Genomic DNA, 60948 nt, shown 5'->3' on the forward strand with positions numbered 1-60948 from the left:
CTCTGCCATCCTCCCCCAGCCTCTTCCGACTTTAGTGACTCCTTAATTGGAGCTGGACTGACAGAGTTTCCCCTCGGGGAGCAGGATCACTGCGGACCATCTGCTTGTAGTCGCAGGATGAACAGGTGTCCTGCTGTCTGCCTGCAGCGCACAAGAGAACCGCGCTGTGGACATTTGGAAATTAACAACTCTGTTTTCTTTTCCACTCTTAGCAAGTCTTTTTCATCCATGTGGATCACCCTGTTTACCAAATCACGACCGAATCTGTTCTCACAGAGGTGTCTCCAGACATCAGAGTAGCCTCCTAGCCATGATGTGCCAAAAAATGTTTTGCATAACTCGATAATATCCAAACGTCACGTTTTGATCTACAAATATGCAGTTATATCACACTCTGTCCATCACCTACGGTGTTCTAGAAGCGTGCGTCTCCTTCAATAAACACCATTTTGTTATCATGCACACGCATGAATATAACATAAATGATTGAACAACAACAACGTTAAACAACATTTTTCTTTGAGTCCCTCGGTTCAATGTTTGAGGGTTAGAATTAATGCTAACGTCATCAATAGAGTTAAAGTTGTGGCACCTGTTTTATGGAAGTCTATGAGAGTCGCAAAATTTCAGGCAAGCATGTGACTTAAGACTGAGTTCTGATTGGATTCCCACCATGTTTTTTTTTTTTGCCGTGATGAATGAGAGTTGGACGGATATTATATCACTCATCAGATTGAGACATTGAAATCAAAACTGAATTAATAAACTACTCTTTATAGTGTAAAGCGCTACGGAGAAATGTAGACCTGGGATGACCCATATATTTTAGGATTTCATTGCCTCTCCAGAGATAACTTTTACAATACCACACTTTTTGAAAGGAGCGTAAGGCAAAATGTAGAAATAGTGCCTGCTCTGACTGTTGTCCCAGCTCCAAACAAAGTTTGGGTTGAATGTTAACTCAGTTACTTATGAAGGAGTAGGAATCTAAACAGGACTCAGCGGCCTGGTGAACACTGAGCCAGAGAGCAGGAATTACAAGAGGAAGCTTCCAGCTGGTATCATCCACAGACGTAAGGTTTTAATAACCCCCCCCCGCACATGCTGGTCCTGATGGAGGGGGAAGCCAAACACAACAGACTAAAGCACATGCTGTGGAAGTGTGTGTGGAGGGGCTGGAGGTGGGAGAGGGTCACTGAGGACTTTGATGAGACAATAGCTTGGCCTTAGGCCTACTGCCCTTTGGGTCACTTAAGAAGAAGGCAGCATGGAATACACACACTCACACCCCGGTTTGTCACACCATATTTGTGAGGACCTCTCCTTGACATAATGGTTTCACTGGCTCTCATCCTTAACTTAACCATGCAAAGCCAATGGCTAAGCAGGATTCTGAACTAAACTTGAGCCCATTTATAATGATCTACTTTTACAGATTTTTTAACCCTCTAAACCTTGTGAGGACAGGCCAAAATGTCCTCCCAAAGCAAAATGTCTTTACAAGAAGGTGGCTTGTCAAGACTTGGTACTCACAAGAATGGCAAAACATGAACACACACAAACACACACCACCTGCTGTTCGCACAGGCTCCCATTTGCTCTAATGGAGATGAAGTGATGCAGCAGTTACTCCAAGGCAAGAGGATGACTGGAGATTTACAGGCACCTGGACAACTGAATCTGATGAAATGAGAGCTTTCCTATGATTCTACTTAGTTCCTTCTTGCCACTGACAGACCAATACAAGAAGTGGCCAAACTTGAGTTCCTGTCGTCTTCCCAATATACTGAAAAAGGAGCTTAAGTTTTCACCAGACCCATGAATGCAGCTGTTGTCTTCCCTGATCATGTTTGAAATTGAAGTCCTCTTAAAGGGTCCAAATCTCGCTGGTGAGGTTCCAACTAATGTCTTGTGACCAGATTAGATCGCCTTTATAGAAGAGTCTGAATAACGTTTTGGTTTTCAGTCAGTGATTCACCATGTTTATGTCTATTTCTTGTCTAAAAAGACACTCTGGAGAATACACAATACCATATGTGTGTATACTGTACATTATAGTCCTAACTAAGGTGCGCTAAACCAACCAGAACCAAAAGGGCAAACTGAAGGTCGGCTGAACCAAATTGATGTGCAATAATGTATCGGTGGAAACATGGTTACTGTTCGCTGTATCTCTCGTTTCCATGACTTGACCACTGTCCTGGCAGGAAGCACCTGCTGCTTGTTACCAAATGTTGCCTGAAGATGCGTCACTTTGTTTCTTCTTCTTTGCCTCCTGCCTTTGTGTGTGTCTCATAGACACATGTTTTTGTCGGAGTTTCCTCCCATCTGGGAGTCATGCGGTATCATCTGCGGTTTATGGTCGGTCTTTGTTTGGACGTCTGAGACTCCTTTGCTTACTGCGGATGTTTATTTCTGTGGTTCTGGCCTTGAACTGTGTTGCAAAACCACAATAGGGCTTCTGTGTGGGATTTCCCAGCAATCCCTGCTGAGTTTAGCCTTGGCACAGTTACATGAAAGGAGGATAAATTACAGCTTTTGCCCATTGCTTCATCACTACAGGCATACACGTCTGCATGCGCAGAGGAAGAGAGTGATGACATTAGATGACACTATTTTGGTGGTCCATGTCATAAACCACAGCCCAAGCAATGAGGGAATGTCAGCCATTTCTCTTTGACTGGAAAATGGTTGTTTTCAAGTGTGTCCTCGGCACCAGAGTATTTACATGCAAAAGACTGCAGGATGGCTGATGCTGCTTTTTCGGGCAAACATGGTAGTTTTGTTGTAATGTCTAGTGATGTTTGAGAACTGTAAAGACAGTACTGTAAAAAAGTAGCAAACAATAACAATTTGTTGTGCATTTTACTACTGAACATGCTACAGCGAACCTGCTCAGAGCTAACAATGCAGCCCTTCTCCACCTCCACAGATGGGCAACTGCTCAACATCATAAATCAAGTTAGCATTACCACTATCAGACCCCTTGATGAAGCACAGCATGACCATGAAGCAGATGTACAGGGTCCCATTTAAGAGGAACAGTGCCAGTGTTTGGCATGAGTGTGCACATGTGTTTACAGTCCATTAGAGTTACATAACCATTACAATACAGAATGGGTCGAGTCCAACATCAGATGAATATGTACCACTGGACCAGTGCCACTTGGGTGCACTCAGAAAGATACGATTGGTAGTTTTTGCTGCCAAGGATCATGGACATAGATGGATTTGCCTGGTCCTACGAATGTGTTTACATCGACGAGGTTGGATAGACGTTGGGTACTCAATAGAACTGACCAAAGGGAAATTGTTTCCATCCCTTTTCAGCATCACATTACCTGAAGCTGCATGGGGTTCTGCACCACCATGCCTAAATGGGTCTCAATAATGATAATTACATTTCCAGCTCCACTTCATGATGTAGTCATACAGGAGAGACCAGGTTCCTTCATGTCTGGGTTTTTGTTTGTTTCCATCAGGCTGCACTGGTGCAGAACTAGTCCACCGGCCCTGATCAATTTCAAGTTTTGTCCTGCGTATTGAGTATTGACACAATGCTCCAAGCTTTGCCAACTGTGTTCCGGCATGTTACTACTGAAGACTGAGAATTAAGATGTTGATGAATATGCATATTATTTCTCATGTTGACATGAATGGCTTCTCGAGTTGCAAAGGTGCTTTCGAAGAAGCATTTGTGAAAGGCATAAAAGAGTATATGGCCTTCTGAAATCTTGATTTCACCTTTGTTTTTATTTTGGATAGATCTTGTATTCAGATGGTGTATTTTATCTGCCAGCAGTTGCACACCGTGTGTGGGGTCTTTTATACTCTCCTTCTACTTCACTAGACATTCGTGAAGAACAATGTTCTACATTTTATTTGATTTTGATGACACAGAATATCAGTTTGAAACTTGGAAGAGAGAAACACTGATGGGTGCACAGTAGTCCAGTCATGGAGGCAGTGCACTGCAATGACTGTAAAGTCTAAGATAAAAGATTCATGACACCAAGTAGACAGAGATATATTTTGCAGTTGATCATAATGATAATCCACCTTTCCTGAATAACATGCACTTAGATTTCAACCAAATGCTGTTAGTGGACTGAAAAAAACTCCTTTCATTGTAAATGGTTTCAGTGGAGCACAGTTCAATTTTGGAACTTGTCCGCTGTTATTATTGGACAGACTTTTTTTCTTTCTTTAATGACCACAGCAGTGTCTGTTTTGTTGTTTTTCTAAGGTTCTAAGGTACCATCAAACTTCTTTAGACATTTCAATCAGTAGCTGTTCTTCCTCAAAAGAGAACTGGGATCCACTGGTTTAGTCCATTCTTCCATCAGTGACACTGTTATTGATCTGGTCTGCCATGTATGAGCATTTTTCTCAATTATTTACAGCTGCCTTGAGATAGCTGAACCTTTTCATCCTGGCTTGGGAAACGTGCAACTGGTTGAGTTTTCCAAAAGGAACCTAAGGATTATTAAGGTCAAGCTCTCAATTATTACAGATTTCTTTGTTCTACTTTTGGTAACACTCCTCCGGTGGACATATATCGTGTTTTTTTTAAATATTGACCTTCACCGAAGCACACAGTCATGATGCCGTCCTCCTCCATCAGTTCCTTTGATGATCCTTGTTCTTGTCGTGGACAACATTTTTTTTGCATCCATGTTTATTTCTGTTTCAGTATGTGGCAGATGCATGCACACATTTCAGTGAAAGCAGCTCCAAAGTCAGATTCACCCATTCTGACGGACATACTGTATTGTACCAGCCTTTAGCATATTGACTAGACTTATATTTAAAACGAAATAAGTTAGGAATGAATGAACATGGTTCTTTCACACTCCTCTGTATGTCAAGGTGATGCTCCCTGCTAACAGAGTAGATAACTCTTTAACTAAACTGAAACATAACAGGATTTGTTGCATCACAGAATTTGGCTTGACCAAGTACAATAGTACTTACAGTAATGACTCGCATACACAGCTTGCAGACTGCTTGTCATGTCTGGCGTCTGGATGGGAAAAGGGTACTGTTACACGGAATACACTTGCAAGCACTGACCCGTCCGATGCCAGTTCTACATACTTCAGTTTTACATACATGAAAACAAATCATATATGCCGGTCAGCAGTTTCATGACATTTTCACACCAATATTATACAACTATACCATGAAAAGATTTACCACATGAAGCCTTATAGTCATATTTTGCAGGATATAAATGTGTATTGATTTATATTAGTAAGAACAAACATGCATTCCAGGTTCTCAGAAAGTGGTGCTGCTTAAATCTTCCTCAGTGTGAGGTTTAGTTTTTGACATTTTGACATTACAAATATATTTTAAAAAAATGAATCCGAAATGCAACTTGCGATAGTTTTGTGTCTGCGTGTGGTGTGAACTGATTGGTTCACTCAGTACACACAGGGAACGCTAGCCTCTCCTAATTAAGTCATGATGGATGGCCCCCAAAAAATCTGCATATATGCTGGTGCATGCGCGATTGTGTGTGTGCATATGTTTGGTTTGGTGTTGACTCTGACTGCATGCAGGTGTGTGTGGCACCAGGGCGAGTGCAGGGTCACAGGGGTCACAGAGGAACAAAAGCGTGGAGCAGCTCCCAGCTGCCGGGGTAAACGTCATCTCCCCCAACTGCCCGCCTCCCTTTTCACTGGGAGTGTGCCACTATTCTTCTTCTGTTGACCCTTTCACACACACGCACACTGGCGCACACACTTTTCCTGACCCTCCACTGTCATGTCTGGGCTTCAGAAGCAGACAAAAAGTCAATTCAGGACACATGCAAGGACACATCATCGTCGAGTGGGGTATTTTTTCCTTTTGAAGTGGCTTGGTGTGATTCCAAAATACATTTTTCAGGATCAGGGTTATCGGGGGGGGGGGGATCAGGGTCATCCTCCTTGCGGAGGATGAACTCCAGTGGCCTAGATCATTTCAGGGAAGAGCCTCCTTAAAGACTGTAATTTTTATCATGGGAGCGATTCTGGGGAGGAAAAAATGGCAATATATCGGAAAAACAAGCTAGAGAACCAGGAAGGTCAAGAGGCAGTATGGCTTACTAGGACGAGGCTTTGGCTGGAGTACAGGTTTTCTAAACACGTGAATGACGGATTTAAATCAACATGGTGTTGCAAAAATATATATCAAGAACTGCATTTTGCACACTTTGTCAAACAATCTCACCCTCTCTCCATTTTTGTTAAACACCCATCAGAGTGACTTGAAGAGACCCGTCTATATAGGGGCCAACCTCAGTTGATTGGCCACAGGCCTGGCAGGCATCAGGTAGCGCACTTTTTTCCAGAAGCGAGAATTCGCTTTAGAAGCGTTCTTGAGCTTCTGTGGCCACTTGATCGGTGCACTCTTCCGGATCAGGCGCTGCAAGCCAGCAGGGAGGTGTGAATATCCCTGATCCGTGTCACCCAGCTGGACCAGAATGACGTTCGTCTCCCTTTGGACCAGCACATGGTGAATCCCATCCTGATACAAAAAAACAGCCACTTCTCATAAATCCATGGATGATGCTGAGGTTATGATGAACACGACTAACTTTTGTACAAATGTTTGGCTTTTACATAACGTAATAGCTGACTGACGTACAGTTGAGTGTAAGACACATATCATTTTGGTTAACTTGAGGAGCCTCTGACCTGCCAGTCACACCCTCCGAATGCGAACTCCTGGGGTGATGCTGACTCACACTCACTGCTTCTGGAGCCAGAAGCCGGTGTCAGGATGACCATTAGCCGTAGACTGCATTTTATGCGTTTCTCCACCATTTCCAGGTGATCTGAGGAACCACACAAAGATACATACAATGGCCAGTGCAGAGAACACCTTGTTTTCGAGGTGTTGTCGAAACAGCTACTGATCTGTCTTCAGAATTATAGGAAAATTACTGGAGTGTTACATTTGCTTCGTAACTTATCATGCTCCTTGGTCAAGTTAAGTGCAGGGGGAATTCCAGTTTGGATCTGAGGTCACATGATAAATGCCTGCCAAAATGAACTTCATGATAACTATCTACCAGCAGGAGCGCACTACTTAACTTCTGCACACTTGTGGGGCATCAGCACCCGAACTCTCCAAGTATATATATATCTTTTGCCCTGATGATGTGAGAGTATGTGTCAGTTCCACAGTTGCCGCCTGAGCAGCAGCACTGGCAAGGCTAGTTTAGTAGAGACTAGAGTAATACTAGTCTCTAGAGTAGTACTACTAGAATAGTAAGAGCTAATACTACTAAATACTTGGTGTTCTTAAATGTTTCAAAACTTCACTGAAGGTCTTGAACACCTTGACTGAGTCTTCTGCTCATGGCAAACAAGGCACCAGACTTTCCTTCGCTGTCTCCTCCTTCCTCTGGACCTTTGACCTCAGTAATCCAGCACTCCCAAGTTTTGATTAAACAGAGCAACTAGTGATTATGGTTGACTCGCCAGACTTGGACTGCACCCAATAACAACAAAAGGCATCACAAACACTTCAGTCCTGTAATAGCTCAGACTGACCTTCTATGGGGGTGTCGTCCCTCCCTTGGATGAAAAGCTTGTAGCCACATTGTTCCTCAAGAACACTGGGCAAAGACCGTGAGATAAATTCACTGAGAAGGTGTTTACTGTCTTTGGTTTCACTCTGTGACTGGTAGATGACATAGGCGTCATAAATCTTTGTCGCTGCATACAAAGAAGAGAAAACACTCATTTAAATGGTCATATGGTATTATAATGGACGGTCATAATCATGGGCACAAAGTGTGACACTAGTAAGGTTCAGTAAGGTTTTCTTCAGGTACTCCGGTTTCCTCCCAATGACACAGGCTAATTGGACAGTCCAAAATGCCCCTAGGTGTGCAAGTTTGTGTGAATGGTGCGTGCCCTGCGATGGACTGGCGACCTGTCCTGGGTGTATTCCTGCCTCTCGCCCAGGTCACCTGAGTTAACCTCTCCTGTTGCCATGCTGGTCGAGAGTGTGGAGACAAGCACTTAAAGACTGACAGGTGGAGGAGAATTAGATTAGAATTAGATCCGATTCTGGAATGAGGAAATGAATGTTGGTGAGCAATGAGCATGAAAGTCCGCTCTAGCTCAGGATGGTCATGGTTAACATTTTTCATCAGTGAGTTAGTTTCCTGGTTAAAATACAACGTGCGTCATGGACCCACACAGACCAAGAAAAACCTCCCATGAGTAAATCAAAGCAATCTTTCCTCTCAGAGGAGGTTGCATAAATATTTGTCTCACTTACCATCCTTGGCACTGCAGAGAGGAAAGTAGGGCCGGAAGAAAAGAGTCAGATCAACCAGGAACAACTTGATGAGGATGGCTCCAGCGATGCAGAGAAGGATCATGAGCAGAGAGGCGGCGGCCACTGGCATGCTGTGATGACCGAGCACTGGCAGCATATGAATGAGAGGTTTAGACGTTTAATGACAGAGAAACCTTTTCTCGATGTGCCCCATATGATCATACTCACTTCTTGGTTTGAGAGTGAGATATTTCGACTGAATCAGAAAATTGTTTTTTGCAACACAGGTAAAATTGGTCTGAAAATCCTTTGCAGAGACCTTCCGAATGGTCAGGACGGCGGTGGCCATGGTGTTGTTGTTGTGGGGTGTATTGACTCTGCACAGAAAGAAGAATCACCGTGTAAAATACAAAAGGTTGAACGTCAAACATTACAACTGGAGCTGACAATGCCAGCTCAATCTCTGAGGTACAGTCACATGGACTAGCGTTTGATAAACTTATCGAACAAACTTGTACATCACTTGACATCAATCACCCTTTGTTTTTTCTTTTTTTCATATGCTGCTGAGAGGACCACCCATAGGGTCAAAGGTCATCGTTCAAGTTTTGCAAAAGTACCTGTGTGGAAACTTGACATTATAAAAAGTCCACCTACTTCAATCTTCCACCGTAGTCCCTGCTGGAATATGATCAGACTTACGTTTGGCTAACTTGTACATAGTCTTTTCTGTCGTCAATGTGGCTTCCGTTTATTCTCCATTCCGCCGTACACTGCTTTTCAATGTTTTTCCCACAGAAGACAGAACAGTTCAGAGAGGTTGAAGAACCTTCAAAAGATATATTTGGCAGTCAGAGGTCAGCAGCAAACATGCCACAAAATATCACTCACTTACTTTATATATAACTATGGCATAATGACTGCGTACCAAATATTTTCTTATGCTAACATCACTTCAGACCTTGGTAGTATGTTTGTTCTCAAGTGGCTGTAGAAGGAATAAGCTAGAATAAACAAGTAATCTCAGCAATGTGTAAATGAAATTCATCACAATTCATTCATCAGAAAACATTGAATTCTTTTATTTATTTATATTATTGTTATATTATTGTTTCGAAGCAATTCTCACCCACATATTTATAAGCTGCTTTTGGTGAGCAGATGTCAGACTCTTTGTTTTACGTTGCCATGGTGCATCATGTAATCTGCTTTGCTGATCAACTTTAACACTTGGTTGATTAAAGTAATCGTTAATCCCGCTCTGAAACCGAAAGTTGCACAGAGCTGAACAATCTACACCTCCAGTTTTTTCACCGGCTTCTTCAAACAGGCCCCTGGTCAGTGAACTGCCAACCACAGAAACACCTAGCATCTCCATAGTGACAAATACAACACGTCAAATTCAAACACAACATTTGCACTTTTTGAGAAGCTCTGGTCAGTAAAGGTAAAATGTCACAAAGTAAAGCAACTCAGAAGTGATGCTCATTGCTATGTAATGCAGTTTGAACATTTTCAATCTATTCTGTGAAGAAACAAGGTCAGTCCCGTATCTGTTTAAACCTGTGTAATGTTAGGCAGTTTCTCAGGAAAGCTGTTGTTAAGCTAAGAGTAATGAAGGACTTAGGAGGCGAGTATAACAGCAGTGCTTGAGGGAAACTGAGGTGTGTTGCACATGTGAGCTTGTCAACGACACATTCAGACGGAAAAAGCCGAATTCAAGATGTTTTTTGCTATAAAATACAGGCTCACCAACAGAGGTTGCTAGATGCTGTTGATGAAAATAGTGGGGAAACACTCAGACAGACATGTGGCTTAATAGAGAAAACTGTTGGTCCACACCACAGGAAAGCTACAGAATGACACAATGTGCTCCAGGAATCTGGAATCGATATTGCACACGCACAAAGATGATTAATGGAATATGAGACATCATGTTAATGGGGGCCCTGTTCTGCATTTCCAACAATTCCAACATCACAACAAGCTTTGGGGCGTAACTCTGGCTGGGCATTCCTGTTACCCCATGTTGTCAGTGTGACATCATGGATTGATGTAAAACTTGGAAATTCAACTCAGTATAAGTCAGCCTTGGCTGGAGAACGGAACACATAATGACCATCAGGAGCACAACCGAATAGAAAGGACGTAAAGATGAATGACTTTTATTCCAGATGTGACTGAATTGCGCAGGGCAAGAATAGCACCACTTTAATAGTGAACGACTGAGTGACTGAAGAAGTGTGTATCTTGAGAAGCAAATGCAGCTATTGCGTGTCTGCGTGTGTTCTTCTACTTCTATCTTCGTGAGAACCTGTATGAGTTGAACAGAGTGAGGTCATTTTGGCCGGTCCTCACTTGTCAAGCCTAGGGATGTCTGATCATTTAAAAAAATAGAAAGAAAAAAAAACAAATAAAAGTTGAACTAATGGAATGAAACTAATTACAGAAGATTTAAGGGGTGGAAAAGGTAGATGTTGCGATGATGTCCTCATCGCATGTCATCAAGCCAAGTTACACAGACTTTACTGACTTTGATCATAAAGTCAGGAGGTCTGGCATGAAATGTGGGGGTCTTTGAGACTCATCCTTTCCTGCCTCTTTCCTATGAATCTTGTGAGAGACAGTATCAGCGCTTCCACAGCTGGCATTTGAATGTGATGGATAAAGACAGGAAATTGAGATGAATGTGCCTGACTGTGAAGGAAATGTGTCATTTCAAAGCAAATATTCTTATTCTACAGATTATTCTCCTTGTTAAGTGCAAGAAAATGGGGGAAAAAGGTTATTTGTGCATTTCCCTGAACAGCTGTTTAGTCAGTCAAAACTATTAATACTAAAATCTGACAGCCCTTTTCGCATTTTTGCCTTCATTTATGTTTGTTTTGTTTGGATGATTGTTTGCATTGTGCGAAAATCCTCCAGCAAAAATGTCTGTCAGACAGCCCCACTCCGAAGAGCTTTGCAAGGCCAGGCACAGATGTCTCAGACTTGCACTTCCCCTCACACAACTTGCCAGACCCTCTTATCTACCAAGGTACACGCCGTTCTTCAACGCATCACTGAACACTCTCACAGACGTGTCAATTCTATAACTGTCTCAAATTGTTGAAGAATATTTGACATGAGATAAATCATAAACTTGTTTCTCAGTACCAATGAAATGTTGAACAGATATCCACCCACTCTGTATTCCAAATACGCCGGAGATGGCTACTTTGGGGTGAAGACAGGAATGCCTGTTTTGCCTGGAGCTCCCAGATGGTCTTGTCTCTGTGACTCAGCCTGGAGGCCAATGTGCTTGTACTTTGATCAATTTGATGCTCTCTGATGCTAAGCCATGCCCAGCGATGAGACGATGTTATGCTGATGCGGAATAAACCAAAGCTTGCATCCCACTGCCTCTGTGGTTCCTTCTGCCCCCGACCCGACGCCCTGAGAAGTTTATAACCCGCTGGCCGGACTACAAAATCAGCCTTCAACCTGAACTGTGGCATGGAAGCTACAAGTGTCCAGGACAATACACCCCACACAAATCAAGTGAAGCGTGATTTCCTGAGGCATACTACACTTTGTCGGGAAACACAGCTCCTCTTCTTGATGTTCTTGAACAATATGCTGAAACCCATAAGAGTCAAACAGCAAACACTACATATATACATATTGTTATAATTGACAAAGAAGGAAGTGAAAATGCTGAAGTGTTTTAACCCTTGTGTAATGTTCATGTTGTAGTTACTCAGCCAGTGTTTGTGGGTCTGAACAGATGTTTACCTTATCCCAATTATAAGCAGTATAAACAATATATATTGTAAATATTTGCCCTTTACCTTAGTTAGGTCAAATTTATAAGTTATTATTTAAAACGTAATGAAGAAAATCTATTAAAATCAAGATATGAGTGGAAACAAATTTACAAGTGAAGCAAGGTTTTTCAAAACTATTCACTTTTATTTCAGTGCCATCCCAATGACAAAGGCATTTGGAGACTCTGAATTTTCAGAAATGTGATCCTCAAATTCTGAAACCTCTTCTTCTGGATCCTCTCCCTCTACATCATTGTCAGAAACTTCTCTCTCTTCCAAAATGAATTCCAGGGCCCTCTGCGCAGAGTACCTTTCGGCCATCTTGATCAGTTATGATAAGAAACCACAGTGGCAAAGCTGTAATTATAGTGTCCCACCTCCAATTTGTAGCAAATAGAGTGACAAAATAAATATTCCCATAAGTCAGAGGGTCAAATGTGTGAGAAAATTGTGGCAACTGCGCTTTTGTGGTTCTGTAACTGCGGTTCCCACACAAGGTCACAAGGTCTCATTTTCTCACACATTTGACCATTTGATGTTCTGTGTCCTCCACCTGTCCAGGCATGCTCTTTGAGTGTGTATGGTACACAGAAGATCAATTTCCACACTTCTATTGGCCCCGGGTCCAGCGGACCCGAACATCTTATATGTAATAGTAATGTGTAGGGGGGGTGTACGGTGTGTGATTATTAAATATGTATTCTGATATATGTTCCTCACAGAAAATGAGCCAAAGCCATTGAGTTTCAGTTTGAAAAATTATTTCATTGTATCATTTTTCTTTTAATAAAGAATGAAAACGGGTCCCACAGACCCGAACACCACACAAGGGTTAAGACAACAGAAACCGTGCAACCAGACGTGGACTCCACACCAGACTGCAGACTCCATGGTCAGGATCTCACACATATAATGGCAACTGCTACACCTGCCACAAACCTGGTCACCATGACTGTGACTGCAAAAACAACCTAAAAGAGCATGACTAAGCCGAGAAAGACTGCCAGATAATGGCAAACAGGAGGGAGAATACAAGCACAGCAAGATCCGCAACACACAATCCAAACTTGCACCTACAGTACAAACCCAGGACAATAGAAAGGGACAGATCCATCAGCGTCCTCATCTGACTGAGGTCCATCTAGTGTAAAAGAGATTGAGACAGAAAGTGACTGGCATCTGGAAACCAACAGTAGATGGGGTTGGCAGGATGGTAATACAGTAGTTGGGACTATAATAGGCGTAGTCAACCTCTCATGTCTTACATGAGTGTGTGTCACATGATGATTGCATGAGACTTGACAGCCCTGTGTCGCTCATAGATAGGACACGTGCACAATTATTGGAAATTATTTCTCTACCTGCATCAGCAAACTGCTCCATGTTGGTGTCCAATGGTGAGAGGAATTCAAGAGAATTGATGGAGAGATCTGTAGACACAATTGATACAATTTTCAGTGACCACATTTTGGAAAAGCTGAATGTTTTCATTGAGATCAGGAGTCACATTGATTTTGATGATAAGGTTAAATATACCAGATGATTCATGCAACAAGGCCATATAAATCTTACCTTTCAATGTGAGCAGCCTTGATCCAGATGAGTTGTACTGCCGATGATTGTGTGCCCATGTACACATGCAGGTGTAAACGCCATTATTCTGTGGGAGCTTCTGCACGTGTATCTCTTCTTTATGTTCATGTTCAATCAAGCCCATGTTCTGTAGAGCACAGGTTGAAATATTGAACCAGCATGAAAATGTTTTTCTTCTTCTCAAGTGTCTGGCTACACAGATGCCTGCCAAGTTAAAACAGTGTTCACAATTCCCAACCTTTCATCAGGCTGTCATGACAGCGCCAGCCTTAGCTGTAATGCGTCTGGCTGAGTGTGTGTGTATAATGTTATAGATGAATGTGAGAAAGCTGAGAGCTCCCTGCAGGTGCTCAGTCATATACAGTTAGTATGGAGAGGTTGACTTCTTCTTGGATGCACAATAGAACTGACTCTGTTCCGATGGTTTTTCTGATGGTTGTGTTGTCTAACCAACACCTGTATTTCGCTTCCTGTCCTCTGTGATGTTGTTGTCACACCTCACTGGGCACCCACTGTTCCAACACTTCTCCACTCACTCACCATATCCTCCTCTCACTGACCTCCCGGGGTACTGTGAGTTAAATCACACCTACATCACTGTGCTCCCTTAGTTTCCTGCGTCAGGTCTAAATAGCAACTGCAACCTTAAGCAAGTGTGGCAATGGCAGCCTTTAAAACACAATAAATTTGTTCTCAGTACTGAACTTCAAGAAAACAAGGGGTGTCACCTGCAAATATACCTTAGGAAGAAATGTTTTGATCACTGGTCAGCCATCTCTTTGCTGAGAGTATCAGGGTGGGGGTGAGATTAAGAAGGGACGGCCAACTGGGAAAGACCAACGGCTACACATGAAAGACAACAAAGGCTTCGTCTAGCCTCTCCTCTCGGCCCTGCTCTGTTATCACACTCCCACTTCCAGCAAAAACAAGCTGAGTGAGTCACATGAGCCTTCGCTGACCAGTGTAGAACTTGGAAGCCTGAACCCAAGCCATTAAGATAGCAACAGATGAGCATAACACGCGACAACCGGGAAAGGCAGAGCAGATTTCTCTTTCAGAACAGCCTTCATGTTGCGTCATTTAGCCTTCTGCGTAATTAAGAGAGTGCAAAAGGCAAAAACCTATTTCAGGACGCTTTCTGTGTTGGAAAGGATCAGTATCGTTCCTCTTGTGTTGGTCCGATTGATAAATCTGCTGTTCTCAGTACTTTGTGTTTTCTCTCTTCAATTATCCTGTAGAGGCAGAGCAGTTGCCTGCAGAGCAGTTGCCTGAACTCCAATGTGCTCGCATTGCACCACAGATGATAACTGGGAAACTTCATACCTTGTACCAGGTGATCAAGCCGTCTGTGTCCCGGCACGTTTTCAGAACAGGATCTGGACACACGATTCTTGTGCTTTGGGACGAGCTTTCTACAGGTCCATAACGCATTACTTTCTTCAGACGAAAGCTTTCATCGAAGACGTTCACAGTTAAATCAGCAGTGTAGCATCTTTCTGGTGACTGAGTGTACCTGGAAGAGAAGCGGTGATGGCGAATACAGAAGGTTGAAATTACTAAACAATGACTTAGTCAAAGATGTTTCTCACTGAAAAGTGTAGATGGCCGCATCAGCAGGTGTGACGTTAAGTAAGTAGATGGCCAAACCATGAACGTGTATCCTCTCACTTTCATTCGAGGAGACCACCACTTTGTTCCTTTGCCAAGTGAACTGATCTTCAGTGGCCTTGACATCAGTCATGAAGTAGGGAACGTAATGAAACGCTTCTCCCTCCAGAAGGTTTCGGATGTTAGGAGTCAGCTCCACACACTGTGTGACTGAATCATTCTGTTGTGCTGCTCAGGAGGGAAGCAATTAGGATGGAAAATCAAACCAGGTGAATTGTGGTAAATGACCCAGTTCAGAGGAAGAAATACGGGAAAACTGCATTAAATAAGCAATTTTAATGAAGGGAAATGAAAAGGCACTTTTGAAGTTGTCTTCTTGCTGAATACATTTGACATTCCCAACAGAAACAGAACATAATAATTATCTAATTTCACTTCAGTGTCTTTCTGAATACATGAGGTTTTTAAAAAAAAAAACACACAAGAATATCTTAATAGGTTGGAAGTTCTCTTGACTGAAGGCCTTGCTTGCACCATGCATTCCCACACACCCCGAGCTCACACCAAATTAGTTAGGGTGCAGGGTCATTTTTGCCATTGTTGTTAAAAAAAAAAACTCAGTTCTGTAGTAACATCAGGATTTGTTTTTGGAACCACTACCTGAAAGTTCAGCTGCAGCTGTCAATGCGCAGATGTAGACCAGCAGTCTGATGGAATTTATCATCTGACAAAAACAGAACATTTTTTTATATGCATCACATCCAAGTTTGAATGATCACATGACTGCAAATTTTAAGGGCCCCTATTATGCTTTTCGACGCGCTCACGGTCTGTGTATGGAACGGCAGGAAAAACAAATTGATGCCGATTTTCTCATGACTATATTAAATATCGACATTCCTATCCAGAAAGGATTTTTTTTACCACATGACGGCGGCAAGATGCAAGATCATCTGTTTCCTGATAAATAGTTGGGAGGCTGAGCTCAAGCGCGTCTCCGCTTAGCATAGATGCCGGTCAAACACCAACTATTGTTAAATGTATCCCAAGGACTCGTGGCTGCATTCATGTAGCTGATGCTTACATCAGGCATCCAACTGTTAATTAACATTCGTAGAACTCACAAAGGATCAAAATGGGTGATGCACCACACTGTACTGCCCCCACTGTGAAGACTAACTGCGGTTCAATATTTTCCTGAGACATGAAGAAGCGTGGTGCTGACAGTGGAGGAGAGGGACCTAAATACTACAGAGGCTGAGGAGATTGTTTTTCACGACAGCTGCTGTAGTCAGCTGGTAACAAACTCTGTGGCACCGCTGCCCAGCTGTTGCAACAGCAGTTTCTTTGCTATGAACCTGCCACGTTTGCCATGTACTAAAACGCCAATGCCACCAGTCAATATACTGAATGTTGTCCACTACTCACAGATACACAGTGGTTGTCACATCAGCGTCTCAACATTACTTTGTAAATACAACCAACTGTTACTGAAGCTACTCTAAGACAATGAGGATTTTTTTTTTTTTTTATGATTCCCCAAAAGTACCCTTAATAGCCTTCATTACGGGGTGCCTTGATAAATAATGATGCAAAAGAGTTACAAGGATGAGTGTAAAGCTTGTGTGTGTATATTATATATACATGCACACATACATCTTCAATTAACCACCACTAAGTCCTGTTCAGGGTTGCGAGGAGTGAACAGGACTGTGTATGTGGCAACTTAAGCAGAGTACCTTCTATTAGTTTACTTCAGTTGCCATACATGACTATTCCACATCTGGGCATTTAATCAATATACGAATTTTTTTTAAATTAAAATCTTAGTTAATCCCTAAAAATAAACTGTCCACTGGTCAGACACAAAGCTGACTTTCATATCAATGTCAATGAAAAGAAATCCGGCTTACCCCTGCCATCTCGTGTCGTGTGATTCTGGTGAGTCTCTCCACAGTCTCGCTCTCTTATGCATGCCAGACTCTCACGTGGCAAACTTGATCCCGCCTACCTTCTTATGTAAAGGGAAAAAGAGCTTCAGTAAATGCAGGAAATACATGTTGAGAAGATTTTTCAGGAGTCTGTTTGATTTTGATGATAACATTTAATGAAATGTTGCATGCAACAAGACCATCAGCATTTTTTTCTGGGCTGGATGTGCTGTCTAACTACCAACTGTATTTTGCTTCCTACTCCCATGGTGCGCTGAACAATCCTACAGCAGCTCCTCCAAACTATACTTTAGGTCAGGATCTTTTTGGATGTATTATTTAGTTCAAGTCAAAAGCCACTGAGTGGCCTCGTCTTTGGTTTGATATTTTGAATTAGCGCAGCTTTCAAACCTGCAACCATAGGTTCCTCAGAGATGTGCTCAGACCAAGCAAGTGACGTTCAATAGACATGATTTTGTCTCAATAGACACATTAAAGTTGCTTATTTCACCTTCACCTTCACCTTCACCTTCTTCTGCCGCTTATCCGGGGTCGGGTCGCGGAGGCAGCATTCGGAGCAAGGAAGCCCAAACTTCCCGGTCCGCACAAACCTCCTCCAGCTCCTCCCGGGGGATCCCGAGGCGTTCCCAGGCCAGACCGGAGACATAATCTCTCCAGCGAGTCCTGGGTCTTCCCCGGGGTCTCCTCCCGGTAGGACATGCCCGGAACACCTCCCCAGGGAGGCGTCCAGGGGGCATCCGGATCAGATGCCCGAGCCACCTCAGCTGGTTCATCTCGATGTGGAGGAGCAGCGGCTCCACCCCGAGCTCCTCCCGGATGACCGAACTCCTCACCCTATCTTGCTTATTTCAATCTTTCGTTTGTAGCAGGGATTTAAAGGGGGCAGTGCACTTATACAGTGTAGTTGGCGACAAGGTAACGCAACAGCAAAGGCAACGAGTTTTAGCTCCCTGACACGCAACAGCAGCCCCTGTGGCAACACTGGATGAGCCAGCACAGCAACCCCGAGCGTGGGTTTCTCTGCTGCTCTCTGTGAGAACCAAGGTGGAGATTTGGCATTCTCCCTTGATGTAAAAAGATCTTGAACTGGCGTCCTGATCCGCTGTCAGACTGTGTCTGACACCTCTTGCGCAAGACCTCACTTGTCCATAAGGGCACCTCCTCTGGACACCCTGTCCGGCGGATGTACCTCTGAAACGAGACCGAAGAGTGTCATCACCTCACTGGCTTACCTGCACACTCCTGGAGACGACTGTAACGCGGGAGGATGGGAACATAAGAATACGCATCGGTTCAGGACCGCGGGTTAGGGTTAGGGTTAGGGTTAGGTGGTTAGGGTTAGGGTTAGGGTTAGGTGGATGTTGATGTTGACATCCACCTGTCAACATCAACAGGTGGATGTTGACCTGGATGTCAGGTCAACATCCAGGTGGACCTGGATGTTGTCAGGTCCACCGACAACATCCAGTCTCCTGGCCTGACACACTCAAGAAGCTGCCTGATGGTCAGCATTCTGAACGATCATGATGCAATATGCAATATGTTAACCTCCAAAGATCCAGGATGGATACCAACATCATTCCTGATCTATTTGGGACGAGGAAATACACAAAAAACTGAGTATCTCTTATTCCATGCACATCCGTTCCTGATGAGAGCGGGCTACGGTGCTGTGCAACCCGTCGAACATGCGGAACGTTCTGTCCATCCACGGAGAAAGAGGACCAGACGTCTTTCCACACCGGGAGAAAGTCAGACGGAGACAGAACCAAAAGGGCTCAGTAGTTCCACTTCCGGTAACATCAGTCACGTGATGACGAAAGACCCTTGGTGTAAAGTTAATCTTTGTGTTGTTCACATAGCAGTGAAAAGACATGATCTCGCTGGATGATTTGTAGCTTGAAAGTAGAATGGGACCTAAAATAGAACCATGTGACACAGCACAGGTAAATCTGGCTGTGGATGGAGAGTAGTTCCCTACGGTGACTGAAGACATCCTGTCAGAGAGATAAGACTGGAACCAGGGAAGAACAGTGTCTTTGAATCCCACCCAGGAGCGAAGGTGGTCCAGGAAAATTTCGTGATCAACTCAGTCGAAGTGGTCACAGTTCTTGTGTGTCATATTTTTATTTTCATATTCTCTGCAATGACCGCTAAAATGACAATTGACTCCCCCATGAAGTACATTCACTGACAGGACAACAGGATACTGAAAGCTGTTTTCTTGTAGGTTATGTCTTGAGCAGCAACTCTTCCCTGAAGACGGATGGGAAGTGCGTAAGATGGGATGTGGTGCATACGGATGGGAAGTGTTGCATTCTATGTTTTCTGCGGCTCAGATAACAAGGATTTCCTGGCTTGGCACGTCAGGAAGTCCACAAGAGGGAGGTCAGGCCTCGCTCAATAAAAGGTTGTCAACCTCTATTATCCACCCAGTAGTTCAGAGTGTTGGTGTTCAAAGTGCTGTTGGATAAACCATATTGGTCGACTGCCATTTTGATGCCGTGTTACCAAATGATCTACAACTATATCTATCTATAACGCGCTGCTGGACTCAAAAACTGGTATCTCACAATCAATCAGATATAGGTGTCAAGTCTATATTACAACTGGCAATGCAGATCTACACTAGTGACACAGTGGCTCCTGTAATGTGCCCCTTGTGTCATTCGGGTTATTAGCTTGGCCTTGTTTATACAAGAGGAACAATGACCATTTTTGAAGTAATCTGTACAATAGACGAGCACAGAGGAACACTGGCGGCTCTTCCTGTCCTGGATTGCCTCGCAGTGTTGGTAGCATTCTTTTTTTTTGTAGTGCCTGAGAAGGAAGTACATGTCTTCTTCCTTTCAGTGTCATTCCACCGACCTGGTCGCGGTCGTATTCTATCTTATTATAGATAGAATTGTTGGTCTTCATTTCCTTCCTTTAATTAAATTAAACCTTAGCTCCATTGATATATAACTCTGTTTATCTGGAAATCACCAGCAAGTGTTAAAGGTCCAGTGGTTTACTGATGAAATGAAGAGGAAATTAATCTGTGGTTGCTGCTTTTGAGGCATTGTTTGCTAGCAACTCTGCCATCATAGCATTGATGTGATTTTGTGTGTCATTTGTTCATAATACATGTACATTTTTTTCCCTTTATGTCTGTATTTCTTCGTAATGTGGACTTAAGTGGAAATCTATGTGCGATACTGGCTATCAGCTAAGAAGCACCCAGTTCATTTCTATATCCACCAGCCAAAGCATCCGGTCAGCAACATGCACATAACACAAAGACATCACACATCAACATTTTTATAATGTAAAATGGGGAGCAGCCCAGAAAAGGATTAATCATAAATATTGCTGTTGATCTGATGAATGAGCGGATCATGAATTTTTGTTACTAGTTAAACATGTATTAAGCAGAGAATGTGTTCTTTTTTAGTTGAGCCAAAACACTGAGCAGTCGATGTCCCCATGGTGAGCTTGTCTTTGGAGTTCTCTTTTCACCCAGATTTTCTTTATCTTCAGATTGTAGCATGTCTTCTGCTGGCTGGTATAGGTGGCATGTGGTATAGTAGTTTGTTCCAAAACTGTCTATTTGAAGTTTTTGTTTTCCACTTTATAGCGCCTTGTTTCCTCTTAACATATTGTAGGGACTCCGGTAGACGACTGTAGTCCACAGGACCATCTGAGAAAGTAAATCACAAAATTAATATCAAACATGGTCATACAGACGTTTCACTGGTACTGATGGCATGAAAAGTAAATGAGTGAATCCCAGACAATGATAGTGAGAAATTTCCCCCACCATTCCTGCGCTGTCTTAGAAGACCCGTACTAAATTCCCTGTCTGTGAAACACTTTTCACCCCAGAAGTGGATGTTCTGAGTCAGAATAGCATTTGGATTTAATGGAGGTCAGCAGACCAACTCCCAATCCCTAGTGTATAAGTCAACAACACAAAGCTGCTCCTTGTTGACATCATCGGAAAAGGTTGGGAAACAATCTCTCGACATTTGGATTATTAAAATTGTTTAAAATTGTGAAAAAGTTCCTTACCTACTTCCACAAGAATCACTTTTAGGCTGTTGTGGGTCAAAGCATCATGCAGGCCCAGTGCTTGCTCATACTGTGTTTGCTTGTGAAGTAAGGGACAGTCTTGGTTTTTGTCATTCATTGACAGTGGCTGTGCTGACAAAATGATTAGCAGTCTGCGGCTCTTTCTCATGGTGTCAGCAATGACTTCATGTTTGGCTGTGGAAACATGAGACAGTGAATTTAAAACAGACATGATGTGATCACAGTGTTGGGCGATGTGGGTAGGTTGGTGACTTCTGAGGAAACCCACGGGTTTCTACAGACGTTATTAAGCAACTTATAACCCATCAGCGATCAGAGGCATGGGTTCATGCTGAGAAAGAGCACCTCAATTCTGTATGAGGAAGCATCAAAGAATTAAGGTTTGTGCAGGAAGTGTATGAGGACATTAAGAGGACAGTGAGACTGTGGTGATCTGTAGATGTATCGTGATGGAGTGAGAATTGAAGGAGAGCTCAGCCATGATGTATGGTTTAGGCAGTACCTCTGACAACAGAAACAAGAAGCAGAGTTACAAGTTTCAGAGAAGAAGAAGTGACTAGGGAAGACAACATGAAATCAGAGGGACAGCTCCAGGAGTAGTTTTGAGACAAAGTTGAATGCCCAGTTGGATGCAGTCAATGAGGACATGTGAAAAGGGATGTCACTCAAGATATAAGGTGGAGATGGTTATTAACATCACAGCCTCTCGACCGTGCCAATGCATTTCATTTAAACGTAACCATGCTGCATTATGTGCTGTGACTTTATCCACATTTCAAATTTGTTGAAATGTCATAATTTATTTACAATTCATGTTATTTGCTTTCTTAACTTTTAACCTTTAATCTTAACATTTAAACAAGCTAAGCTGCAAATATGAAGCCTGATGTAGTTCCGAGCAGACACCACTATCATCAGTCTGAGCAACAGTTGTGGGCATGGTTATCTGGAGTAGCAGTGGCATATCAGAGACCGGGAGAGAGGATTTGACTGACTCAGATACTGAGGGGGAACATTCCTACTCTGAAAGATCATACATTGAAACAGAAAGTGTCAGCGAGTCTGTTTGCCATGTGGCAGACACAGTAGAGGTCAGCAGAGAAAATACAGAGCAAACAGCAGTGGAGGCAGCAGCAGTGGTGTTCACAGTAATGATGATGCGCAGTCATTGCCTTTGTTGCTTGGGAGAGAAGGAGCAGTGTCACCAGTGGATCAGGAAAACATCTGTTCAAGTTATGCAATACGCTACGCCTGTCACCTTGTGATGTCATACGATACAAATTCGATGAGTGGATTTACTTTCATCCCAAACCTTGGGTCAGACTGAAGATTCCTCTCTTTCACAGCATGCCTTCATCTCTAGCTGTTCTCAAGTGACATGCTTTTGAAATAGTAATCTCAAAGTGGGATATTTCCTTGAAATAACTGACGCGCTACAGGTTAATTAATTGTTTCCTAATTTAGTCAATCTATTAACAATGTGTTTAATCTCCCAATATGCCTGCCTCATATCACTCTGCATATGAGGCAGACTTCAGTGAATAACTGAATGAACGTACAGTGTGTGCTCGTCTTGCACGTGAATGTAGCTTATGTCATGGTTTGAGTCATTACACATTTTTATGTAGAGGCACAAGCATGGTTGGTGCAAATGTGGAAACTGTCCCTGGGTTGAGTTTCCTGACCTTCTCCTGGGCAGTCGTCTCGACCGCTGATGTACAAGGAGTAGCCATGTTGGTTTTCCAACTTCTCCGGCAAAACTTGAAGAGCGAACGTTTCAGGCTTGCTTGAGCTGAGATCATTTGAATTGAGGAAGCTCACGTAGGCGTCGTACACACCTCCATCGGATGCTGCTTAACAAAATGTAACAAAGGGTTGACTTAACGGAACATTCTAATAATTCTGCAGTGCTTCAGTAGTTCTGGCGTAGATGAAAACAGAAAAATAGCCAGCTACCTTCCAGCTTCCCAAGATGTCGCATTAACTTCCTGTAGGCTAATGCGAGGTCAATTCTGTTGAAGAACAAACAAGCAGCCAGAGCGGAAACAGCCAACGGGATAGCGAGGCAGAGAGACATCCACTTGTAGAAAGAGCTGTGGTCTGCTGCAGAGAAACAGAGCTCTGGATTTCAATTGTGAGTGAACCAACCGATGACAGAATACATGAATGAAAATGAGTCTGTTCAATTTAAATCTGCCTGTTTATGGAGAACCAGAATGTAAGCAAGAGATAAAGGCCTTGTAGTTCTCCAGCACTACATCATATTGAGATAGACTCAAAGTCCAAACATGGCAAGTGCCGACACGTTCTGCCTTTTAAGATCTCTTGGCTCAAGTCTCAGTCTCCACTTACCAGGATCAGTCAGGATTATGTCATAGTCTGTAAATTTCACTGTTGCACAGCTGTGGTGACGAGATGTGACAGTATACACCAGTAATTTTTCCCACATTGGTCATTTACTCAACTTCATTGGAGGTGTTGCATTACTGTTATACTGAGATAACTTAGTAGGAAGGGCCAGTAAATGGGTTCCCATATATTACACACTAAAGTGATGTGGGGGTGGGTTGCCCTGCAACACACTTGGTTTTGTTTCTTGGAACTGTGACATAAGAGTCCTGCAAGTGAGTTGAAGTGTGGGTCAAAGACAGCACATTCATGAGGTTGAAAATAGAAGACCAAGTTTGATGCTGTGTGAATAGAATATCAAAAACTCCAATCAGTTTCACACTTGGCCACTTATGCAGTATACACAAGAAAACATAATTAAGAATTGAAGCAAGTTAGTAGTTATATATATCCATACCTTCGTGAAGGAGCACCTTCCCCTCACTTTGTCCTGCTGTGTTTGTGACTATGCAGTGAAAGGGTACATCAAGATGTCGACGTAGAACTTTAGAGACAGTCAGAGTTAAGGTTCCTAACACCCTTCCCCTGTTGGAATTGCTATGAAGGACATAAGCAATTATATAGTTAACAACAACTGACACTACATTTCTATAGCTCTTTTCACAACAAGCTGGTAAGCTATGTCTTTAGCCAGTGGTGGGCCGTGCATTTCATTTCTATTATCCAATGCATTTAAAGTTCAATTAAACTACATCAGCAATGAAAACATTTCTTTACGCGGCACTGAAAATATTAAACAATTAAAGGGAATTTAAAATGATCTCCAAAAAGTTTCACAAACTCCACAAAGAAATGTTAAGCTTTAACCAGATTGTACACCTGATGGTGACAACCGCAGTTCAGTATCAGAAAGATAACAATGAGATGGTCACATTGTGGCACCAGTATCACAATGAAACAAGTCTGAGAGTACAATTATACAGCTGTACCGGTGGGCCCCTCATGAAAAAAGTAAATGTTTGGACTCACGCACTACAGATGCTGAGTCTGGTAAAAATCCGTACATTAAATTAGCTCTTGTGTACCTGTGAAAAAACTAGTTCTTTATAGTCCGGGAATTACGGTATCCGATATGAGACACCTGTGCACGCATCTGTGCCACTGCTAGCTCTCAAATTGAGTATCAAATCTCATGCAATGTAAGGCCATGGAGATGGCTCACAGATTCCAACTCATGATCTGGTTGGCTATAAGAATATCTATTAACTGTACATGCCTGTTCACTTAAAGCAACAATGCGTAACATTTAGACATAACTAATTTATTTTCATATTTCCTGAGATGACCGGTTTTAGCGTGAGGTGTCAATGTAGGAGATGCATTTACAGCCTGGCAATAACCGAGAGCTACAAAAGGCTTTTGTTTTGATCCTGAAGTGGCCATGTATCTACTCTAAGTCAATTCTGTGTTCACTGCTGTCTCTGTTGTGTTGCCAAAGTCATTAAACAAATGTCTATATGCTAGTTGTTTGTATATAAGTGTAGTATGTATGTTTGCAGTGAAATAGATGAACTGCGGTGCTAAAACAGGTGCTAGATATACTTTGTGGATGGTGAAAATATTTTTTCAATGAATTGATTTCCAAAGAAAATGTTCACAATTATCGATGTCTGCTGCTTGTCGTATTGTGCTGTTGAAGCGTACAGAGAACATATAGTTCACTAGTCATGTTTGTTAAGTTATTGTTGCAAAACAGTGTTTGTACCGGACTTGTAAGGCATTCTTTTGTGCATACCGCTGGTCTTGTTTGTGTTATAAAATTCAGGCCTTGCAGGCCCTGACGGCCCACCACTGGTAGCTGCCATGGTGCACCGAAAACCGCTATGATGATTATTGAGACACTCATACATGTTACTTAGTGAAGCCAGTGGGGAAAAAGCCAAAACTCACAATACAGGCACCGACATGTGAAGAAGCTTATCAAGTTCAACGAAGCTCCCATTGACGGTCCAGTACATGATAGTGTCTGCGTTCTCACTGACACCAATATAGGCCACACAAGTCAGCTCCTCTCTGGCTCCTTCAACCACAACCACAGTTAGGTATTATGAGCCAGAGGAAGAAATATTGTAATTTAGTCTTTAATGATCACAGTATGGTGCGGTACCTACCCAAGTCCACATGTTTCTCCTCATGCTCAGGAGACACCACCAGGGGTTGAGCAATGAAGGAATCTGCTGAGCCTGCAGAGACGGCAAATGCATGACAAACCAATGATGTCTCCCAACGCTGGGAAGATATAGAACTAAAGAGGAGCAGAGGAGGTGAATTTCAACACTATATAAGTCTGTCCTCCCAACTGATCCTGAGGATAAAAAATGGAAGAGATGTGGGAAGAAGAATTAGGAAGTCATCTGACTGAGACAAAGCAATACACATGCTTGTATCCAAGCAGTTTGTTAAAAAAAAAAAAAGAAAATTAATATCACTTCACAAATGAGTACATGAGTACACGATTGCATTATCAATGAAGATATTGGGGAGAAAAAAATCAATAGCGAGAAATGCTACCAATCCCTCCATGAACCAGTGCAACATTTCCATTATGATACTATAGCATTAGCTTTAGACTGGCTCACTAAGCGAGTGATGTTTGACCCTGGCACCTAACACTAAGAATACTAGTGGACATTTTTACATGAGTGACTGGATTGGGCCACTTCAAGTTTTGTGGTTTTTTGTATTCACAGCTCAGATTTGTGAGGAAATGTTTCTTCACACTGGCCAAAGAACACTATGAAAGCTCAGTGATGAGTGCAGATCTCATCAGGGATGGGAGGAACAATGACACTCTGTCTGGCCAGGTTGGTGCTGTTAGATGAAAAAGCAGTGACAATAACTTGGCCTTTCCCTCGCTGCACTACATTCCAATTATCCTTGCATAATCCGTTTGGGACTCCTCAGCACTGAGTGTCCCTTCAACTTTTCTATCACATCATTGCTCATACTCGCGCACTTACCCAACCACAGGATCGTAATAAAAATTGACCAGCATCATCTTCCAAATGGGCATGGTCAGCTCTAAAGCACTATAGGAAGGAAGTATCACATTTCTTTGCTCTTTGAAGAACGTACTGTGGTCAACAAGCAGCTGGATGCTGCGCGCAGATGTGTATGTCCTGCCGTTGAAGCTGACAGTCACCAAGCAGGTGTACTTCCCGGCATCCCTCTCTGTGACTGCAGGAAGTCTTAAGTAACCATCTTCATTCACCCAGACAGAATTTCCTGGTTGCTCCAATGAGCGGCAATCCTGTGTGGCAAATACAGTCTCATCAAGTGTCAACACATACTGTATCGTCCTCTGCTCACGACGGCCCTCATGTTGGACTGTTCATAACTTGCCCAGGGCTGAGTTGTGGTTAATTATTTGTACAAAGACAGATGACAAGAAGAGAATCAAGTGTTAGTACGGCGGGACAATGAAAAAGGATGATACTATTACTGCTTGCTTGGATTATGCCAAGCCTTTAAAAAAACTAAACTCAACTGAAGCATGAAGTAAGGTCCAGATTAAAGAACTCCAGAAGGTCATCCATCCAACTTTTCCATTTTTTTGACAAACCCTCAATGTCTATAACAAGTTAACAAAAACTAATGAAAAAACAAAAACTACAATTTTAAATCATTTTCCTTATTTGAACAAAAAACAAAATCACAAGTTTAAAAAGATAACTAACTGAAACTGCATTGTCTGTTTACAAAACAAATCAAAACAAACTTTATTTATTTCATCTGCCTCTCTGCGTAAATGACACCTGAGAAAGGTTTGTCATCTTACTTGGTGAAATTATTACTTATTTTTTGGTCATCTTGCTTAGCGCTCAGAATGTCATGCTCAGACCAGCGGGTTTTTCTAAGCCTCAGCTGCGCTAACAGCCTGCTGGTGAGGAACCAACGGTCTCACTTGCATGAGCCCCAAAAACTCTCCATACTCGCCGATCAATTGGCGCATCCCCATAAAGAAGCTCCTGTTCCACTAACCCATATTTAAGGGGAAAAACAAACGGACAAAAACATTAAAACTAATAAAAGCATTTTTTAAAAACTGAACCGAATGAAAACTAGCCAACATACTCTTAAAACAAAACTAAATAAAAACGAAAAGTAACGACAAATCCCATACTATCATAATCTTGCCTATAATAATCATCAACTTGAGTGTTTCACTTCAAATTTCATTTTTACAGCTAGACGCTAGCGTGAAGTTAATTTTGATGGTTGGATAACAGTCACAGAGAAGTAGTTGGACAGTAGTACAGTAGTCAAGGAAGTGGAGAGAAGGAGTGGGGATAACCTTTGAATTCTGCGACTCAGCTTCATCACGTAGTCTTTTTTTCCCTGTCTTCATTCTTCAAGTCATTTATTTATTTATATTTAATACTCATTAATGTCAGTTTAAATGCCAAAACGGTAACCGTAAACTGCCAGAACACCAAATAACAGAACATTTCTTATTCTAGGGGACGAGAAACACTGCGAAAGACAGAAAGACATCCAGTAGGGTAATTTCCATCTGTGTTCCGAGTCATTAGAAAGCCCCTTCACGAAGCAAAGAAAAGAGTGTGTTGACAGAGGTGTACTTACTTTCAGCCACTGTACCTTTGTGGCATTCAGATTCAGGACCTCTCTCTGTTTGCAGGAAAGACTAGTGCTGACATTGAGGCAAGCTGATCTGGTCTCAGCCGGAGCAGGACACTCGTCATCGGTCACTGACACGTTAAAATGCATCCTTTTGGTCGTCCCTCTTCATGGGCAGATGGGACAGATATACAAATTAGAAAAGGAAAAGTTTGGCTATATGATCACAAATCTATCTATCTATCTATGCAAATATACACAAGGTGACCTAAACCTGAAGGACGATGTTAAAGGTCAACTTTGAACCTTCAACCATTTCAATGCCAACATTCAGTCTTCTAAACCGATCAGACCTAATGCAAATACGCAGCATAATAAAGATGTGATTTCTCTATTCCAGTGGCAGCAGGTCAGTAAAGGGCAGACCCCACCACTCGCCAAAGTATGTTGAAGTCATTAGAAAATGAATGAAGCGAAAATAGCGAAACGAGTGAAAATAATATTATTAACAATGTGTTCGTACTTTAAGGGGGGCAAAATAAATATCACATAGACGACCATAAGTCATTATCAACGTAGTCCCACTTCAGGACACAGAAATCTTTACCATTAAGCAACAATTTCTGTTACAACAATTGTATAACAAAATACATAGCAGCAGTTGTATTGTAATATACAGAGAGCTTGGGTGTTATTTTAATGTCAACCATATTATGTTTATATTAAATTCTTAGCTGGAGATTTTACAGTTCCAAACACTCATTATAACACGAATTCAAAAGAATGTGACAGTGTGTGAGAATGGTTATGTACTTTTAGATGTCGATTGTGTTCAATTATATGTATTGCGATGTCTCATTAAAAGACGCCCCATCAAAAAAAAATGTTTCACGATGGTGCAGTCGAGTGGTTTGTATTGGGTGATACGTCATCTAGCGGTCAGACTGTGCATTGCCCATCTGATATACATTCACATTCATTCATTCTTGTCGGGAGACGAGTTTTCCAGACGCTTCTCAAAACGTTGTACGAATAACAATTGAGATGGAAATAGAGAAGAAGCGGGAGATGAACCGTCGTTCAGGTTCCCTCTTCACATCCGGAGCTCGGTTTACGGTTAAAAAATATAATAATAACGCCATCTGGAGGCGAGAAAACTAACTGGTGCCGCGTCACTCTCATGTTCAGGACTGCCTGCGATTCTCTGGTTGGGTATGCACAATTATAGTTACTTTGTGCTTTCGTTTTATCGTTTATAAAGAGTGGTCCGCTGTCTCTCGGATGTTATAGTAGTTCCATAGTCGCGACCATTGACTGATGCGGACTACTCCTCCGCTCCTTCAATCTTAGAACATCGAACTGTATGTAGCATTTTAGATCGATGAATCGTCAATACATCGTATGTGTATAATGCAGATCGAATAAACAATCCTGTTTTACAACTAACTGTATTTAAACACCACTAGAGGTCACCACTGGATCGTCATTTTTATCGTAATAGTAGTAGGAGGAGGAGGAGGAGGAGCAGTATTGTTCCTTCAAATCTTCCATAACTTGTTAGGAAAGTCCTCAGAAGACCGTTTAAGATCATATGACATTCGTACCTATTTAAATGAAGCGCAAAATTAGAATTCATTGCTGTGGAGCTGAAAATACCCTGAATTGTGTTGTCATGTATGAGTACGAGTGTGTGAGGGGGGTTAAGTTTTTTAAGTCATGGTTAAGGTTAGCCATTTGTTTTTGTGTAGTATTACGGAAACGTTGTGTTTGTTAAATGTGTATTACCATCCCAATATTATTTGGTTGCCAGGATTGACGGGGTGTGGGTATTTTGAGGAGCCACTAGGGGGCGAACTGGTATTGTGGAGTGCTGGACGAGACTCGCTTGGGTGATAGTTAGACTTTGGAAACCGTGTGAATCCGTGTTTTTTGTTTGTTTGTTTTAAATTATAGTCCTTTACTTGACGTTGATTCCAACACAGGTACATGGCAATCAAACCGAACACAGGCAGAGAAAAAGACAACAGCTATTCATCCAAGCGAGTCGAGAGGCCCCTGGCTGCAGCCTGGGCGGAGCTCAACGTTTGAGCCCCGCCCACCTTGAGCTCGAGGGTCCTGCCCACTTAAGTGACTTAACGCTGAGTTCAGCCCATCTTCAACGTTAACACATGCCCATCGACCATTTCTAGTGTAATAACATTCGGATGAAATGCGTCATGATGGTGTAGAAACAAGATACATATTTGTCAGAATAAATGATGTTTTCATGATTAAAATACTTTTTAAAAGTCTGATATGTATTGCACATTGTAACAACAATGAAAATGTTTTCAATGTGATGATTCTGTCTGCTTATTTTGTTGTCTATATAGAGACACATAACAATCTGGAGATTGGGTGTGATCCCAAAGAAACAAGAAACAAGCAGCCCAGGACTTTTTCTTTGTCCATTCTGCACCTATAAAGAGGCTCATTATACGGTTGACAATCATATTAAGGGCCAGTCTACCGTGAACTACAAAGGTATTGTACATATTTGTGGATTTGTCCATTTTTGCACATTAGAATTTAAGTCTAACTTGCTAACTTTACTGTTCTCTCTTTCAGAGTTCACAATCTTGAAGTTTTGCTTCATTTGCTATGAATGAATGAGAGGCTCACAACAAAAACAAATTGCATTTGTGTGTTGTCTTGATTATTACAAACTTTGTTTCAAGTGTTCTCCAGTATTTTGTGCGAGCTGAGCACACAATTTAAAAATGTGTATTAGTATTAAAACACATATGTACAGCGAAACCACATACTATGTCATTTGATTCGTTTTGTCCACTTGTAATTTTCATATGAATTGAGAATATTCTAGACGCTGATAAAATAACGTGCAGTTGTAAAAAATTACCACAGGATGGTGCCATCCCGCCAAGAAAATAATATTGGGCTAGTCATACACATCTAACAAACACAACGTTTCCCACAATACTACATTTTTGTTTAGTTTTTGGTGAGAGGCTGGGGAAGGCATTATGACAATGAGAAACCTCACAAAGATAGAGATACAAACTGTCCTTACTTTAGACTTGGTTTGTCTTGCTTTGTTTTATTTATTTTTTGTAGCAAAAGTAAGATTGTGTGTTTTCAAACCTGCTCTCACATGTGTAGCTTCCTTGATGAGACAACTGTAATGGCACAAACCACAGTAGTCGGTCTCTGACCTCCACTCCACTGGGCAGGCTGAAGTTCCTCCCTTCTCTCCACCAACTGATGTTGACGCTGAGGCTGCACTTGAGAACAAAGAGTCTCCCAGCTGCACCGCGCTGGAGCCGTGTATTTACTGTATGAGCTGGATAAAACAGTTTGAGGGAAGAGACCCATCAGACCAAAACACCTCCAGGAATTTACAAGTTAATACAGTACTCTTGCACAGCATTGAGGCCAAAAGTGTATTAGCGCTACATATAAAAATGATCTCAAGTTTTCAGTCACTGTAAAAATTGAAATGCATTTTGAGTGTACTTTAGTAACACAGAGCCTCGTTTATCATAAGTCACATGACTTCCCCTGCAACCACACAATATTCTCAGCAGGAATGTGGTCAGAATGTGAGCGTAGAATATCGGCTTGGTAGCTCAAGGTCTGCGCTTACAGTCACAGCGCTGCGCCAGGCGTGCGACATCCTGCACTGTATTCTCAGCATGACTTGAGGATGGGACTTCCCTGAGTCAGAACGTGAAGTGAAAGACTCAGCTGACCTATTTAACTTCTCACGTGTCATACTTTCGCTCACACCAGCACTTTCATTGTATCCGTCAGCACGTCGGTAAGAATTTAAAAAGCTGTTTTCCTGATTAGAACCAGCACCATCACTTGACGGTGATTGGAAACCTGATGGCTGCAACGCTTGCACTGGAATTGGGACTTGACGAAGACATTCTATTGTTGACTTGAAAATCTAATTGCAGCTTGGACCTTCTCTTGAAAATCTGTTCTTGACTACACTTTTCCTGACTTGTCATGTGACTACTTTTGTCTTTCTAGCCAGAACCTTAATCATAACTTGAGACTTGCTGGTGCTGAGTTGACACTTGACCTTGGAGTGTTTTGTTTATTTAGTCGAGACTTGATCCTAGAGCCTAACCTGTGTTCAGTTGCAGCCAAAATCCGGATTTGTGAGTCGTGATTTCACACTCACTCAAGTTTTGCTTATTTCGACTTGGTTCTTGCTCACCTTGACTTGTCACCTGGTGTCCTTATAGTTTCACATTTATTCATATTAGGTCAGATTCAGAACAGTATCAGGTTATATCACGTTTGTTGATTGTTTACTCCAAATAAATATAGCTATTAGCTCCCACAACTGGTCTGTCAGGGTCAAACAAATATCTTCATGAGTCTTGTCCGTAATCTGATTTCACTCACAATGAGCACTAGTTGTAGAAAGTGAAGAAGGTAAAATGTACTATTTCCAAAATTGTCAGCATTCTTACTGTATAGTATGACATGAGAGGAACGACTAGTTAGTCAAAAGTACTGACCGTGCGCCGACACAAAGCTTACAGCGAGCAACCAATAGATCCTCAGTGCTGATGCCATGTTTGTGTCTCTGGTCAAACATGTGATGTGTCCGACTGCAGGCTTACGAAACTCCTCCCAGCGTGTCACTATGTGGAAGTGAAAAATCCAGATTGAGAAGATTGATTATGTGACTCAATACACTAGATCAGGCACTGTAGTATCCGCTTAAATTTCATTTGATTGTATTTTTTTCATACCATTGTAGCACTTAATGCAGGTATTAAACATAACAAAATGCATGATGTGTCTATATATATATATATATATATTCATTCAGTTTTTAGAATTTCACAAATCACAACATGCTGTTATGTTTCCCACAATAAAGAGTCTTACTCTTAATTTCCCAAGGAAATGAAATACTGACTGGAATCAAATAATACAAATCAGGAATACTAAAAAAAATGTTGTGTAAACTTTTAAAAGTAAGATATTTTTTCATGGCTTTTTACTGTAAATCATGAACAGCTCTCTTTTCAAATGTAATGGTATTCAATTCATGATCTGTTGGATATTTTACTTGGTTTGTCTGTCAAAAGGACCAAAAGTCAAGCATTAGCAAAAGTATAAGGTCATCGAACAATTTGGGATGAAGTTCTTGTCACTCATTCAGGCTCTGTTTGTCGTAATCTTAGGTTTTGTGGTTTTTACACCTGGTTTGCCAATGCTTTTCTTCAGTCTTTTCTGTTTGGGAACTGTCAGTGCACTCAGTGTGAGCCTTGGACTACACAGGAGACTGGTGAATCAATGGACATTGTTTTTAACACTTTAACTTTGTGAACGTATGAATGCCTTTCTGCTCCTGCGATTTTCGCCTGCTCCTGAACATCACAGATTTACCATCAGAACATCCAAAGTTCAGCCAGGGGTTCATTTGTGTTCCTGTGATCAGTTTCCTGGTTGGCATATATAAGACCTATTAGTCTTTGTATTAGTATTATTTTAGCCACATGTGCCAACTTAGTCATTAGAGTTTCCTGTTCTAAAACTGAACATTTAGGGGCGTTTTTCAACTCTCTAGCTCAAACCAGTTAAGCACTAAGAATGTGTAAGAATGCAAATAATTATAAGGGGGACACTACCAAATAACTCAATGGACAGGTGACACAGTAGTCTTAAAAATGTCTGACAAATTGATGAAAAAAAATTGGATGCTGAATATGACTCCAAGGGGAAATCATTTCCTGTAATAATTCACCAATCACTCACGAATGATCTATAATGTTCCTCAAATCTTGAGGACTTACCAGGTCACCTCAGAGATCTGCTGGAGACAGCCTGCCTGCGTTCTTCCTCTCATGTCCTTGCAACTTCTGCACAACTGTAACTCAGGAGTTGCGTGTCATAGAAACTCAAACTGTTTCCGTGACGTACGCTAACCCACCCACCTCGCTACCTATCCTCATCAGCTGAGTTCAAATGTAGGTCAGAAGAGCTCAGCCCACCTCAAATGTCAAACCTCTCACCAGTAGAAGCTGCCTGAACAGCATCATGTGAGGTTGCTACAACATAAGCATTGTGTTTGGTCCTCAGGGGAGACACACCTTTCACTTGCAAACAGACATGTAAGAATGCTATCATGTTGCAGTCTTTCAACAGCGTCAACATTTATGAGACAATCGTCAAACTCCATTGTTGCTCCCTGAACAATAAGTGAGGGCCATCGGGCTGCCAACCAGCAGCCAGCTCCACTCTGCCGCACAGAAATATTTTTCATGCCTTTGATCAACCTGAATTTACTTGTATACAGGTTTTCAATATGGAAAACATAATCAACATTCATTCTTTCTTGAGCAAAATAACATACAACATAGCTCTATCCTGCTGAAATTTTCACCACCCTGTGGTGAACCAGATCTCCAATTGTCCCAACTCTCAGTAACATTGGCCTCTAGGTTAAAGATGGTCACAAAGTTAAATGATGACAGATCATGAAATAACATTTTATTTTTATCCATTCAAGGTGGCGACGACGCAATATATTTACAATACATTTTTACATCTAGTGTTCAGACGAGTCATCATCACGGGGACAGATGGATGACCTCAACGACCTTCAGTCACTTTGTTTCTAATGAGTCACCGTCACAAGTTTAAAAGTGTAGTCTTCTCTGGGGACATGGCTCTCTTGCCACGCACCGGCATATGATACCTCATCTCCTTCCAGAACCTGGATGAAGAGGAAACGGACAGGGGAATTTCTGAGTCTCGCCTCACTTTCTTGTCATCCAGTGTCCTGGTACATGTCCTCCAGCTGTGCCCCGTCCTTCTGCTCTTCCACAGACACACAGCTCCCTGCTTCTTCCTCAGGTGACTGACAGACTCAGGGAAGAGAGCCAGTTGTGCAGCTGTGATTTCCTCCAACTCCACCAGAACCACCTGGGAATCACACATAGACTCAGGCATGTCTACTTAGACTTGGTTAACCACGACTGCCCCTCATTACCGATATGTATGAAGTTTTATCTGGGAGTAGCTCTCACACACATGCAATTTGGGGATATTTTGGGTACATGTGTGGCACATAGGATGTGCTTCCCTGAAAAGTCCCACAGTGTTTTACCACACCATCTAACATCTAACACTGAGTTATCAACCAACATCATTCAGTCATCACCTTCAGAGAACCCTCCATCAAAGCTTGGTGCATGGCCAGCACACACTCCAGCTGCTGCCTCCCGTCTGTCTTCACGCCACCCACCAGACTCTCCTCACTCTTGGAACTGCTGAGGTTATTGTTGCTGCTGATGCTGTTAGCAGTGAAGGTTGAGGCATCGTAGAGCAAGAGGACCCTGCGGCTGGCGCAGATGCTCTCGTCCACTGTGTCTGCTACGGCTGGAGAGGAGAAAAGAACCATAGGTAAGTCAGACGAAGTGAATGCAAGACATCTGAAATATCACAGCACTGAACACTTTGTTTGTGACAAGAACAGGGAAGCAAACATACCATGTCCTGGCACACAGTCACGCCCCGCGATGAATAGTCTGTAGCCGTAGGATTTTTCCAGCACTTGACTTAAAGTGTGAATTGCAAATGTTTCCACTTCCTGTCTGAATCCGGCTGTCCCAGGCTGAGGGTAGACCACATATGCGTCGTATAGCTTCCCATCCAAATCTGCGTGATAGAAAGGTTGGGCTGTTATCCTCTGTTGCCCAACGATGTTTTGCTTTTTGCAATTTGGGACAGGAATGACTGAGAAGGAGTCGTCACTGAGCTCTGAGGAAAGTTGTTTTTATAAAGAAGAATGACCTTGTTTGTGGGCAATTGTTGATCACAATGCTCATATCAATTATAGATTCATACTCCCAAACGGAGTCGAGGTGCGGGGAACACCTACCAAAGTAAAACACGACCACTGCTTCTGCTACTGAAAAGGTTGTTCGAATAGTGCACAAGGCAGATTACAGAGCACATACCAATGAACTGTTTGCTTTAGCAGGATTACCCGAGCAGTAGAGACAAATACTGCTTGTCATGTTTAGAGACAAAAATGGACGGCGGATCAGCTTCAAAGACTATTTAAACTAACTCCTGATGAGGAGGAGAAGAGAAGAAGAGGGAACTTCCACCAACCACATGCCAGAAACACAAAATGTACATCGCAATAACGGGAGTGGAAATGTGAAAGTGACAGACAAAAGAAATGGAAAAACCTGCAAATATTTAAGTTTTCAAGAAAATGGCTCAGACACAGAAACTTCTAGATTTGTCTGAACAAGAGATGTCAGAGATTCAAATTAACTAAAGATAAGCAAAACACAAATGGACTAAAACAAATTCATACACAAAAAAAATCCCACTTGAGTTTCTTCCATCTTTTTTTCTGAAATGGCCGTCATGATGTTGTATAGTGTAGTCCTTCTGATTGAGACACGACACCAATGGCTAGATGGGAGTGAGCAAAAAACTCACCCATTGGTGAAAGGAAAACTTGAAAGGAATGCTAGTATGTCTTGTACTCTTCGGACAGAATACTGAAGCATGTGCATCTGTGCAGTCGGGATATGAGATATTCCTTCACTATAGATCCAGTGTGTGAGTGAGTGGCCTAATGCGGACAGGCAGCGGAACTAAAGATCAACATTCTAAACAGACAAAGTAGACATGACAAAGTAGCATGGTCCTGTAAGGCAAAAATATATCAATGCACGGGGGACCTAAGATGTTCAAAGGAAATATTTATTTGTTTTTTATTTCCTTGTGTATGACATCTATGACGATGTGGTCATGACAACCGCGGTCTGACTGTGGGCTAATAATATAGCCAGGTGATGCCATCACCTGTATTCCCATAGACGATGGGAAACGCTTGTCTGAACCACAGCACGATGTCAATCCTGAAGACGTAGTAGAAAGCAACAGTACTGATGAAGAGCAGCATCACAGAAGCCATAAGGGTCCCAATGGGAACTAAGATGGACGGATCTGTGGAAGAGCAGAAAACTTTGTTCAACCGAGGATCATATTACATCAGATAAAGTCAACACAAGAGCACGCACTGTGCCAGACCCTAATGGTGCTCTTAGATTAATGACCTGATCACAGCTGAGCAACCTGCTTCACTTCTTGTTTAGTCCTCAAACCTTAGTCATGCTGTAATTCAGAAAGGGTGAGTGTCCAATTGAATTGAATTGAATTATTTAATTTAATGATTTATTTATTTATAATGTGTGTGATCGTTCCACCGCTGCTGAAATGACAATGTTTTTGTTTGTAAACAGTTGTAAAGTCTGCAGCAGAGCTCATGTGACAGACCTTTTGGCAGCAGAGTGAAGTAGTCCATTTGTGAGCCATAGTTGCTGTACACTAGGCAGGAATAGTTGGAATGCAAGTGCTCCTGCCCCAGCTCAGTGATGATCAGAGTTTTCTCCAGCCAAACACCTTTAACTGGAGACTCTTGATGCCATGATCTGTTTTGGACAAAAACAAAGTTTTATTTAGGGGTTCTTGAGTCTTATAACTAGACATAACCTTGACCTCGACATAAGTAACCATACATGATAATGAACTTAAATGACAGGTTCTATAAATACATTATAACTGCACTATGACGTCTTAAGAATGTAAGCATATAGATGAGTGCTTAAAGCAAAGTGTACCCATTTCAAGTAAATGTACACTATTTCAAGTAAACCGGCCATCTTAAGGGGACTAAATTCAAACGCCAAATAAAGTAAGTTCTATATTATCCATAAAAAGCAATTGCTATATGTGATCTCAAGGTGGAACATCTGTACTTCAGACCAATACAATATGAAGGTTCTGAATTCAGATGCATTTTAACTTCACCAGGCAGGTCGAGCGATCATTGACATTTATCTGTCTTTCTGTTTGCAAAATAACTCAAAAAGCGATGTCCATGAACTTGTCAGGAAATGTTGACAAGGGGACAGGATGAAGGCATTACAGTACGTTACTATCTGCCCAGCTGTCATCCACATCCACTGTGAGGAGTGCAAGCAAGTTCCAACTCACTGCTGCCATCTACTGTCCCCACTGCACCAACACCATTTCAAACAATTAATGAAATACAAGTATATTTGGGTAAAAAACTGAAACTTGGACTATAACTGAAGAAGAATATTATGTACTGTAAAGGAGGAAAAGGAAACAGAGTTAATAAGGGCAGGAAAAAAAAATTTGCACTCAGTTCGTCTTCTTTTTCTCTTCGAATATGATTGATGATAGTTGCAGTATATATATCAGTAAATGCAGACCACTAAATGCCTACAAATCATTTAAAATAATTAAACACGGGAACGAAAGTCTTAATAGCAGTAAGGAAATACGCTGGAATGTAAAGGGAGAAAACAAGCAAGAATTATCGATGATTGAGGGTCAAACGTACTTAAATCAGCCAAAACTGTGAGCGTGTATGTGCGTCAACTCACCGGTGCTCAGAGGTGTAGACTCTGTCAGAAGGGTTCCTGCTCATGATAAAGTTGTCTCTGGCCCGCCAGTAAAGATCCACACGAGGAGGCCCAACACATGGCACAAACACCAGGCAGTTCTTGGTGAAGCGAGATCCTGAAGACATTCAGAAACAACAAAACCTTGCAGTTCAGGCAGTGTCCCACTATAAATCAGTAGTTACACTAGGAGACCAAAGGTTTCTACATTTGGTCTCCAAAGGGTATTTTTGTTATTATTTAAAGCACTTAGCACAAGCATGCACACATAAGCATGTGCTCCATTGACGCTGCTATCACATTCCAACACAATTAGCCACTGAAGGTCTATAAGGACAGGAAGACATGAGTGGCAAAAACAAAGAAGTTCTTGGAAATGAAAGCAGAGACACGCATTCTCCTCCCCACAAAGCTGAGAGTTGAGCTCCTGATGGTAGAATGGAAGCCGATCATACCCCAGAACAGACATGTCATGCCCTCATAACCCCTCACATAACCAACAAAGAGGTTCAAGGAACAGCAGAAATGACTCACAACACTGTCAATACATGGACAATAAATCCCTCATTACACATGGCTGAGGTCATGACATGTTAAACCCACTGTTGTTCAAGACATTCTTCAATCAGCATTTTTAGTTTTGAAAAAACAATTACTCCTGCCTATACTCAGACTCACCTGCAGACGCCTTAATGACCTCTCCTGCCGGCTCATTCAATTGTGGTTCCAGAGAATAGTCCTCTGCAAACACATTATAGGGTCACAGTGAGACTCAAGCCGTATAAACGGAAAACTGAAAGTGTGGCATAATTTCTCACACAGAGTTTGACAAACAGCACATTAAAGCACACAGCTCTATTACAGTAAAGCGAAATTGTTGTACAGTATACTCAAACAGCCTTCAGTCTGACCTTTGACCCACGCATCAATGGTCTCTGACACAGATCTATTAATGCCACCCAGGCTGAAGCTGAGGACACAGGTGAAGAAGCCATTGTCTGTGGGTTTTACGCCATCAATCTTCAATTTGACTCTGTTCCAGTAGCTGTACCGGTCAGTCCCGTCCTCAATGACATCACAGCCCTGAAAGACAGGAGAGCACCGCCAGTCAGTCTTACTATGTGAACAGGAGTAACTGAAGTTTGCGACTGTCTCCTCCAGTGCAACATTAGTGTGGCAGCCAAAATGAAAGTCATTTTTCGATATTGCTAAAGGGCCCGACACACACACAACGTGGGTGTTGAGTGACAGCACGAGCAATTTAAACACAACTCACTCTGTACCACGTGATGGATGAGGTAATGCTGTGCCGGTCCAAAGTTGTGATGTACTCTTTCAGTGGGCAGGACAGAGAATCTGTGGCTTCATTGGTGAGGATCTGGGGAGCTTTCTGAGGTCGGCCACACTGGCCTGCCAGAGGACGCTCCACAACCATCTGAGTGACCTGACGGTAGCAGTCTGTGGGGGTCCTGCAAACGACAACAAGTTCTTAGTTAATGACTGATGACTGTCCTGTAATGTTCTGGGTGTATAGTTCGACACTATAGACACTGGACATAGATGCATTCTGGGATCAATACATAAGTTCATCTTTTTTTTTTTTTTAATGTAATAATTTGTTTTGTTTTGTTTTTTTACACTGGAAAATGGTGTCTTGAAATATATTAATCTAGTGTCCTTATAATAACTGAACTTTTTTCCAAACTTAAGAACTGGCTTGATGTATTTGCACCTACACTGTACATAATGTAGGAAGTGTAACAGTAGGTGGCCGAAGCTGAATAAAATCTAAAATGCTTGGCCTATACCGAATATCCAGTGGGTTTTACAGCTTTTAAAATATCGCATAAACAGATTATAATAGATTTGTATACATGTTTTTTCAATCAAAGTAAATAAATACTGTATGACTGAATATTTTTGACATAAAAAAGACATTTCACCCTCTGCTTAGAAAAAAGACAATAAAAAGGTAGTTATCATAGATTAGATTAGATGGCCTTTTTTTAGTCCCACAGTGACCACAGTGAACAGACTAAAAATGTAAACAGAAGGCTCGAGAAAAAAAAAAAAACACATTACATCACCTTGTCGATTTGAGGTGAAAATCATCATTCACGGTGCACTGCAGAGTTTTTGATTACACGATCGCGTCAGACGACACAATTCAGCTTTGCAGGCTCTTTGCCACCGAAGAAGAACGTGGCTTTTTTCACACTATCCCAATGTTCAATGAATCCCTCATAAAATGACATGATTTACAATACAGTTTTCATATTCTTGTAGTATATTTGTTGTTGAGTGATATTAACTCAGTTTTCTGAAGTCCTGTAGGTAAGTAATATAGCATTATATTCTAATTCTAATTCATATACAGTCACATATATTTTTAGCACTTCAACATCATACCTCACAATGGTCACATATTCTCCCGCATCCTCCATCGTCACATTCAGAAACCACAGCATGTGTCGCCACACTAGGGTCCGGCCAGTCTTGTTCCGCAGCTCCATGGTGGAGTTGGAGTCATACCAGGTGATGGTGTAGGGGACTGAGGAGAAGTCGAAGACGTCTGGAGACACCAGGGTGCTGTTGAGCATCACTACATCCCCAGGGACTGTGAACACCTTCTCAAACTGGAGCTTGTAGTCACTGCAGTTATCTGACACAAACAAATTTTGAATGTCATTATTATTCCTCTGCTATTGTTTTCATTCATTCTCTGCCCCACTTTCTCTGAGCCCCTTGACTTGAAGTCCATAATGTCCACTAGGAAGCAGCGTTTCTTCCTTAAGCTGCAATCAAAAACAGATCAGTGCAGCACAGTATCATCATGCTCAGTGAAGGAGGGACTGAGCATGATCATCCAGTAGAAGGCCGAGTAGACCCACCTAGGATATTTTCGAACAGTGCTAGGAAACCAGAGTAAAAGCAGAAAAGGAGCTCATAGAAGGACACAGATCCCTGTGAACAGGGATTCAACAGTCACGCTGGAGGCTGATAGAAGAGGCGTGCAGGCAAGGACTTGGTGTGACTACTATTTCACACACAGTAGACCGAGATACCAGTCAAATATGTGATAGAGCTTTATTATTTCATGAATAAAGGCACTCATAATACATTGGAGACTGGCGGGAAAAGCCTGTAAGTTTGCAAAAAACATAAATGGTGGCTGTTGACGTTTGTGTTTCACTCACCACGGAAAGATCCTGAACAGGTCAAGAAGAATCCGAAGAAGAACAGCAGCGATCCCAGGGTTGGATTCAAGCCCATGGCTGGAAGAACAGACATGTTTCAAAAAAAATCGAATTATCAAGTAAGCATGTAAAGAAAAATAAAGAGCAAAGTTCATTTACAAAAGACTCTCTCCGAAGAAAAGAATACTGCAAAAAGAGGCTTGAAAAGTAGGCCATATATTGCGCAATAACGTGTATTTCCGAGAGTGTAACAACTCCCGAAACCTCCCTGCATTCCTCTCTTCCCTTCCCCAAATCCTCTGACAAATAGGCATGTAACACTTGGATTCATGCCTGGAATTCAAGCTCAACCACTGGTGAGTGTTCCAATCCACTGCTGCCAGTGCAATAATTGAGTGCATGTGCTTCCGAAGCCCCGGCGTCATGTTTGGAGGAAACCAGTCACCATTCATCAACTGGCCACTGCCACCCCTACAGAGAAGCATGGTGGTGGCAATGTTTTTCATTTGCCACCGTGCTCTTGACCTGCCCAGAGTGACGGTTCGTCTTTCAGCAGGACAGTGCCCTTCTGCATGCAGCTTAGCTATCAAAAGCAAACTGTGTGGCTGTCCTTGCGTGGCCCAGTCACTGCCACCATAGTGCACGACCATAATCCAAGTGAACATCACTGAAAAGCTATGAAAAAGCTGTGCAGCAAAGCATCCACTGTGATGCCCCTGAGAGGTGCTCACAAGAGGGTGTGCTACTGTAAATGTGTAGGCTCATAGTCCAGATGAGTTCACAGCAAAAACACCAAAGGTGGAGTGGTTTCATCCACCCTCATCCACACCGAACTTTCACTTAGTGTGTGTATTTTAGTGTGTGAGCGTTTGGACCACAAGTTGTGCAGTATTTTTTTAGATTAATTCATAGACTCATATTACAGTATGAACTATTATACTATTATACTGCTGCCAAATTCATACTCCAACAAGTGTCTATGGCAGACCTGGGCAAAGTGTGGCCCAGGGACCCAAATGTGGCCCTGTGACTGTATTTACATGGCCCTCCTTGTGTTAGTAGAACTATAAAACTGGCATTGTTGTTGTCTTGCCCACCACTGGTCTATGGGATGTGAAGAAGTATGTTTTTACACACATTACTTGAAGGACGAATTACAGCTTGATAGAAAAAAAAAAACAGAATCTTACAGACTGCTCCTGTAGATCAAGTGAATCAAATATTGAAATACCATGAAAGGTGCAATACATCCTTTGTGAGTCAGGATTGTTTCCCAGTAGGAGATTTGTGATTGAAAACGAAACACTGTGATGTTAATAAACCCTTGGAACAGACAGGTTAATAGGCTGTTAGACGGTGCAGTCAGTGACAGGACAAGCCTGAGGAAAGAAGAGCCTGACGGACAAAGCAGGGGAGAGGCACGGTCTGAGTCACTGGCAGGAGCGCTTCCCCTGTCTACAATGGAAATGTTCATGTGCACTTAGGCGACAGGAAGCAAGGCTAGCGTCGCCATTATTAGATATGTACATCAAAACAAAACTAGTGTCTCCCAATCTTGAGTCAATCTGTCCTTCACCGACAGCGTATATGAGAGATGCCACAGACAAACAAGTACTTCTCTATGACTGATGAACATTTTCCACAGAGGGTAATGGAATATTGGAAGTGCCATAAATTAAATAAATTATATTAAGGAAGATAAAGAAAATAACTAAGGAAAACTAACTAATTACATAATGCCAGGCAAGGAAACTGGCTCAGCAAGAGCCAAAGTTGCACTTTGTAGTCACAGGCACTGTGAAAGTCAGAATGTCTCACACCATAAATAGGGACAGACGCACATAGTCACAGTTCTGCATAAAGGAAAAAGGAAAAACACATCCTTGACTTTGCTATTGTTGGTTACGCAGCAACATTGCAACATCAGACATAGTCAAAACATTCAAATACAGAACCATTAGTATTATTTTTGATGTTTGATATTTGTTCTACTCTATATCTTGCACTCCATCAAATAATTTTCCACCAGAAATCTACACCTACTGTTCAATAAATCCACGAGGCTAATATTTGAAAGGAATCTTCCCACTTGGATGGAAGTAGTTAATTTTAACCATAACAGGAGACTAGTAGAGTTTAATGACTACTTGACACACATCACTGATAATTCAGTATTCAACTTATGGTTTGACGACAACTTATGGTTCTGTAACATTGCTCAATGATGTTATTAAAGTCAATGAATATCTGCACAAATAGAGAGCACCTTTCACTCTTCTTGCTCATGAAGGTCAACATAAGACAATAGAGAATGTGAAGATATTTTGGTCCTACTCACACTCAGACACTAATTCTGACTGTGTAGGACGAAACGCGGGGACACCATTATTATTGCAAATAATAATAACATTTTTTTTACAAACAATAACAATCATACAAACAAACCAAAATAAAAATATAAATACCCCTATTGCCCATGTCTGTTTATGGCCGTGGGAAGTAAACAGAGTGCCCACGGGAACACAAATAAAAACCTAACCTAAGAAAATAAATGTGTTCTTACTGTAAATGTGTGGGACTTGTCTCGACTTGTTGTCAAAGCCACAGAAAACTACTGTTATAAAACTGACCAGATGATGATTTTCACATGGAATGACTGAGAGAACACAGACTTTTATTTCTGTTTGCATTTGTCCAAGTGGCCAGTGGATGTTTGAGTCAACAAACTTGCTCAGCCAGCCGAACTTTGGCCATCTGTTTTTGGAGGGAGAAATCTCTTGCTTCATGTCACCAAGTACAAGGTTGTGGCAACATTTGTGTAGAGAGAGAACATGAGAATCTAAACTCTGTGAGTACTTTGATTTTTTTTTCATATCTTGGAATTTGTAATGGCCCAATTCTGAATTAAATAAAATCTGAAGCAAAATATTTTAAACTACTAGCTGAGTGCCACGTAAGGACGTTCGCCAGAGGCCAGATGGCGCAGTCTTGACATGACTCATCACAAACAAGACATTACAAATCACTGAGCCTCCAAAAAAATTGCAGCAGGTTACATGATGAGCTTTGCAGCCCAGACATATTCTGCCACATATCTCTAAACGTTGAATAAGTTGCACTATGGTTTTGCTTTCCATCAACCGGAAATCGAAACAGAAATTGTTTACCTTCTTTGTGGTGCAACTGATTCTCCATCAGTAGGGCAACATTAGATTAGTTTATTTCGTTCATGATTTGGCTGACTCATACAACTTCCCAGAGAAAAGTAGAAGACTGGTACAAAACGTAGCAGTTTCCAATAAGATACACGTGACCTCCCATGAGAATACTGAATTGCAACTGTGAAAAGACAAAACGTGACATCGTTCTGAGCACAGTGAAGGAGGGTTCACAGATTCTGACAGACATGAGCATTTTTCTTGCAAATTTGAATCACAGCTGGTCACGTCTGTGAAACTGGCCTCTGTGTGGCGAGCGTTGCCACCTACTTTACTTAAGAAAATGCAGAGTCAAAAACACTGTTCCTCATCTCTTAGGGAACTAGATAACGTCCGTACACTCCATAATGAAAATCTAATTATATATTGTTATCATATTGTGTGGGTCAGCGGCATCAGAAATGGGGGTCAAGAACGACTGGCCAAAGTGACTTTTGAGAAGTGGATGATTGGAATGGGTTTTATTTCCGATAACGCTACTATAAAAGCATCTGCGACACAGGCTTATTACAAACTTGAGCATCAATCTTTCAAGTGTGAATCTTGATAGATGCTCTATAATAGACTGGAGTAGAGGTCATGGGAACCCCAAATCATAGTGGGGATACTTCTAGATGTCACTTTAAGTAGGAGCATAGTCACTGTCCAGAGAGAGATGACTGAGAGGCAGCCTGAATCAGTGACATAACATAACATAAACCAGTATCCTTAGCAGAGTTAGGAGTAAGTTCATATTCTACAAATAACATACATGCACATAGGTGGGACTGAATATAGGTAGACTTCTGTATACTTGAAACGATTCGCTGGCGAGTACAAACGAGACGAATGAAGAAACCATCACCTCTTTCTACAGCTTCAACAGTCATGTCACAAGAGACGATCATTTTGACTTCCTCTTCGTGAAAGCAACATTGTGTGAGGGCAATTCTGAGAACGCAGCATTATGTGATGCTTTTGCGTACTTGGGGAAGAGGGGTCTTAGATCTTTTACAGAGATCTATTCATTCCACATTTCAACTGCACATCTGTGGTCATTTTCAACCTTTTCAGTTTTGGACATTTCAGCTCTAACCAGTGCAACAGTGCAATCAGAACTGTCTGAAGTTATTTATTCGTTCAAACTAGTGCTGTCATTTTAACGCGTTAATTTGATTAATTAATTACGCCACAATTTAATGCGTTAAAAAATGTAACGCAATTAATTATGAGTATCAACGGTTCTTCATTTTGCCTCATTTAGAGACGCGTTATACTTCTATTATTCATTTTTGAATTGCTATATTGAGCTTCAGTGCCTATTTGAGGCAGCCTTATTTTATTTCAGAATTTAGTTTATTTAACCGAATCACTGTATTTGTATTACATTTTTGAAATCAGCCTTATTTTATTTATTTAACTGTATTGCTGTTTGTTTTACATTTTTGAATAATGCACCTGGCCTAACTGGTTTGCGGATGTGCTTGACCTTTGCTTTTGGATTTTATTTGTGAAGCACAGATCACCAATAAAACATTGGATTTCAAATATTCTTCTTACTGTATTCAATTGATTAGTCATGCACTACAATTTTTTAATATCCTAGAACTCAAATTCTTTACCTTTAGACCTTTAGCAGATATGACATAAAATGTGATTAATTAATAATAAATAAAATAATCCTGTAATTAATTGGATTAACCTTTTTAATCGACTGACAGCACTAGTTCAAACATTTCAAGTTTTTTTTTTTCCCTGTACAAAACGCCAGTTTAGAATAGTAATAAGCTAGACAACTCAAGTTTGAGAGTGCATCTAGAATCGGTGCATACCACAGCAGCCCGGTAGTTATTTCAGGTCTTTGGCAACAGCTCACTGTCAATCCTATTGCAATATTTTAGTCACAGATTATTTCACATGCACTTACATTAGAGTCTGAAAAGAGTGTAACCATGTTTCAAATAATTTCACCACCAGATTCAGCCGCTGTCTGCTTCTTTTCTGAAAGCAAAAGGAAAGCTGACTCACCTCCGCAAGTTTCTCACAGGAAAGTAAGAAAACAGGAGCTACCAGATGGAACACCACCTCCGTCCTGAGCATGCTGAATAAACTCACAATGATTGTTTGAACAGAAGTGTCCTTCCTCCTCTCGACAACGTACAAACAGCGTGAAAAAAAGAGCAGGAAAAGTGTGTGGGCTTAGTCCAACTGATGTTCTTAATCCAAAAACAAGGGGTGGGAAGCAACAACTGATGCAATGAAAAGACTGTCTGAAGAAAGTCTTTTATATTTGCCTGCCCATTATAGTCAGGGAATCAAGACCAAGTCTGAGATCGCCACCAGACTATTTGCCATGGTAAATGCCAAAGAACCCTCGGAACATCACCAAAATCAAATAATTTCCAACCAATCCTGATCATTTTTCTGAAATACAGTATGTTTGTGTGCTTCAGTTATTCTGTTATGAAATGGACTGAGACCCTAGTGCATAAAATGGATCGTGATTAGATATTGATGACATTAATATTGCATTTACATTGCATAATAAGAACATATAATCACTGTTAGGGAAAAATAAGTAAAATTGAAATAATAACTTGTTTTCAAGAAGAAATGTTGACTACACTGCATGCATATACAATTAAGGTCCAATGTAATTAGATTGCTTCAGAGGAGACACTGCCTCACTTGAGCTCTGATTTTCCCCTCATTTCTATGTAAATAAGTTTCATTAATGGGCATTCACGTGGTGTTTTTTTTCTAGTCAGAGACCAAGACGAGACAGTCTGTGTGCAGTTGTGACAACACCAAATGTGGTCTAGCATTGTCTGTTCTCAAGAGCAAAACCACTCTGAGGTGCTACAATGCGACCTTGTTTCAACAATGCGACCTTGTTTCAGCATTCAACATATTTCAAATTAAGGACTGTAAACAGAAAAAAAAACAGGTCTCACGAATAGTCTCACATGTACTTTGTTCACTAACATACACATGCCTTGCTTTTCCAGAGTAAAAGGTAGGCAGTGAGACACATTTGGTTTTTTTTATTCTATCACATTTATTTCAAACACTCGTTGGTCAGACACAAGGTCTTAACTCATCCCTGTTAGCCATTCTACTGCTAGTTTATTTCCACCACAGACCATGAAAGTTTCTCAACTCTTCTGGTGTCTGCAAACTGTATTTCTTCAGTACAATCCAAATACAAATGCAGCCCTAAAAAAGAATCAATAGACAGTAAAGTCATTCAAAACATAAAAGGTGCATAAAAAAAAGGTTATGAAAGATTTATGAAGAGTTTTAGGCTCATCAACGCCACATGACTTATTCTGAACATGAGGCAAAGATTGGTTTTTCACAGGTCATGCCTTTACGAGGCTAAATTGCAGCATGCTTGACTATCATGCACTGCACCTACAGTACTGTCAATAACAGTGTCAGCAGTGACATAATGAATAACTCATAAACACCTAAGAACTATGGCGAAGGGTAAAGAGCAGTTGGTTTTGATGCTCAAAGTTCTGAAGAACTGACTAGAGGAGAGATGGGAGCAGAAGCTGTGGGCTGTACTTTCTGATGTAGCGGGGTCCTCTGAGGTGCTGTTGTTAGTTACAGAGAAAAAAGAGATGGGGGGTGAACACACATCCTTGTAGGTTCCAGTGCTGAATATCATTTGGCCCTGCTGTGTGTCGGGAAGCTGGTGATCCTGGTGTGTGAATTTGGAGTGGGGATCATGAAGATGAAGCAAGTGTGGGAGAAGGAAAAGTTCAGAGTGTCCTGTAGTTGGAGATGTCCCTCACACCTGAGCACACTGAGACCTCCTTGTACCTAAAATAGTGTATCCAGGACGGAAAAGCTGCCACTCGCGTTTAGACCCTGGGAGTCTGTGATTTGATCAGCTGTGTAGCAAGTTGGAAGAGGAAGGTCAGACTGAGGAAAAGGTATAAATCACATTGTCTCATTTATCATCTTCAACTAGGAACCAGCATATTTAGTTGAGAGTCAGACTCAGTGGTGTTGCATGGAACATGGATCCCACAGGAGGTGCATCTTTTCTATAGTCGGATGGAACGTGTGAGGCCGACTGTTCTGCCTGGTAGCGTCATCATGTTAAATCGGTACAAAATAGTTGGCTTACAAATACACACATGACAAATAGAACACAGTACGTACACACATTCCTGTCAGAGGGAGCATGCCCCTGTAACTCCATAGGGAGTCTTATATATTGTTTTAAAGTGCTATTAATCACTTTGAGTGGAAAGACCTCGACCCTCTCTCTCTCCTTTCAGACTGTCTAAACTAAAGAGGTTGAAACAGACAAGGGAGATCGGCCGGTAGATGTCGCTACTGTCTTGATCCTGCTCAGTGGCAAGTCAGCTAAGATTCAGTTCGTTAGTCGTGGGACCAATGAACTAGACAATATACAACTGAAAAACGTAAAGACGTAGTGCTTAATAAAGGCTAATACACATTTACATTTGAAGAAGTTGTACCCCATTTCATCCCGAACACGTCAAAAAATGCAGCGAGCATATCGCGACACTTTGCACCAAAACACCGTCAAGTGTCCATCAATTCATGAAAATAAGTTCAGACTCAGTTTATGAGCTCGCTCTGAACCATAATACTGGAAGCAGGTGTTGGGTGGCTGAGGCTTCAACATACAGAACAGTAATCTACGACAATATTGAATGAAGCACTTTCGTTACCATTGCAGACCAAGAACAACAACAAAGCGGCGGTTGATAGACAGTACGTGCTCAATAAGCCTGAGCAAAGCACATACTGTCATGCTCTTAGATCGGCTACAGACTAAAGTTGGAGAAACAACTCGAATACAGGCTCATAATGCCAACACAACAATTTACGCACTTCAACTCCACCTCAAGCTCAGAGGTCAACTCGAACTATCACGGCTGAGGTCGGACAGGGAGACCTGGAATACAAGATCACACCTGGCAGTGGAGAATACGAGTGGAGCTGTGGCGCTGGCACGGCTCTGAGCGACGGTGGCACATCATGAATATAGGGTGACATAGCTTACCGATCTGTGGATCACCAACGTGTCCCTCAGGTCACATGGCAGTCTCCTGTAAACACCGTCCTCCGTTACTAACAGGGAGCTCTGACTTCCTCATCTGTGGAGACTTGTTGAAATGTTGCAATTTCCTTCCAGGGATCTCTTGAGAAGCAGTATGTGTCCAACTATTGTGCAATCACTGGGAGGAGAAAACATGCCACCGGCATACGACCGCCACACATGAACCAAGAGCAAGATCTCTACTTTAGCCAACACGGACTTTTGAGCTACCTTTAATTTCTCTTCAACGAACGGCAACTTGTTGAAATGCAATTTTCTTTTTCAATGAAGAGCTCGTATTCGCAGCAGTGCAGTGGCATCTGCTGGCAGAGAAGAGAACTACATGCACATTTGCTCAATGAAAGTTGTGACTTGTGTGTGTGCGTGCGCGTGTGTACTTGTAAAAATCTATACTCTATCCACCGTATGCATTTGTGGGGACATTTTGATAGTCAACAGGACAACAACTGAGTCATTATATTTAATTTAGTTTTACTTAATTTAGTTAATTTACTTCGTTTAGTGTTAGATATTTAAGTTTGGTTTAGGTCCAATCTGTCCATCTGTTTAGATGGTTAGGTTTAGGGAGAGAGGCTGGGGAAGCATGGAAGTCATATGTCATAACTAACTGTGTGTGTGCGTGTGTGTGTGCGTGTATCACCTGTCTCGACTGCTACAAACGGAATGCATAGCTTGGCACTTCCTTATTTGGGCATATTGCCCTTTACCGGAAGTTAGTGTCACATGTATTTTTGTCCCTTTTTGACAACGTGTCTCATAGCTTCATCGATAAAATATCTTACAAACTGTCGACGCATATAAAATACTTTTTTAAATTATTCCCCACACATATGATGTATCTAATTTCATATTCCCGCGTGCCTTGCTGTGTTCCATCTATTTTATTAGGTTTTCACCCGGACTGAATTTATCGGCGCTCCTTCTATTTCCGTGACTCTGGGAGACTAGGCGGTGTGATTTCAGTGAAGTCTTTGAGTCGACAAAATGCAGGTTAGTAACGAAATGTTTTTTTAAAAGCCATGAGTAAACCTTGGCTATCGAACTCTTCATTAGACATTCGTTTTATATCTAAACATACAGACATAATCTAATATCGCAGTCGTAAGTAAGTTGGGCGCATCATAATATCTCTTGATATCTTAGATAGTTTAGAGAATCGCGAAAAGATCGTTTGTTCGTGCCGCTGTCTCTCGAAAGAATTATTTTACTAAATTAAAAAAATGGTTTCGTCACCATTGTGTATTGCTTAAAAAAAGCAGACACAGTAACTGCGTTTTTAAGCCATAGTGGCTTGTCTACTCAAAACCAGTGATCATTAATGTAATGTAACTCGTTTTTAAATAAATGATTATTTCACTTCAATTGAAATTCCCAACACTATACTGTATGGAATGACCACCACTGAGGTTTGAGCGTGTTTTCTTTGCTCCAGGATCCAAATGAAGACACAGAGTGGAATGATATATTGAGAAAAAAGGGCATTCTCCCTCCTAAAGAGATTCCAAAGGAAGATGACGAAGAAGAAGAACTGGCCCTACAGCAACAGTCCGTTGGTGAGAATAGCAACGTTGTATTATTATTATGAATGATGTATCATGTTCTTTGAGTCTAAAATGTTAAAATATGTGCCAGAATTTGGTGGTAGGTCTCTGATGGTGAATCATTAAGTGCTGTTCAAAGTGTGTCACTGTTAACGTCTAATTAAGATGTTAGAGTCTTATTGAGTTTTTTTCTGTTCTCTACAAAGTTAAAACCTATGAGAGCATGACACTGGAGGAGCTGGAAGAGAATGAGGATGACTTCAGTGAAGATGACGAGGCTGCAATTGAAATGTACAGGTGAGTCCTGAAAGTATTTTCTCCTTTATCGACTTATAATTATTAAGAATTTTAAGAATTTGAACAAGTTCTTACAACATTAAATAGCTAAATATTGACAGGACACAGCAAAATAGCCACTTTTTTAAAAGTTTTAAAAAGGTAGCTCTTTTCCAGAGTGCTGTGTTATGCTCCTTTGAAATATCAAGTATTAGTATACGGCAATTATTCGCAACTTGTAGGTTGAAGCATGCTGAGGAGTGAACTGCCAAGCTAGAGAGGAAAGGGGAAGATAGACGGGAGAAAGAGAGTGCTTCTTTACCTCCTCTTTTTCCTACCTACCTGTGGCTGTGAGAGAGGAAGGTATGAGGAGAAAAAAATGGATGAAGGTGGAAAATGTCAAAGATGACCAATATGTTGTAAAAGAAAATTTGTCATCTCTGAGTGAGAACTTGCTGAGTTGTTGATCCGTGCAGACAAAAGCGACTGGCTGAATGGAAAGCAAACCAGATGAAGAACATTTTTGGGGAAGTGACGGAAATCTCCGGTCAAGACTATGTCAAAGAGGTGAACAAAGCCGGAGAGGGCATCTGGGTGGTGCTGCACCTCTACAAACAGGGGTAGGTTTCTAAAATATGAAATTGAAATGCTTCAATTATCCGGTTGTTGATGTTACCTGAGAAAAAGAAATTTGTTACCCAAACGTCACCCTGTTTCCTTGTCAGGAGCTAACACAAGGATTCATCATCAGCCTCCATACACAGATAACATCTTACAACCGTTTATAGCGCAACACACTTTAACTTAGACACCTCTGTCTAAGTACTACTAAGTACTACTCCATGTTATGTTAGACTTGTTTCTCAGCCGAAGTAAACTTTAGTTTGTGTTTTCTTTTGTAGAAACCAGGGATAACAATAAGATTTGTCCTCTTTGCTGCTGACATTGATGAATTATTAAAACAGCTTTTGGCTTTCTGTTGTCATTTACCTCTCATTTTCACACCACACCTTTAACCTCCTGCTTTTAAACAATGCTCTCTTTCCCAGCATTCCCATCTGCACCCTGATCAACCACCACTTGACTTTGTTGGCCAAGAAGTTCCCTCAGACAAAGTTCCTCAAGTCCATCTCCACCACCTGCATCCCCAACTACCCCGACCACAACCTGCCAACCATCTTTGTGTACTTTGAAGGGGACATGAAGGCTCAGTTCATTGGCCCACTGGTGTTTGGGGGCATGAACCTCAAAGTTGAAGGTATGAAGAGGTTCAGTCTTTTACTTCCAACATGACTAAAAGCAAGTCAGAGATGACAGCTATGGAACTGATATGATAATAATGATAATGATGATAATATTGTTTACATCATATATGTGAATTAACAAGTTATGCATTTCATTCCTGTTCATGTAGCACGGCATTATGTCTTTGTTTTTCAAATGACAAATGTTAGCTGTTTATTTAAATATGAAGGCCCCACAGAGGTTGAGTAGTCCTATAAGCCTTTTCTCCAATGTATTCCGCACAGAGCTGGAGTGGAGGTTATCAGAGACTGGCGCAGTGAAAACAGATCTGGAGGAAAATCCGAGGAAGCCCATCGAAGACAAGCTAATGACTTCAATCAGATGTTCAGCGCCCACACGGAAGGACAGCGACTCAGATGACGAGGACTATTAGAGTCCAGAAGAATCAGAAAACACTCCTGTCCGTGGATGGAGCCCAACTCCCTTTTGTCACCAAGAACATTTCATTGTGGAGTTTGTTGTTGCTGTAACTCTCAGAGGCAACCAGACAACCACAGCTTTTTTATCATTCGACTTCACACAAGACCGTTTTTAACTCCAGCAGTATCTTACAATGTGCCACAAGGAGTTTCCATTCAGGACACTTGTCTATCTCTTTTGAACCAGAATCATGTTTATAAAGAACATTCATGTTGAAAGGAGTGATTTGTTTGTGTGGGGTGCAAAAAAGGCCATCATGCTGAGTGGAAAGAGGAAGACGTATAGTAGTGCTTTTCTTCATTTATTGAGCTACACAATCATTTATTTTTAGAAACAATATGGTGTATCTGTCGAGAATGATGAGACAGGGATGCAGAGCGTTGCTGCAGGAGCCGTGGCCTGGTGAATGTTCAGGGGCTACTCGCTTCTCATGGTTGATCCTGTTCTGCCGGTTCCTTCTTCCCTCAGATTCTACAACATCCGTCTGGTAAAGCTCGAATGCTCTGTCGGCACAAATAGACATCAATTCAATTGAATTGCTTTTGGCAGGAGATTTTTATACCTTGCGATGGCAATTTTTAAGTTTATAATTAAAAAATAAATTAGTTCTTTTTTTGTTTATATGAATTCTAAACAAATTAGTTATGTTATGGTTATGGTTTTCTCTTTCCAAATGATGGCCAGCAGTCTGATGTAGCAATATCAAAGACAGTTTGGGCTGATAAAAATGTAAAACAATGAAACAAATGTACTGCACACATATGTAGTAACAACAATAGATTTTTACATTTCAATTTAAATAGATTTTCTGAAATTAGTCCCAAGGTCAAATATGGTTCGCCTATTTTTTAAAATTTGCCATAAAGCAAGGGCGTTCAAGTGAGCTCAGAATAAGCACATACTGTACCTGACAATAGATGTCTCCAAGAATTATGGTAGTAAACTGAATGTCAATTACAATTTGCTGGGGATGTCATACCAAGCAAGTCTCCTCCCTGTCATCCTGTCGTCGTCATCCACCCTACTCACACTTACGTCTCCCTTCATCACATCCATGAACCTAAAGAGTTGGCTTCCTCTTCCTCTCCATTCTTTGCCCAACACTGTCTCTCCTAGCATCCGAACCATCTGAGCCTGGCCTCCATCACTCTGGTAAACTGTAATTGTTTTCTTTCCCAGTTACTTCTTATGAAAATCGGAGCATTTTTGACTGGCTTACTGTATCCCTTGTTCATGTGAAATAAAAGGGGGTAAAGGTTGTCATGGGAGCTTTAAGAGTGTCAGATGAGTAATGATAAAATGAAAACAAGTTTGGGGCAGAATGGATGATTTGGGACAGTTGGTTTAAGGTGAATCAAGTATTCTGGAAAAACAGGAAGAATTGAATATTATATTACCAGGAGCAACACTTTCTTCTTTTTCCTCTCTGCAAGCTTTGGGCTCAGTCGCATCAACGGGTGGACTGAATCTGACTGGGAAGACCAAAAAAATCATCGTTGCGAACAAATGTAGCCATGCAGTTGAAGGTTAAAAATAGAGGCATCACGGAGCAGTCCATGTCCTGTGTACTTGAGCATCATGCACGCCTGTCTTCCACAGAATTCCTTCAAACCCCTGATATGGCCCTTGCCATGCAGAGAAACTCATCAAAGATCAACAGTCATGAGAAAGAGGCGACACAACTCACTGTGTGTTCTACTGCTCCGACAGCGTTGTGTGCTTTTGCATAGTGGAATAGGAACTGTAGATGAAAGAGATGAGGTCAGGCAAAAAATATGAAAAAAAAAACCTGAATCACTAGTGAAATGGGGAGTGCTTACTCTTTTGAAAATTTCCTGTTCTGGATTCTGTGGAGGAACACAATATGTAAATCAGAATTGTGTGTTTTTCATATCGTGATAAAGGCAATATTGTACAGCCTGCTGCCAATGTCTGTTCCACACACAATATGCAGTTGTCGACTTATGTCTTACTACACTGTCTGCAGTTAGTGGTGTATGTGATCGCTTCTACATTACCTCGTTCTGGTCTCTCCACAAACTGTCTTGTAGATCATCACTTCTTCTGCCGAGAACCTGGAGAGAACCGTTTATCGTTAATATAAACAGCAGTAAACACAATCTGCATTTCCTGCAACACTGCTTTTTGCTCAGCTCATGCCGTATTCTGATAGCTTCTTCAATAAAACACCACAGCCCCATCATGTTTCTGAGCCAGATTTACTGTGTATAAACTAAGCGACAACCTGTCTCAGGAAGGTCTCATTTTAAAGCATTAAAAGCTGAGTCCTCTCTGGAGACGTGTTTCCCTGTCAGCTCCAGTGGACTTTATCGTCTGTGAACTAGTTTGGATTCCAGAGAAAAATTAACAACATTTGGTGTCAAATAAAAAAAGGGAAAATATGTATGCAGTCATTAGGAACCTTTAAAAAAATGTAATTACATGGTCATAGTCCTTCCTGATCGGAAAGACGACACAAAGTGGTGGGGAATAAAACAAGATCAACCTCTTCAGTGAACCCATCATTGGGGTTTTTAAGATAGGTTCGGCGAATAATGTCCATATAATGGTATATTGTTACTCCTCAGATATGCTGCTGTCCAATTCCCTTTAAGTTACTGACAGTACTGTTCATGGGCCGTTTGATGAGAATGATTCTAATTGCTCATAAATCGATTCACTGTTAGACTATTCAAGCCTCAAACAGAAAATCACAGGATGGAGGTGAGCATTCCAAGGCTCTATAAATGTGAAGTAACATTATCGTCTACCTTCCTAAATGCAATTCCGTCCTCCCACCGATCGAACGGACTGGCTTCTGGAGAGAGAGCACAGTTAACCCATTATAGAGAGCACGATGATGGTGAGGCGCTCGGGCCAGTCTCTCGCAGTTCAGTGTGCTGTTCAATTTCAAACGAATATTTAGCTTTGGTTTGATTACGTATGCAACATTTTGGCTCTATCAGTCGATGTTAAAGTGGCTAAATTGGCACGTTCAGCGTAGCCACTAGTCTGAAGCCAGGGATTTTAACATCCAAACACCTACTTGTATCGAGTGAGGAATGAGCCACTGCATACTGTGTGTTTCACAGGATTCACTTGGATAAAAACAAGGCGAAACTGTTGCACTCTTTGTCAAACACATTTTTGTGAAGAAATGGGTGACGTTTTTAGCAGAATTTCTTATGATTACTTATGATCTTAAGTAATTGAAGTTAGAATGCTGTTCCGTATTCACCACCTAATCCAAGTCTTGCTGTATGCTACAATGACATTCTCAGGTTTTGAAATTTTGGAGCTAAACTTAAAATGCTTTTGTGTCGCCTGCATGTATGAGAATCTTTAGAAACCCCCTCTGACACTGGTGAACTCCCTACCTTTGTTTGATGTTTTAAATCAAGATGTTTTGATCGCCTTTCATACAAATGATACCATTCATGTTGCCATATTAGCCAAACCAGAGCAATAGTCTAATATTATATTTAATTAGTCTTTTTGTCACTGCTTCAATCACTTTTGAAAGTTTATGAAACTTAACATTGAGGTAATTTACTGTTTTATCTCATAAGAAATTCTCATTTGCTGTGATAACAGGTGTCATTAGAGGCTCACGCAGATGCATGAACAATAACAATAGCAATAAAAGTCACAAGGACTGGTGACAGACATAAATTAATCAATCAAATGATGAAAAAATAGTACAAATAACTACAAATATAACATCAGAGAAAAAGGAAGGAATTAAGTGGACAAATGAATGCGAAAAGATTTCAAGATCCAAATCAAAGACAAAATTTCAAGCAAACACTTGATGCTCGTACATCACTCAACACTCTCCCCCTTCAGAAACATCCTCTATTGCTATTGCTTTAAAAACTGTTCAGATAAAATAACTAAACTAATAATAATCCCATCTCACCAAAAAAGTTGTTCTTTTTCGTACAGTTGTTCCATACACATTTGACACAGCGTTCACAAATGTCAGTACATTTTTGGCTTCTATCTGAGAATACATCGGTCAAACATGTGCATTCGCAGGAGTTTCTGCAATTCTTGAAATGACTTACCAGCTGCTCTCCAACACCCCAGACACCACAACAAACAGAAGAGCAAAAGTTGCTGCAGATTTATCATGTCTGTTTACTCCCTCTCTGCTGAGCTCAGATCACTGTGGAGGTCTCCAGCTGCTCGCTTCAGTGTCTGCCTCTACAATGCTCTGAAATTCCACGAGTTTTGAAGGCTGCCTGGAATCCGTACTTGCGTAGAGGTGACCAATCCCACCTGCCCAGTCACTGCCAGCACACCCACTCACACAGATCCCACTCACGCACCTCTCAACTGGAACTCTGTTAATGCCTCCCGTGAGGATACACGCACGACACTAACACACTCACTGATGCTTTCAGGGTGAAACACATTAGAGCCATCTGGTGACATCATTGTGGTAACAAGAAATGGAGGTTATAAAACTGTATTTGCTTCTTCTTTTTTTAAAGAAAGCAACATGTGAATTATAAATAAGATGATAGGAAATACTTATTATCGGTCATTACTGAAAACATTTTGGGGGCATCACAGAGGATTAGGGCCACAACAAAAAAGCATTTTGGTTCCATGATATGTTTTCATGCAATATATTGTTGGAACAACACTTCAAATTCAGGCGAAGTTTTGAAAATCCCATGACATTTCAAGCATTTCTGTCATACAATATGTAATGTAAACTCTCCTTTCAAGTGTTATACAAATAGTTTTATGAAGCGAAGAAGTTTCTGCACCAACTAACGACTAGTGGCGACCACAACAAATAGCCACAAAAATGTTTGGACCTGCTAGCAGTGTTTAAGGATCTGTGTTCACGAGGCTCCTGACTTTTTCCTGTTGAGTTTGCGTATAAATCAACCCCAGCCGCAACACCTCTCCTTCTGTCAGGGAAGTGACATGCAGTCACTAACCCCACTTATAAAATATGATTACTCATCAGCATATGGCAAAATATGAGTTCAGTCGACGTAAAAGATCCAGTGAGCTCCAGATAAAATTGTTACGACTTGCTGAAGTATTATTACATGTATTCCCAACCTTCCTCCACGAGTAGAATCAGAAAAGGAATCTCTAAAATCGATGAAGATTGACTTGTTTGTCCTTTTTACCCCAGTGAGAATCGATAAAGAACCAAATCACTAAGCAGTACCCCAACTGGATTCAGAATGATGAAGATCTTTCCCATCCTTACCCTCAATGAAAGAAAGAAGTGGCCAGACACTATAAGACGGGGCACCAGGATGAACAGCCATCTCTCACAGCCACGGTCAACATTGAAAAAGCATGGCCTTGAAATCTCATATTTTGGGGGCAAACTGAGACTATTTCTGAGAAGAATAAGCAGCAGTAAAACACACAAACCTGATGGAACATGGAGTCAACCAGTGTAGTTACGTTGACCACATCCTTTGGGCACACAACGTTTCTGGACCCTGAACTGAAAGCAGGCGTGATCCTTAAGCCTAGTTGGGGAGTATTTTTTTTTGTTTTGGTCTGACAGAATATGACCAGATTTCATTCTGATTGATGGAAATAGGTGCCTGTCAGCTCTGGGTCACACTTTCCTAAGAGGATGTGAAACCTCCTCTGTCTGGTTGGAGAGAAATTCCAAAATATACTTTCTCCTCCAATCTGTACCCACTATCTGGCGCATCTGCAACTCTTCCAGAGGAAAGACTGTCAACTGGTGATACCAATCAGACGTCCTCTCCTTCTCTGCTTATGATAAATCACAAGCAGAATCGGAGGAGAGGGTCTGAAACCTGCAACGCAGCTCTGCCTCTTCTGACTGAAATTACTCCAGGTAGACAGCCTGGCGGTCCTGGTATCATGGATACATTTGGAAATGACAGTTGATATTCACATTCTCCACCTGCGGATTGAGGTTTGAATCATAAAAGTTTGAGAGCTGGCGTGTTATTGAGGCGATAAAGTAGCAGCTGAGTTGGTGGTGAAAATTCCATGCATTGTTTGGGGTGTGGATTAAGAGCACAGATCAGGTGGAGTCGTGACAGAGCCTCACTTAACCTGAATGATGTTACGATTAAAGCCTGTAATTACATTTCTCCAGACACTGATTCACTCTTTTATAAAAAAAAGTCTGACCTTTTCTGCAAGAGGCTCGATGTTCCTTCTTAAGGTCCCTGTCGTTGAGCAAGGCAGATAAATGTTTGGCTCACAGGGTTTAATGGCTACACAAAGTTTACAGAGATTTTGATTATTTACTTTTATCTGAATGTAACTTTGCTAATTTTAAGTCATCATTAAATCAATCATTCTAACCAACAAAAAGAAATGGTGCATTCTTATTGGGAAGCTTTCATGGATTACAACCAATAATTTCTCAGATTTCCACATTGTCTTCTGTCACATATGTGAAGCACACACCTGTAGCGATAGAATCAAGCCCCTTTTCTCTACATGAGAAAAGTGCTCTTTTGCTGGAGAGAAAAAGTTGCAACTTTTTATCTCATCAATTTCATCCAAATGTCTGACGTGCACTATCAAGACTGACAGGTCAAAATGGCTGAGGTTGTTTGGAGTGCTGCTTAAAACAACATTGCAAGTGAGCTGACGTTACTAAAAACCACAATATAAACTATAAAAACCAATTGAATAAGTAAAATGACTACCATCACTATAGAAATGTACAGGCTCACGGTGAAGTGCGGTAGTTTTATGACCCACGCCGTGGATGCAATCCAGCAACCTTGGGATCCTCTGTTCTTTGATAGCACAAGCAATGTTGGTTAGACGTTGATGAATTTTGTCTCCGTAGACACCTGGAGCTTGATTTATTTCAGTGATTCGATAGTATATATCATGTTGCAAAAATGAGTGGCCTTTCTTCTTGAGTACCGGGCCCCAAAATATCTGAGCCTGATGTGAAATAGACAATGAAGAAATACTTCTGTGTTAGAGATGTTAAAGGTGCATGGCTGCTGCATACATACTATCCTGGTACACATACTGTCTGATGCCGTTGGCAGTATCTTTGCATCATCAGATCTTTACTACTAAGGAGAAGTGTTCTCTTCTTGTCTGGCTGTCAAGCTGCTTAGACCAGTCTCCACCACTTTTTAACT

The 60948-nt window shown here is 41.5% G+C and overlaps 4 protein-coding genes across 8 annotated transcripts; 1 reads left to right on the forward strand and 3 right to left on the reverse strand.

Moving 5' to 3' along the window:
* Positions 1–2990: 2990 nt before the first annotated feature.
* On the reverse strand, positions 2991–17250 carry LOC128766179 (interleukin-1 receptor-like 1). The gene is made up of 12 exons (XM_053877616.1): positions 17201–17250; positions 15948–16011; positions 15269–15515; positions 15003–15192; positions 13659–13806; positions 13448–13516; positions 8983–9109; positions 8509–8657; positions 8281–8427; positions 7545–7709; positions 6684–6823; positions 2991–6513 (listed from the first exon to the last, which is right to left on the reverse strand). The coding sequence occupies exons 1-12, from the start codon at positions 17207–17209 to the stop codon at positions 6268–6270; spliced, it is 1701 nt and encodes a 566-aa protein (XP_053733591.1). The 5' UTR covers positions 17210–17250; the 3' UTR covers positions 2991–6267.
* Positions 17251–20523: 3273 nt separating this feature from the next.
* LOC128765901 (interleukin-1 receptor type 1) lies at positions 20524–34196 on the reverse strand. 5 transcript variants are annotated; one of them, XM_053877136.1, is made up of 12 exons: positions 34117–34196; positions 32830–32955; positions 31449–31637; positions 28304–28463; positions 26795–26969; positions 25831–25902; positions 25610–25739; positions 24117–24256; positions 23267–23413; positions 22996–23160; positions 21294–21484; positions 20524–20918 (listed from the first exon to the last, which is right to left on the reverse strand). In XM_053877136.1, exons 2-12 carry the CDS (start codon positions 32907–32909, stop codon positions 20850–20852), a joined length of 1518 nt encoding a protein of 505 aa, XP_053733111.1. In that variant the 5' UTR covers positions 32910–32955; positions 34117–34196; the 3' UTR covers positions 20524–20849. The 5 variants fall into 5 exon arrangements, with proteins under 5 accessions (XP_053733111.1, XP_053733109.1, XP_053733110.1 ...); XM_053877134.1 differs by having other exon boundaries at positions 21290–21484; positions 34117–34192; XM_053877135.1 differs by having other exon boundaries at positions 21290–21484; positions 31439–31637; positions 34117–34192.
* Positions 34197–34808: 612 nt separating this feature from the next.
* LOC128765900 (interleukin-1 receptor-like 2) lies at positions 34809–50469 on the reverse strand. Its single transcript, XM_053877133.1, has 12 exons — positions 50220–50469; positions 41976–42053; positions 41188–41440; positions 40055–40247; positions 39690–39861; positions 39457–39519; positions 38761–38896; positions 37625–37779; positions 37151–37294; positions 35816–35983; positions 35487–35704; positions 34809–35248 (listed from the first exon to the last, which is right to left on the reverse strand). Exons 2-12 carry the CDS (start codon positions 42049–42051, stop codon positions 34955–34957), a joined length of 1872 nt encoding a protein of 623 aa, XP_053733108.1. The 5' UTR covers positions 42052–42053; positions 50220–50469; the 3' UTR covers positions 34809–34954.
* Positions 50470–51135: 666 nt separating this feature from the next.
* Positions 51136–54457, forward strand: pdcl3 (phosducin-like 3). The gene is made up of 6 exons (XM_053877184.1): positions 51136–51266; positions 51709–51829; positions 52024–52114; positions 52570–52713; positions 53143–53351; positions 53623–54457. Exons 1-6 carry the CDS (start codon positions 51261–51263, stop codon positions 53769–53771), a joined length of 720 nt encoding a protein of 239 aa, XP_053733159.1. The 5' UTR covers positions 51136–51260; the 3' UTR covers positions 53772–54457.
* The last annotated feature ends 6491 nt before the right edge of the window (positions 54458–60948 follow it).

This window comes from Synchiropus splendidus, chromosome 10 (genome assembly GCF_027744825.2).
Source record: "Synchiropus splendidus isolate RoL2022-P1 chromosome 10, RoL_Sspl_1.0, whole genome shotgun sequence".
NCBI classification, from domain to species: Eukaryota; Metazoa; Chordata; class Actinopteri; order Syngnathiformes; family Callionymidae; genus Synchiropus; species Synchiropus splendidus.

Coding starts and splice junctions, on each gene's coding strand:
- LOC128765901 (XM_053877134.1), bottom strand. CDS start 32,909: ATGTTTGACCAGAGACACAAACATGGCATCAGCACTGAGGATCTATTG. Junction 31,638..32,829: donor AAGCTTTGTGTCGGCGCACG/GTCAGTACTTTT, acceptor TGTTTTATCCAG/CTCATACAGTAAATACACGG. Junction 20,919..21,289: donor AGTGATTCTTGTGGAAGTAG/GTAAGGAACTTT, acceptor TTACTTTCTCAG/ATGGTCCTGTGGACTACAGT.
- pdcl3 (XM_053877184.1), top strand. Junction 51,830..52,023: donor CCTACAGCAACAGTCCGTTG/GTGAGAATAGCA, acceptor TTCTCTACAAAG/TTAAAACCTATGAGAGCATG. Junction 52,115..52,569: donor GCTGCAATTGAAATGTACAG/GTGAGTCCTGAA, acceptor TGATCCGTGCAG/ACAAAAGCGACTGGCTGAAT.
- LOC128766179 (XM_053877616.1), bottom strand. Junction 15,516..15,947: donor AGCTGCAGCTGAACTTTCAG/GTAGTGGTTCCA, acceptor CCTCCTGAGCAG/CACAACAGAATGATTCAGTC. Junction 15,193..15,268: donor GCGGCCATCTACACTTTTCA/GTGAGAAACATC, acceptor CTTCTCTTCCAG/GTACACTCAGTCACCAGAAA.
- LOC128765900 (XM_053877133.1), bottom strand. CDS start 42,051: ATGGGCTTGAATCCAACCCTGGGATCGCTGCTGTTCTTCTTCGGATTC. Junction 37,295..37,624: donor CTTCACTCTGCTGCCAAAAG/GTCTGTCACATG, acceptor GCTCTTCCACAG/ATCCGTCCATCTTAGTTCCC. Junction 35,984..37,150: donor CATCGTCTATGGGAATACAG/GTGATGGCATCA, acceptor TCTATCACGCAG/ATTTGGATGGGAAGCTATAC.